The sequence below is a fragment of the Zea mays genome, chromosome 6 (genome assembly GCF_902167145.1).
Source record: "Zea mays cultivar B73 chromosome 6, Zm-B73-REFERENCE-NAM-5.0, whole genome shotgun sequence".
Taxonomy (NCBI): domain Eukaryota; kingdom Viridiplantae; phylum Streptophyta; class Magnoliopsida; order Poales; family Poaceae; genus Zea; species Zea mays.
This window is the reverse complement of record NC_050101.1, coordinates 168,192,642-168,262,204: the sequence shown is the minus strand read 5'-3', so window position 1 is coordinate 168,262,204 and position 69,563 is coordinate 168,192,642. Positions and strand designations below refer to the sequence as shown.

Sequence of the window (69,563 nt, the reverse complement as noted above, 5' to 3'; positions counted from 1 at the left end):
GGGTGCCCCCTAGGCCTTATATACTCGACCGTGGGGCATTACATGTGGATATGATAACAACGTGAGCCGGAATTGTAGAGAACTAACTGAGTCTATCTTCCTATAGTTCAGCCGACTCATCCTCGCCCAGTTCCGACATACGGGGCTCCTGTGCGGGAAGGTCGGGTTACTGCTTGCAATTATTGCTCAGATGTTGTTGGGCCGTCTAGGCTTGCACCGACCCAGCCTTGTGCTGATCTGTCTCACCGTCCGTTCCTCCCAGGCCCATGAGGGGATGACCTTACGAATTATGAGGCATTTGGGCCTTTCGTGAGATCTTTTATCCTTCTAGTGGACCCGGGGGATACCTGTCCCCCACACCTGGGGCGTTATTTTTACGGAGCTCTGCCACTGCCTATATGATCACTAAAAACACTATATTGTATCGTTTTATATTGTAGATTGCACTGTTTATATAGTGTAATTTTATATATGTATGGGCATAGGTAAGCTTCTGAAGATAGTCTAATGGATAGGTACAACCCTGTTAACTAGGCGTTATAGTGGTCTCTAAAAGCTAAATGAAAAAAAAATCAATAAACAATTCTATATCTATTGTATTTTAACTATATTTATGATCTAGAGTTTAGAGTTGCATCATAATACAATTTAAGAATTAATTTTGAATTTGGAACAAAGTTTGAGAAATTTTTATAGATTTGAATTTTCGGGTGCTATAGATATCTTTGTGGTGAACTACAAAGGGCTAGGATAAATGGACCAATTATAGTGTTTAGACAGGTGTGTTGATTTTTTTTGCATAGAATTGACATGTTATGTATATTCTTATAGTTGTCCCTCGGTGTCCCCTCTCGTCCGTCTAATTTGACGGACATCTAGGGACAGTATTGTTATGATTTTATTGTAATTCGTGACCTTAAACCAAACAACTTTATCTAAGAGGTCATTCCATTACGTCACATTGCGTCATTACAACTAAACACACCCTTACTAGTTCAATTGCATTCCCTATGTTTGTTGACAAGTAAAATCTCTACTGAATGGCTTTACTAGTCATCGTGCGAGACGGTGAATGTCGACTCCACTCGTCTCGTCTGTATGGATGTCAATGAGTATGTCACTGTCTCCTTATGAAAAACGCACCTTAAAAGGTTTTTACTAGTGGCATGCCAATAGAGGTCCCCATCTACCAAAAGCGTACCTCTTAGCCTCCACACAACCAAGTATCATTTAGAAGTTAAACGTTGTTGAAATAATACCAAAAACTGCACTTCAATGCATTAACGATCAAACAAATTAATCAAAATCAATATTATATGTTTCAATCTGTAAACATGTTACAAATCTTACATAGAATACATAAATTATGAAATCCAATACTAATAGCTAAAAAACAATAGTAACTAGTATCCTAATCCTAGCAACCTTGATTGCCACCTGCTCTATTTGATAGTAACCGGTAGAGGATTATTATGTCCAGACATACTTGTGCGGCTCTAGAAATGTTTCCATGCTGTCTATTTATTTATCACGTAATTAGGTTTGGATACATATTGCTATACCTAGCACTTTCTTGAGTCGTTCACAGTTCACACACAGCGGCAGCACTTGAGAATAAAGGAGAACAAATATGTCTATGTTCTTAACAACATGTAGAATAACTGGAGACTATAAACATATAAGCCCGTCTAGCTCAGTCGGTAGAGCGCAAGGCTCTTAACCTTGTGGTCGTGGGTTCGAGCCCCACGGTGGGCGATTCTTTTTTTATTTTTCCCTTTAAAGCTTTCTCGAGGTTTTCTGACGTCTCTTTGTTTATTCATTTTTTTCTCTACTCATCCTCTCTCATACCTCTTTATTTTATTTTTCTCTACACATCTATCATGCCCCACGGTGGGCGATTCTTTTTTATTTTTTTCACTTTAAAGCTTTCTTTTTTTGTTTTTTTCCCTTTAAAGCTTTCTCGATCTTTTCTGACGTCTCTTTGTTTATCCATTTTTTTCTCTACTCATCCTCTCTCATACCTCTTTATTTTATTTTTCTCTACACATCTATCATGCCTCTGTGTTTTATTATTTCCCCTCTCACATGTCTCTTTATTTTAATTTCTCTTCTTTATTCTATTCATCCTCTCTCGTGCATCTTAGTTTTTTTTCTTTCTCTACTCATCCTCTCTCATGCCTCTTTGTTCTATTTTTTTATCTACACATCTCTCATGCCTCTTTGTTTTATTATTTTTCCTCTCGTATGTCTCTTTATTTAAAATTTTTATTTCTCCTTTTCACTACTCATCCTCTCATGCCTCTTTATTTTATTCTTGTTTTTCTCTTTTGTCTCTATTCATCTCGCATGCCTTGTTGTTTTATTATTTTTTCTACTTCTCTCTTTGACTTCCCTTTCTATCACATTCCTTTAGGGCTGATTTAGTGATAAGAGATTACGAGTAGATTGAGTAGGATTAAGGAGAGATATTAGTTTGTTTTCATCTTAATTTCTTTGAATCCTCCGTGATTCCCTTGTCACCAAATTAACCCTTGATTTACGATTGTTTCCTGTGTTGTTATTGTGTTCCATCCTCGATGTGCCTGCTTTTCCATTGAAGCTGGGCGGCGCAGCCCACCGTCTCTCGCCTCCTCACAGATAGTAAGTACAATTAGCTCATCAGAACAAACTATTAACTGTAAGTTTAAAACACCCCAATCAATAATTAGCCAGCTAATCTAGCTAATAACTTACTAGTTGGTTAACAATTAGTTTTAAAGGTTTGGAACATATTTTAATGACATGATAAATTATAACGGCATGATTCTTTCAATATCATAAATGCTATAATGACAATAACAAAGATATGCTTGCATGGTTGAGAATTTCAGGTCCCGCACCCTGCAGTCATTTGCATGGATCGAAGTTAAACCATGGTGAAGAACTGAACTGAAGTCCCTGGATCCTTATCTGCCATAACGCGCAGCTTCTAGAGCCCTTGCCCATCACCTTCATGGTGACTGTGAGCCTCCGGAAAACTGAATACAGATCAAAGCAAGCTCTAGAATTACCCTGCCATATTGGATGCTGTTGGTATCTTGTTGAAGCTTAGCTAATGTACTTGCAATATTAAGGAGGTGTTGGGTTCTAGAGACCAAAGTTTAACACGTGTTATATCGATTGTTTGCTGATTATTATAAATATTAAATAAAGTATAATTATAAAACTGATTACACAGTGAAGACTAAACAGCGAGACCAATGTAGTAAATCTAATTAATCTATGATTAACAAATATTTATTGTGGCCTGACATGAGCAAATCATAGATTAATTAGGTTTATTAAAATTGTTTTATCATTTAGTTCTCATCGTGTAATTTTTTTATATAATTAGACTATCTTTAATATTTCTAACTAGCATCTAAACTGTTGATGTGATCGGGACTAAAATTTATTATGGGGAAACAAACATGGCCTAACTGCTGGTGAAGCCTGAATGTGTTTACAACCCTACAACCCACATAAGCATGTGTTTGGTTTCAAAACGATGTTGGTCGTGTCGGAGTCGATCTATTTTTCTGGGTTGGATCGGACCCGTTCATTGTTTGATTTCAGTGACAGGTTAAACCTAATTTCTTGTTTGATTACATGGTTAAAGTGAGTTAGACATGCACCATCTCTTGTTTGTTTCGTGATGAAGAATGAACTAAATATGGTCATCTTCCTGGTCATATTACCACACTCAGGATGATATCTTCAATTAAATAAGATGACATCATTCAAAATAAATGAAACTGGCATTATTTTAATATTTGTGAAATCCATAAGCATAAGATATAGATAAATTAAAGTCTTTATTGACTAAGTCATAAATTTTTAGTGATGAGGTTTCACTGTTACATTTTAGTCATGATTAAAGGAACATCCCAACAACATCAAGATGCATTTCAGTGAATTTGTAACATTTTTCATCACTAGCAGGCTTGTCTAGGCGATGACGAACACTGACCTTTACCTGTTCGACGACAGCACTAGCAAGGCTCGCGGGTTGTGCTTACTAGAGAACACATCGGCGTTCGAGGGTAGGCCAGCGGGGAACTGACGACAGGAGGCAGGCGGGGGATTAACGTTGGAGGGTAGGCCGACGGGGGTCCCTCGTACCAGCAGGCCGGCAGCGGCGGCGCACTCCTGTGCTGGTCTCGAGTGGATAAAGCATGGGTGATGAGAGGGTGGAGAGGAACTGAGGAAGTGAGTCGAAATGGTAGCAACCACGGATATCCGAAACCCGTCCGAAATTCGATGGGCACGGGCATGGATATAAATTTCTACCCGCGGGTACGGTCGCGGGTGGATATTGGTAGCAACCACGGATATGGTTGCGGACGGATATTTGCAATATCCGATCCGAATTCGATCCGTTGCCATCCCTAAGAGGAAGTGAGTCGAAATGGTTCGCTTGTATTTTAGGAATCACTAGAACCCACATTTTCAATAAGTATCTCGACCCAGAACTGAAAGTCGCCTAGAGGGGGGGGTGAATAGGGCGAAACTGAAATTTACAAAGTTAATAACAACTACAAGCCGGGTTAGCGTTAGAAATATAAGCGAGTCCGAGAGAGAGAGGGTAAAAAACAAATCGCAAGCAAATAAAGAGTGAGACACAAGGATTTGTTTTACCGAGGTTCGGTTCTTGCAAACCTACTCCCCGTTGAGGTGGTCACAAAGACCGGGTCTCTTTCAACCCTTTCCCTCTCTCAAAACGGTCACTTAGACCGAGTGAGCTTCTCTTCTCAATCACACGGGACACTAAGTCCCCGCAAGGACCACCACACAATTGATGTCTCTTGCCTTGGTTACAATTGAGTTTGTCTCAAGAAGAAATGAGAAAGAAAAGAAGCAATCCAAGCGCAAGAGCTCAAATGAACACAAGTCACTCTCTCACTAGTCACTATTGATTGGAATTGAACTAGAGACTTGGGAGAGGATTTGATCTCTTTGGTGTGTTTTGTATTGAATGCTATAGCTCTTGTAATGTGTAGAAGTCTGAAAACTTGGATGCCATTGAATGTGGGGTGGTTGGGGTATTTATAGCCCCAACCACCAAAATGTGGCCGTTGGGAGTCTACTGTTGCATGGCGCACCGGACAGTCCGGTGCGCCACCGGACACTGTCCGGTGCGCCAGCCACGTCAGCCAGCCGTTGGGGTTCGACCGTTGGAGCTCTGACTTGTGGAGCCTCTAGGCTGTCCGGTGCGCCAACTGCGCATGCTCTGACCTCTGCGCGCGCAGGCGCGCATTAAATGCGTTGCAGTCGACCGTTGCGCTTGAAGTAGTCGTTGCTCCGCTGGCACACCGGACTGTCCGGTGTGCCACCGGACACTGTCCGGTGAATTATAGCGGAGCAGCCCCTATTTTCCCGAAGGTAGCGAGTTCAGCTTCGAGTTCCCTGGTGCACCGGACACTGTCCGGTGGCACACCGGACAGTCCGGTGCGCCAGACCAGGGCACACTTCGTTGCCTTTGGCTCTCTTTGTTTGAACCTTTTCTTGGTCTTTTTATTGGTCTATTGTGAACCTTTGGCACCTATAAAACTTATAATCTAGAGCAAACTAGTTAGTCCAATTATTTGTGTTGGGCAATTCAACCACCAAAATCTATTTAGGAAAAGGTGTAAGCCTATTTCCCTTTCAAGAACCAACCTAATCCGCGAGCCTTTTGAACCAAACACGAGTTGTTGTTGGTTAAACCTGTTTCAACCCGCATCAACCCGCTAACCAAACACACCCTAAATGACTCGTGTCTTAAGTAGTATCTAAGGGTTAAGCGTAAAAAACACAAAAAAACATTTCGGTGAAGGAAATCTCTAGCACATTTCTCTAAGTACAATTCCATTCATAATAAATATAAATGACATGTGTGTTGAGAGATTATAGTAGATAAGATATAAATCTTAGATACATTAGATTATTGTATGAACAAGCAGGGGCGGAGCTCCATAAAATTGATGTATTACTTCGTCTTTTTATTTATCGTGTTTTAGTTTAGAAATGAAATAGAAGACGATAAATATTTAAGAACAAGGTAGTAACATTTAAAACGAGCGACGAGGGAGGTCGTCAGCGCCAGACTCAATCGCGGCAAGCAGGAGGTCTTTTGAACTATATTTTTGGGCTGAAATGTATTTTAGGCTAATTTTTTTTTGCTGAAAAAACTCTATATATAGGAGGACTTTTGGGCTACGCCCCGGGCCATGGCCCAGGTGGTCCGGGGCCCAAATCCACCCCTGTGAACAAGTATTTTATGTATATTTAGTGCTCAAAAAACCATAATACATTATATATACGCCTACATACAAAGGTACGGAGCTTGTTTCATGTTCCTGAATTTCTGCTCTCTTTATTTATCTCGACCCTTGAGCTGAATTTCTGCGTTCTGGTGATGCAACCGTGACGTACTGCTGGTCTGATTACGTGGCGCCCGCCACGCTGGATCACACTCGGGACCACCTCGCAGGCGGATCGAACCGGACGCGAGCGGGGTAGGGTGGTCCTATAAATACTCTCCCCACTTCCCCGGCATCTTCGCATCGAACACACTAATCAAACAAAGACGACCCCAGCAGCCAGCGGGCAGACGTCTCCTTCCCCTGCTTCAGCCCCCAGATCTCAGATCCGAGTAGCTCCAGCCCTTCTCCAATGGCGGTCAAGGTCTACGTGGTGTAAGTATCTGCGTCGCTCATCCGCTCCCCGAATTGCCCCCATTGGCGCCCTAGCTCCTTTGTATGTGAAAGGGAATTAGGCTTACACCTAGTTCCTAAATAATTTTGGTGGTCGAATTGCCCAACACAAATATTTGGACTAACTAGTTTGCTCTAGTGTATAAGTTATACAGAGGCCAAAGGTTCACACTTAGCCAATAAAAAGACAAAGTATTGGGTTTAACCAAAGAGCAAAGGGACAACCGAAGGCACCTCTGGTCTGGCGCACCGGACTGTCCGGTGTTCCGGTGCACCAGAGTACTCCGACTTCAAACTCGTCACCTTCGGGAAATTCCAGAGGCGACTCCGCTATAATTCACCGGACTGTCCGGTGTACACCGGACATGTCCGGTGCTCCAAGGAAGAGCGGCCTCCGGAACTCGCCAGCCTCGGGATTTCATTGAAGCAGCTCCGCTATAATTCACCGGACTGTCCGATGTACACCGGACTATCCGGTGTAACAGCGGGGTAACGGCTATTTCGGCGCCAACGGCTACCTGCGACGCATTAAATGCGCGCGCTGCGCGCGCAGATGTCAGGCACGCCCATGCTGGCGCACCGGACAATCTACAGTGCATGTCCGGTGCGCCACCGGACATCCAGGCGGGCCCAGAAGACAGAGCTCCAACGGTCGACCCCAACGGCTTTTGGTGACGTGGATGTCGCACCGGACATGTCCGGTGTGCACCGGACTGTCCGGTGCGCCATCGAACAGACAGCCTCACCAAACGGCTAGTTTGGTGGTTGGGGCTATAAATACCCCCAACCACCCACCATTCATTGCATCCAAGTTTTCCACTTCCCAACTACTTACAAGAGCTCTAGCATTCAATTCTAGACACACCAAAGAGATCAAATCCTCTCCAAATTCCACACAACGCCCTAGTGATTAGAGAGAGAGATTTGCTTGTGTTCTTTCGAGCTCTTGCGCTTGGATTGCTTTCTTCTTTCTTGATTCTTTCATTGCGATCAAACTCACTTGTAATTGAGGCAAGAGACACCAATCTTGTGGTGGTCCTTGTGGGAACTTTGTGTTCCAAGTGATTGAGAAGAGAAAGCTCACTCGGTCCGAGGGACCGTTTGAGAGAGGGTAAGGGTTGAAAGAGACCCAGCCTTTGTGGCCTCCTCAACGGGGAGTAGGTTTGAGAGAACCGAACCTCGGTAAAACAAATCCGTGTGTCTCACTTCATTATTCGCTTGCGATTTGTTTTGCACCCTCTCTCGCGGACTCTATTATATTTCTAACGCTAACCCGGCTTGTAGTTGTGATTATTTTGAGAATTTCAGTTTCGCCCTATTCACCCCCCTCTAGGCGACTTTCAATTGGTATCAGAGCCCGGTGCTTCATTAGAGCCTAACCGCTCGAAGTGATGTCGGGAGATCACACCAAGAGGGAGATGGAGACCGGCGACAAGCCCATTACGAGCCAAGGGAGCACTTCATCGGAAGAGTCCCGCACCAAAAGGAAGGAGAAGAAGAAGGACTCCTCCAAACGGAAGGAGAAAAGATCTTCTTCCTCACACCACAAAGTGAAGAAGGAAAAATCTTCTTCCCACAAGTCGCATCGGAAAGGCGACAAGCACAAGAGGATGAGGAAGGTGGTCTACTACGAGACCGACACTTCATCAACATCGACCTCCGACTCCGATACGCCGTCCGTAACTTTTAAGCGCCAAGAGCGCAAGAAGTTTAGTAAGATCCCCTTACACTATCCTCGTACATCTAGACATACTCCATTACTTTCCATTCCATTAGGCAAACCGCCAACTTTTGATGGCGAAGATTATGCTAGGTGGAGTGATTTAATGAAATTTCATCTAACCTCACTCCACAAAAGTATATGGAATGTTGTTGAGTTTGGAGCACAGGTACCATCTATAGGGGATGAAGACTATGATACGGACGAAGTGGCCCAAATCGAGCACTTCAACTCCCAAGCTACAACCATACTCCTCGCCTCTCTAAGCAAGGAGGAATACAACAAGGTGCAAGGGTTGAAGAATGCAAAGGAAATTTGGGACCTTCTCAAGACCGCGCACGAGGGTGATGAACTCACCAAGATCACCAAGCGGGAAACGATCGAGGGGGAGCTCAGTCGCTTCCGTCTTCGCCAAGGGGAGGAGCCACAAGATATGTACAACCGGCTCAAAACCTTGGTGAACCAAGTGCGCAACCTCGGGAGCAAGAAATGGGATGACCACGAGGTGGTTAAGGTTATTTTAAGATCACTTATTTTCCTTAACCCTACTCAAGTACAATTAATTCGTGGTAATCCAAGATATACACTAATGACTCCCGAGGAAGTAGTCGGGAATTTTGTGAGCTTTGAATGTATGATTAAAGGCTCAAAGAAGATCAACGAGCTTGATGAACCCTCCACGTCCGAAGCACAACCGGTGGCATTTAAGGTGACGGAGGAGAAGAAGGAGGAGTCTACGACGAGTAGACAACCAATTGACGCCTCCAAGCTCGACAATGAGGAGATGGCTTTAATCATCAAAAGCTTTCGCTAAATCCTCAAGCAACGGAGGGGGAAGGACTACAAACCCCGCTCCAAGAAAGTGTGCTACAAATGTGGTAAGCCCGGTCATTTTATTGCAAAATGTCCTATGTCTAGTGACAGTGACAGGGGCGACGATAAGAAGGGAAAGAGGAGAGAAAAGAAGTACTACAAGAAGAAGGGCGGCGATGCCCATGTTTGCCGGGAGTGGGACTCCAACGAGAGCTCCACCGAGTCCTCCTCCGACGAGGACGCCGCCAACATCGCCGTCACCAAGGGACTCCTCTTCCCCAACGTCGGCCACAAGTGCCTCATGGCAAAGGACGGCAAAAGGAAGAAGGTTAAATCTAAATCCTCCACTAAATATGAGTCTTCTATTGATGATAATGCTAGTGATGAGGAGAATAATTTGTGTACCCTTTTTGCCAACCTTAACATGGAACAAAAGAAAAAATTGAATGAGCTAATTAGTGCCATCCATGAGAAGGATGATCTCTTGGACTCCCAAGAGGACTTCCTAATCAAGGAAAACAAAAAGCATGTTAAGGTTAAAAATGCTTATGCTCTAGAAGTTGAAAAATGTGAAAAATTGTCTAGTGAGCTAAGCACTTGCCATGAGACCATTAACAACCTTAGAAATGAAAATGCTAAATTAATTGCTAAGGTTGATTCTCATGTTTGTATTGATTCAACTTCCAATCCTAGAAATGATAATGTTGATTTACATGCTAGGATTGATGAGTTGAATGTCTCTATTGCTAACCTTAGAAATGAGAATGAGAAATTAGTTGCTAAGGCTAAAGAATTAGATGTTTGCAATGTTACAATTTCCGACCTTAGAACTAAGAATGATATGTTGCATGCTAAGGTTGTAGAATTAAAATCTTGCAAACCCTCTACATCTACCATTGAGCACACTTCTATTTGTACTAGATGTAGAGATGTTGATATCAATGCTATTCATGATCACATGGCTTTAATTAAACAACAAAATGATCATATAGCAATATTAGATGCTAAAATTGCCGAGCATAACTTAGAAAATGAAAAGTTCAAATTTGCTAGAAGTATGCTCTATAATGGGAGACACCCTGGCATCAAGGATGGCATTGGCTTCCAAAGGGGAGACAATGTCAAACTTAATGCCCCTCCTAAAAACTTGTCTAACTTTGTTAAGGGCAAGGCTCCCATGCCTCAGGATAACGAGGGTTACATTTTGTACCCTGCCGGTTATCCCGAGAGCAAAATTAGGAGAACTCATTCTAGGAAGTCTCACTCTGGCCCTAACCATGCTTTTATATATAAGGGTGAGACATCTAGCTCTAGGCAACCAACCCGTGCTAAGTTGCCTAGATAGAAAACTCCTAGTGCATCAAATGATCATGGCATTTCATTTAAGACTTTTGATGCATCTTATGTTTTGACTAACAAATCCGGCAAGGTAGTTGCCAAGTTTGTTGGGGGCAAACACAAGGGTTCCAAGACTTGTGTTTGGGTACCCAAAGTTCTTGTTTCTAATGCCAAAGGACCCAAAACCGTTTGGGTACCTAAAGTCAAGAACTAAAATTGTTTTGTAGGTTTATGCATCCGGGGGCTCAAGTTGGATACTCGACAGCGGGTGCACAAACCACATGACAGGGGAGAAGAAGATGTTCTCCTCATATGAGAAAAACCAAGATCCCCAACAAGCTATCACATTCGGGGATGGAAATCAAGGTTTGGTCAAAGGATTGGGTAAAATTGCTATATCACCTGACCATACTATTTCCAATGTTTTTCTTGTAGATTCTTTAGATTACAATTTGCTTTCCGTATCCCAATTATGTCAAATGGGCTACAACTGTCTATTTACTGATGTATGTGTCACTGTCTTTAGAAGAAGTGATGATTCAATAGCATTTAAGGGTGTGTTAGAGGGTCAGCTATACTTGGTAGATTTTGATAGAGCTGAACTCGACACATGCTTAATTGCTAAGACTAACTTGGGTTGGCTCTGGCATCGCCGACTAGCCCACGTTGGGATGAACAATCTTCATAAGCTTCTAAAGGGAGAGCACATTTTGGGACTAACAAATGTTCATTTTGAGAAAGACAGGATTTGTAGCACATGCCAAGCAGGGAAGCAAGTTGGCACTCATCATCCACACAAGAACATCATGACTAGTGACAGGCCACTGGAGCTCCTACACATGGACCTATTCGGCCCGATCGCTTACATAAGCATCGGCGAGAGTAAGTACTGTCTTGTTATTGTGGATGATTATTCTCGCTTCACTTGGGTGTTCTTTTTGCAGGAAAAATCCCATACCCAAGAGACCTTAAAGGGATTCTTGAGACGGGCTCAAAATGAGTTCGGCTTAAGGATCAAGAAAATTAGAAGCGACAACAGAACGGAGTTCAAGAACTCTCAAATTGAAGGCTTCCTTGAGGAGGAGGGCATCAAGCATGAGTTCTCCTCTCCCTACACACCACAACAAAATGGTGTAGTAGAGAGGAAGAATCGAACTCTATTGGACATGGCAAGAACCATGCTTGATGAGTACAAGACACCGGATCGGTTTTGGGCCGAGGCGGTCAACACCGCTTGCTACGCCATCAACCGATTATATCTACACCGAATCCTCAAGAAGACATCCTATGAACTCCTAACTGGTAAAAAGCCCAATATTTCATATTTTAGAGTTTTTGGTAGCAAATGTTTTATTCTTGTCAAAAGAGGTAGAAAATCTAAATTTGCTCCTAAAACTGTAGAAGGCTTTTTACTAGGATATGACTCAAACACAAGGGCATATAGAGTCTTTAACAAATCCTCAGGACTTGTTGAAGTTTCTTGTGACGTTGTGTTTGATGAGACTAACGGCTCTCAAGTAGAGCAAGTTGATCTTGATGAGATAGGTGAAGAACAGGCTCCATGCATAGCGCTAAGGAACATGTCCATTGGGGATGTGTGTCCTAAGGAATCCAAAGAGCCTCCAAATGCACAAGATCAACCATCCTCCTCCACGCAAGCATCTCCACCAACCCAAAATGAGGACGAGGCTCAAGTTGATAAAGAGGTAGAACAAAATTATGAGCCTCCTCAAGATGACGGCAATGATCAAGGGGGAGATGTAAATGATGAAGACAAGGAGGATGAAGAACCAAGGCCGCCACACCCAAGAGTCCACCAAGCAATCCAACGAGATCACCCCGTTGACACCATTGTCGGCGTTCCGAGACCGGGGGGTCCCTGGGCCGACGAGTGAATGTCGCCGCGTGCCCCAGCCCAGATGGGTCGAGCGCGAGGGCGAGCGCGAAGGGGGAGAGCGAGGCGGCCGGAGACCAGTGTGAGAGAGGTGGGAATCCCGCGGCCCTCGTGTTCGTCCCGCGCCCAGGTCGGGTGCGCTTGCAGTAGGGGGTTACAAGCGTCCACGCGGGAGAGGGAGCGAGCGGCTCCAAGCGAGCGCCTGTTCTCGTCCTCGTCCCCGCGCGGCCAACCCTTTCTAAGAGGGCCCTGGTCCTCCCTTTTATAGGCGTAAGGAGAGGATCCAGGTGTACAATGGGGGGTGTAGCAAGGTGCTACGTGTCTAGCGGAGGTGAGCTAGCGCCCTAGGTACATGCCGTTGTGGCAGCCGGAGAGATCTTGGCACCCAGCTGGTGTGATGTCGTGGCCGTCGAAGGAGCGATGGAGCTTGGCGGAGGGACAACTGTCGGAGCGGTTGAGTCCTTGCTGACGTCCTCTTGCTTCCGTAAGGGGGCTGAGAGCCACCGCCGTCACAGAGCATGCGCGGCGCCATGCGCCATCATTGCCTATCTGGCGGAGCGAGCCAGATGGGACGCCGGTCTTGTTCCCTGCGGCCCGAGTCAGCTCGGGGTAGGGTGATGATGGCGCCTCCTGTTGTCGTGGCTGGTCTACGCCCTAGGTTGGGCGATGTGGAAGCTCCTCCGAAGCCGAGGTCGAGTCCGAGCCCCCGGGTTGGGTGAGGCGGAGATCGTCGTCTTCTGGGGCCGAGCCCAAGTCCGAGCCCTGGGTCGGGCGAGGCGGAGATCGTCGTCTTCTGGGGCCGAGCCCAAGTTCGAGCCCTAGGTCGGGCGAGGCGGAGATCGTCGTCTTCTGGGGCCGAGCCCAAGTCCGAGCCCTGGGTCGGACGGAGTTCGCCGTCTTCCAGGACTTAGCCCGAGTCCGAGCCCTGGGTCAGGCAGAGTTCGCCGTCTTCCGGGACTTAGCCCGAGTCTGAGCCCTGGGTCGGGCGGAGTTCGCCGTCTTCCGGGACTTAGCCCGAGTCCGAGCCCTGGGTCGGGCGGAGATCGTCGTCTTCTGGAGCCTGGCCCGAGTCCGAGCCCTGGGTCGGGCGGAGTTCGCCGTCTTCCGGGACTTGGCCCGAGTCCGAGCCCTTGGTCAGGCGAAGCGGAGCTTCCTATGGTGCCTCCGGCAGGGCCTGACTGCTTGTCAGTCTTACTCTGTCCAGTGGCACTGCAGTCGGCGCGGCGTAGGCGGCGCTGTCCTTCTGTCAGGCCGGTCAGTGGAGTGGCGAAGTGACGGCGGTCACTTCGGCTTTGCCGGCGGGGGGCGCGCGCCAGGATAAGGGTGTCAGGCCACCTTTGCATTAAATGCTCCTGCGACTTGGTCGGTCGGTGCGGCGATTTGGTCAGGGTTGCTTCTTAGCGAAGGCAGGGCCTCGGGCGAGCCGGGAATATGTTCGCCGCTGAAGGGGGCCTCAGGCGAGACGGAAATCCTCTGGGGTCGGCTGCCCTTGTCCGAGGCTAGGCTCGGGTGAGGCGTGATCGTGTCCCTCGAATGGACTGATCCCTGACTTAATCGCACCCATCAGGCCTTTGCAGCTTCATGCTGATGGGGGTTACCAGCTGAGAATTAGGAGCCTTGAGGGTACCCCTAATTATGGTCCCCGACAGTAGCCCCCGAGCCTCGAAGGGAGTGTTTGCACTCGCTTGGAGGCTTTCGTCGCACTTTTTTGCAAGGGGACCAGCCTTTCTCGGTTGCGTTTTGTTCCGGTGGGTGCGCGCGAGCGCACCCGCCGGGTGTAGCCCCCGAGGCCTCGGAGGAGTGGTTTCACTCCTTCGAGGTCTTACTACCTCACGTAGTGCTTCGGCTGGTCTGGTCGTTCCCTCATGCGAACTGGCCGTAGCCCAGGTGTACGGTCGGGTCCCAAGTTCTCGGGCTGGTATGTTGACGCTGTCAACGGTTCGGCCGGAGTCGGGTTTGCGAGAGCAGCCCCCGAGCCTCTGCACAGAGCGAGAGGGCGGTCAGGGGTAGACTCGGCTTTTTTACATACGCCCCTGCGTCGCCTTTCCGCAAGGAGGAGGGGGGAAAGCGCCATGTTGCCCACGATGGGCGCCGAACATGGTGTCTCCGACGAGCTGCAAGTGGGTAATCCGAGTGGACGTCCGTGCCCCATTCGTTAGGGGTCGGCTAGGGGCCCAGAGGCACGCCCAAAAGTACCTGCGGGTGATCTGCCAGACCCGGTCCCCTGGCGACGGGGTCCGAGGGCTCGATGCCTCCCTCTGGTGGGATTCTGTTACAAGATCGTTCCCGCCGGTCTCAGAAATGTCCTAGGGTACCTCGGGAGCGCAGCCCGAGCCTTGGTTATGTATCGAACATACCCATGGTCATCCCTCGCTCGGCGTCTGAGGCGGCTGTGAACCCTTCGGGGGCCAGCCTTCGAACCCCTGATCAGTATTCGGCGCGGAGCCCGAGTAGCCTGAGGCGGTCGTTGAACCCTTTCGAGGGGCCGGCCTTTGAACCTCTGACCAGTAGTGGGTGTAGGGCCCACGGAATTTGAGGTGGCTGTTGAACCCTTCCGGGGGGCCAGCCTTCGAACCTCTGATCAGTAGGGGGGCTCGGAGCCTGGTTCCTTCTCAGGGAAGGATCCTTTTCGGGGTATCCCTCTTTCCCGGTCCCTGTTGCAAGAGAGAGAAAGAGGAAAAATGGAAAAGGATACAAAATCGAACGACGCGGCGTACCTTTTTGGACGCGTTCATTTTGGCGAAGGGGAAGCGTCGCCCGCTTCTCCTGCCAGGGGCGCCGCGTGTCCCGTCGTGGAGTTAATGCGATGGGGCGAGTGGTTGGAGGGGCGACCGTTGCGCGTGCGCGAGCCGTTCGAGGAACGGATCACGGGCACGTTGTCTTCACGCCGTGGGAGAGGGCTCTCTCGCTGCCCCCGGATGGGACGTAAGCCTGGCTGACGACGCGACCGCTGCGCCTGCTCGCCTGTCACCGCCATTACTGCCGGCCCGCTTTTGGCCGTGTTGATCGTCGCGCCAGGCTGGTGCTGCTGGGTCGCGCGCCGGGTCGCCTTGAGTCGCGGTATTGGTTCCGCAGTCGAGGAGGTGCGGTGGTGGCGCGGGTGGCGATGCAGTTACTCACACGTAGCAACCGGCGCACCGGTTGCATGACGCGTGGGCCTGGGCCTTCATGCCGGGCATGTTGGGAGTCGGAGGAGCGCGCCCACTTGGCGCGGTTGCATGCCGCCTGCATGGCTGCCCACCGCTGGGCGGTTGTAACCGCTGGGCGGTTGTATGCACCGCGCGCGGCGGTTTGGCTTCTTCTGCCCTGAGTTGGCTTGCATGACGTGTGGGACCCAGCCCCCACACCGTAGGGGAGGACCTTGGAGTGTGTTGGAGAAGACTCAGCCTGTGACGGCTGGGGACGCGAGTAGGGAGGACCGCCCTTAAAAGGAGGGTGACCCCCTTGGAGGGCGACCACGTCTTCGCGCTCCCTTATGCATCGTGTCTTTCCACCTTCCAGGCCCCCGGATGGGGGGGATCCACCGTCTTTCCGCCTTGTCGTTGGGGGAACGCAACTCCGCGGGAGTTGGTACCTTTCAGCCATCGTTCGGCTTCAAGGATTTTCATCAGCCAGCCCGGCCGCTTCCCCTCGCCGGGGGTCACCCAAGACGGTGACCACCAGCCCCTGGATGGGGAGGAGCAAGCTGGGCTGTGGTCTTTGCCCCGCCCCCAACTGGTCTTCATCATCCCCGCTGGGACGGGGCCCGGGCCAAGCCGGTGCTCTGCCCCCTGCGTGGGTCGGCCGACCGCCTCCTCTTCCAGCTTCTGGTGGTGGAGACCATCCTCCAGTTCTGCGGAGGAGACGTCCTCCAGTCATGCTGGGGGAGGCGGGCTGTTGCTGTCCAGCTAGGATGCAACATTCCGTCCTCTTCCTCGCTTGCGTGGCGAGGACAGGAGTGAGGATCTGCCGATGCGCCTTGGGGTGACCCGCGTTTGCTGGTGATTCGCCCAGAGCTTGTCGCTCCACGGGCTTCCTTGTCGTGGAGGTTGTCCATACCCGCGGGGACGGAACCGGAGTTCCGTTTGTAACGGCACCTTGAGTGCTAGTGTTTTTGTTCATTGTGGCTGTCGGGGCCTGAACATGTATGTGATTTTGGCACGGAGCCGTGTATTTTCCTCCTTTTCGAGCACTGAGTCTCGCCTGTTGGTTGTCTGAACCGCTTCACCAAGCGTGAGTCGCCCCGTGTACAGGTGACGAGTGAGGTATCCGTATCCCGGAGGCGTAGTAGTCCCTCGGCTCAGTCGGCCTTGTTGTCCGAGGCTTCTCTAACTTGGTTAAAGGAACCCCTCGGCCGCTCTTTGATGAGCCGAGGCTAGGGGTAGCGGTGTCAACATGGACAGAGGCAGAGTTGGCTCGAAAGGGAAACCTGGTTGGCCGGAGCCTGGCCGGGTCGTCCGTTAGCGGGACCAGCGCCGGAATTGACCAGCCAAGGCCTCGGGTCGGGCTGACGTCCTCGGAGGGCAGCTGGCCGAGGCCTCGGGGTGACCGACCGAGCCGCCTGCTCGGGCCGGATCGACGTCCTCGGAAGGTAACTGGCCGAGGCCCCGGGGTGACCGGCCGAGCCGCCTGCTCGGGCCGGATTCCCGGAGAAGACCCTAGCGGCGATGGCCCGGGCGTGGTGATGACGTCGTCCTCCAGAGTGGAGATCCTCGGACCGCGTCGCCGTCCGAGGCTAGGTTGGCCCTTGCCGAAGGTGTCGTCGATGCCAAGGGTGCTGCTGCTCCCTTCAGCCGTCAAGATCCGAGCCTGCAGGATCGGATTGTCTTGTAGCGTGTGTTTCCTGCGGCCGCCGAGGCCTAAACACACCCTCGCCGTGTTGTAAAGCTGCGTCTTTTTCCTTTTATTTCGAGCATCTGGACTGTTTTGTCGGTAACAGAAATGTTTGTGCGAGCAAGAGTTGCTTCTCGCGGAAGGTGATGAGTGAGGTATCCGTATCCCGGAGAAGTAGGAGTCCCTCGGCTCGGTCGGCCTTGCCGCTTACGCGCACTCTTACCCGTCCATGGGGCTCTGTCACCGACGCAGTCAAAAAGGCTCGAAGGATCGCTTCGGTAGAAGAGCTTTCGAGCGTGAAGACTTGTCCGGTCCGCAGAATCACTTATCCGAACGTGAGTTACTTATCGCAGAAGGTGATGAGTGAGGTATCCGTATCCCAGAGGCGTAGGAGTCCCTCGGCTCGGTCAGCCTTGGCTGCTTACGTGTACTCCGTCGTTTTCAGGATCCACTTTTCGAAGTAGCCAAAAAGCGCGAAAGACATTCTGGCAGAAAAGATCTCTTTTTTTCGAGGAAAATTTCGACGCAGAGGGGGTTCCCCCCCTTTTAACCCCCGAGGGAGGGTCGGGCTTTGCCGAGGCGAGGCTGACCCTTCCTTGATGACTAAACTTTGCGCGGGTGCGAGGTATATGATCAACTTGAAAACATCTTAAGGGTAGAAGCGACGTAGTTGTTGGATGTTCCAGGCGTTGTCGTAGACCTCGCCTTGGCTGTTGGCCAGCTTGTATGTTCCGGGCTTCAGAACCTTGGCGATGACGAATGGCCCCTCCCAGGGAGGCGTGAGCTTGTGCCGCCCTCGGGCGTCTTGTCGCAGTCGAAGCACCAGGTCGCCCACCTGGAGGTCTCGGGACCAGACCCCTCGGGCGTGGTAGCGTCACAGGGACTGCTGGTACCGCGCCGAGTGTAGCAAGGCCTAGTCCCGAGCCTCCTCTAGCTGGTCTAGCGAGTTTTCTCGGCTGACTTGGTTGCTTTGGTCGGTGTAGGCCCTCGTCCTCGGGGAGCCGTATTCTAAGTCCGTGGGCAAGATGGCTTCGGCCCCATAGACTAGAAAGAACAGCGTGAAGCCCGTGGCTCGGCTCGGCGTTGTCCTCAGACTCCAGACCACCGAGGGGAGTTCCTTCATCCATCGCTTGCCGAACTTATTGAGGTCATTGTAGATCCGAGGCTTGAGCCCTTGTAGAATCATGCCGTTGGCACGCTCCACCTGCCCATTCGTCATGGGATGAGCCACGGCGGCCCAGTCCACCCGGATGTGGTGATCCTCGCAGAAGTCTAGGAACTTTCTTCCGGTGAACTGGGTGCCGTTGTCGGTGATGATGGAGTTCGGGACCCCGAATCGATGGATGATGTTGGTGAAGAACGCCACCGCCTGCTCGGACCTGATGCTGTTCAGGGGTCGGACCTCGATCCACTTGGAGAATTTGTCGATGGCGACCAGCAGGTGCGTGTAGCCCCCGGGTGCCTTCTGCAAGGGGCCGATGAGGTCCAGACCCCACACCGCAAAAGGCCAGGTGATGGGTATCGTCTGTAGAGCCTGAGCGGGCAGATGGGTCTGCCTCGCGTAGAATTGGCACCCTTCGCAGGTGCGGACGATTCGGGTAGCATCGGCCACCGCCGTCGACCAGTAGAAGCCTTGCCGGAAAGCGTTCCCGACAAGGGCTCGAGGCGCTGCGTGATGGCCGCAAGCCCCCCGAGTGTATCTCTCGTAGGAGTTCCTGACCTTCGGCGATGGAGATGCATCGCTGGAGGATGCCTGAGGGGCTGCGGTGGTAGAGCTCCTTCTCATCTCCCAGCAAGATGAACGACTTGGCGCGCCGCGCCACCCGCCGAGCCTCGGCTCGGTCGAGGGGTAGCTCTCCTCGGTGGAGATATTGCAGGTACGGGGTCTGCCAGTTTCGATTAGGCGCGACCCCGCTTCGCTCCTCCTCGACGCGTAGTGCCTCACCCTCGGGGGCCGAGGGTACCTCGGACTGAACCGAGGGCGCCTCGGGTCAAGCTGAGGGTGCCTCGGACTGAGCCGAGGGCGCCTCGGGTCGAGCCGTGGGTGCCTCGGACTGGACCGAGGGTACCTCGGGCTCGGACGTGTCATCGATCTTGACGGAGGGTTGATACAGGTCTCGGGAGAAGACGTCCGGGGGAACCGTCGTTCGCCCCGAGGCTATTTTAGCCAGCTCGTCTGCAGTCTCGTTGTAGCGCCGAGCGATGTGGTTGAGCTCAAGCCCGTAGAACTTGTCTTCCAGGCACCGAACTTCATCGCAGTAGGCCTCCATCTTCGGGTCGCGGCAATGGGAGTTCTTCATGACTTGGTCGATGACGAGCTGCGAGTCACCACGAGCGTCGAGGCGTCGGACCCCTAGCTCGATGGCGATCCGCAACCCATTGACCAGAGCCTCATATTCGGCCACATTGTTGGACGCCAGGAAGTGGAGGCGTAGCACGTAGCGTAGATGCTTTCCGAGGGGTGAGATGAAGAGTAGGCCTGCGCCGGCCCCTGTCTTCATCAGCGACCCATCGAAGAACATGGTCCAGAGCTCCGGTTGGATCGGAGCCGTCGGTAGCTGGGTGTCGACCCATTCAGCCACGAAGTCCACCAAGACCTGGGACTTAATGGCTTTCCGAGGAGCGAACGAGATTGTCTCGCCCATGATCTCCACCGCCCACTTTGCAATCCTACCCGAGGCCTCCCGACACTGGATGATCTCTCCCAGGGGGAAGGATGACACCACAGTTACCGGATGAGACCCGAAGTAGTGTCGCAGCTTCCGTCGCGTTAGGATCACCGCGTACAACAACTTCTGAACTTGTGGGTAGCGGATCTTGGTTTCGGACAGTACCTCGCTGACGAAGTAGACTGGCCTCTGAACGGGCAATGCATGCCCCTCTTCTTGCCTGTCGACCACAATCGCGACGCTAACCACCTGGGTGGTCGCGGCGACGTAGACCAGGAGGGCTTCTCCGGCAGCTGGGGGCACCAAGATAGGCGCCTTTGTGAGGAGCGCCTTCAGGTTCCCGAGGGCTTCCTCGGCCTCAGGGGTCCAAGTGAAGCACTCGGCCTTCCTTAAGAGGCGGTACAGAGGTAGACCTCTTTCGCCGAGGCGTGAGATGAAGCGGCTCAGAGCCGCGAGGCATCCCATGACCCTCTGTACGCCTTTCAAGTCCTTGATGGGCCCCATGCTGGTAATGGCTGCGATCTTTTCCGGGTTGGCTTCGATGCCCCGCTCGGAGACGATGAACCCCAAGAGCATGCCTCGGGGCACCCCGAAGACACACTTTTCGAGATTGAGCTTGACACCTTTCGTCTTGAGACATCAGAATGTCGTTTCAAGGTCGGAGGCTTTCCTCGTCTTGACTACGATGTCATCGACGTAGGCCTCGACTATGCGGCCAATGTGTTCGCCGAACACATGGTTCATGCACCGTTGGTACGTTGCGCCCGCATTCCTCAAACCGAACGACATGGTGACATAGCAGTACATGCCGAAGGGTGTGATGAAAGAAGTCGCGAGCTGGTCGGACTCTTTCATCTTGATTTGATGATACCCTGAGTAGGCATCGAGGAAAGACAGGGTTTCGCACCCAGCAGTGGAATCCATGATTTGGTCGATGCGAGGCAGAGGGTAGGGAACCTTCGGACATGCTTTGTTGAGACCAGTGTAGTCTACACACATCCGCCATTTCCCCCCTTTATTTCTCACAAGCACAAGGTTGGCAAGCCATTCGGGATGGAATACCTCTTTGATGAACCCTGCCGCCATTAGCTTGTGAATCTCCTCGCCTATGGCTCGGCGCTTCTCCTCGTCGAATCGGCGCAGCGGCTGCTTGACGGGTCGGGCTCTGGCTTGGATGTCCAGCGAGTGCTCGGCGACATCCCTCGGTACGCCGGGCATGTCCGAGGGGCTCCACGCGAAGACGTCGGCGTTCGCGCGGAGAAAGTCGACGAGCACTGCTTCCTATTTGGGATCGAACCCGGAGCCGATCTGGATCTGCTTGGAGGTGTCGCCGCTGGGGTCGAGGGGAACGGACTTAACCGTCTCCGCTGGCTCAAAGTTGCCGGCGTGACGCTTCACGTCTGGCACCTCCTTAGAGAGGCTCTCCAGGTCGGCGATGAGGGCCTCGGACTCGGCGAGGGCCTCGGCGTACTCCACGCACTCCACGTCGCATTCGAACGCATGTTTGTACGTAGGGCCGACGGTGATGACCCCGTTGGGGCCCGGCATCTTGAGCTTCAGGTAGGTGTAGTTGGGGACGGCCATGAACTTCGCGTAGCATGGCCTCCCCAGTACCGCGTGGTAGGTTCCTCGGAACCCGACCACCTCGAACGTCAGGGTCTCCCTTCGGAAGTTGGAGGGTGTTCCTAAGCAGACGGGAAGGTCGAGCTGTCTGAGGGGTTGGACGCGCTTCCCGGGGATGATCCCATGGAAGGGCGCAGCGCCTGCCCGGACAGAGGACAGATCAACACGCAGGAGCCCGAGGGTCTCGACGTAGATGATGTTGAGGCTGCTGCCTCCGTCCATGAGGACCTTGGTGAGCCTAACGTCGCCGATGACGGGGTCGACGACGAGCGGGTATTTCCCCGGGCTCGGCACATGGTCGGGGTGATCGTCTCGGTCGAAGGTGATGGGCTTGTCGGACCAGTCTAGATAGACTGGCGCCGCCACCTTGACCGAGCAGACCTCCCGGCGCTCTTGCTTGCGGTGCCGAGCCGAGGCGTTCGCCGCTTGCCCACCATAGATCATGAAGCAGTCGCGGACCTCGGGGAACTCTCCTCCCTGGTGATCTTCCTTCTTGTCGTCGTCGTGGGCCTTGCCACCCTCCGCGGGTGGCCCGGCCCTGTGGAAGTGGCGCCGAAGCATGACGCACACCTCAAGGGTGTGCTTGACCGGTCCCTGGTGATAGGGGCACGACTCCTTGAGCATCTTGTCGAAGAGGTTGGCACCTCCGGGGGGCTTCCGAGGGTTCTTGTACTCGGCGGCGGCGACGAGGTCCGCGTCGGTGGCGTCGCGTTTCGTTTGCAACTTCTTCTTGCCCTTCTTCTTGGCACCGCGCTGAGTTGACGCCTCGGGAGTACCTTCCGATGGGCGGCCCTGGGGCTGCTTGTCCTTTCGGAAGATAGCCTCGACCGCCTCCTGGCCGGAGGCGAACTTGGTGGCGATGTCCATCAGCTCGCTCGCCCTGGTTGGGGTCTTGCGGCCCAGCTTGCTCACCAGGTCTCGGCAGGTGGTGCCAGCGAGGAACGCGCCGATGACATCCGAGTCGGTGTGTTGGGCAGCTCGGTGCGCTGCTTCGAGAATCGCCGGATGTAGTCTCGGAGAGACTCTCTCGGCTGCTGTCGGCAGCTTCGGAGGTCCCAGGAATTCCCGGGGCGCACATACGTGCCCTGGAAATTGCCGGCGAAAGCTTGGACTAGGTCGTCCCAGTTGGAGATCTGCCCCGGAGGCAGGTGCTCCAACCAGGCGCGAGCGAAGTCGGAGAGGAACAGGGGGAGGTTGCGGATGATGAGGTTGTCATCGTCTGTTCCACCCAGTTGGCAGGCCAGACGGTAGTCCGCGAGCCACAGTTTCGGTCTCGTCTCCCCCGAGTACTTTGTAATAGTAGCCGGGGGCCGGAACCGGGTCGGGAACGGCGCCCGTCGGATGGCTCGGCTGAAGGCTTGCGGGCCGGGTGGTTCGGGCGAGGGACTCCGATCCTCCCCGCTGTCGTAGCGTCCCCCACGCCTGGGGTGGTAGCCTCGGCGCACCCTCTCGTCGAGGTGGGCCCGTCGGTTGCGGTGGTGGTGCTCGTTGCCGAGGCGACCCGGGGCCGCAGGCGTGGTGTTGCGCGTGCGCCCGGTGTAGACCGAGGCTTCCCGCATGGATCGGGAAGTCACAGCATGAGGTTCCGAGGGGTACCCCTACCTTCGGGAGGCAGAGCTCTCGGCCCGTCGGACCGCGGTGCCTTCCAGGAGATTCTTGAGTTCTCCCTGGATTCGCCGCCCCTCGGTGGTTGATGGCTCTGGCATCGCGCGAAGAAGCATTGCTGCTGCCGCCAGGTTCTGGCCGACCCCACTGGATGCGGGTGGTGGCCTGAGCCTGACGTCGTCGGTGATGCGGTGCTGGAAACCCTGGGGTAGATGACGTATTTCTCCGGCCGGAGGTTGGCCCGCCCATGCCTGCCCGACGTCCCGACGGATCGGCTCCAGCGCTCCTGCTCCCTCGTCGAGCCCGGCCTGCACCCCACGGATTTGCTCGAGCTGTGGGTCATGACCCCCCGCCTGAACGGGGACCACAGCTAGCTCCCGTGGGATGTCAACGCGAGGCACCGGCCTAGGGAGGTCACCGTCCTCCGGCATGCCGAAATGGCTGCCTTCGGGGGGACCCTCTAGATCGACGTGGAAGCATTCGCGACTTGGGCCGCGATCCTCGTCGCCGAGGCTTCGGCTACCGTCGGAACAGTCGGAAAGGCAGTAGTCGCATGCGGTCATGAAGTCCCGCATGGCACTGGGGTTACCAAGTCCAGAGAAATCCCAACAGATGCTGGGTTCGTCGTCTTCCTCGGACCCAGAGGGCCCGTAGGTCGAGACGTCCGTCAGCCGGTCCCAAGGTGACCGCACACGAAACCCTAGAGGGTCTAGATTTGCCTCTACGAGAGCGCCTGCCAAAGCGAAGTCGCTAGACGGGTTGAGGCTGAACCCGAAAGACGCGGGATGGGAATCGATCGGTACCTTTTGGTCGACGGGCGGTGATAAGGTCGTGTCGGGGACTGACTGCGCCGTCGTCTCAGGTACGAGGGTGACGTCCAGCAAGCTTTTCGTGAGCGTGCTAGCGTCGCCCGCTTGCTCGGGATTGGCGTGTCGCGGGGAGACGACGCTCGCCTTCGTCTCAAACGCGAGGTCGACGCCTGGTGCGCCCCCCGTTGGGGTGCCGGGACCGTCGACTCGCTCAACAGCCGACGAGGCGCTGCCTCCTGCTTGGCCTTGGTTGCCCCGCCTCCTCCTCCGTCGACGGGGGAGAGGACGGGGTGAGCTCGAAGGTTGTTCTTCCACCATGCGGGGAAGACGTCGCCGATTCCGCCGCCGGCAGGCGGGTTGTCGGCCGCCACCGTTGTTGTCGCACGGCGGTGGAAGGAGCATCATGTCGTAGCTGCCGTCAAGGGATATGAACTCAAGACTCCCGAAACGGAGCACCGTCCCGGGTTGGAGAGGTTGCTGGAGACTACCCATCTGGAGCTTGACGGGAAGCTGTTCGTCAACACGCAGCAGGCCCCTACCTGGCGCGCCAATTGTCGGTGTTCCGAGACCGGGGGGTCCCTGGGCCGACAAGTGAATGTCGCCGCGTGCCCCAGCCCAGATGGGTCGAGCGCGAGGGCGAGCGTGAAGGGGGAGAGCGAGGCGGCCGGAGACCGGCGTGAGAGAGGTGGGAATCCCGCGGCCCTCGTGTTCGTCCCGCGCCCAGGTCGGGTGCGCTTGCAGTAGGGGGTTACAAGCGTCCACGCGGGAGAGGGAGCGAGCGGCTCCAAGCGAGCGCCTGTTCTCGTCCTCGTCCCCGCGCGGCCAACCCTTTCTAAGAGGGCCCTGGTCCTCCCTTTTATAGGCGTAAGGAGAGGATCCAGGTGTACAATGGGGGGTGTAGCAAGGTGCTACATGTCTAGCGGAGGTGAGCTAGCGCCCTAGGTACATGCCGTTGTGGCAGCCGGAGAGATCTTGGCACCCAGCTGGTGTGATGTCGTGGCCGTCGAAGGACCGATGGAGCTTGGCGGAGGGACAACTGTCGGAGCGGTTGAGTCCTTGCTGACGTCCTCTTGCTTCCGTAAGGGGGCTGAGAGCCGCCGCCGTCACAGAGCATGCGCGGCGCCATCATTGCCTATCTGGCGGAGCGAGCCAGATGGGACGCCGGTCTTGTTCCCTGCGGCCCGAGTCAGCTCGGGGTAGGGTGATGATGGCGCCTCCTGTTGTCATGGCTGGTCTACGCCCTAGGTTGGGCGATGTGGAAGCTCCTCCGAAGCCGAGGTCGAGTCCGAGCCCCCGGGTTGGGCGAGGCGGAGATCGTCGTCTTCTAGGGCCGAGCCCAAGTCCGAGCCCTGGGTCGGGCGAGGCGGAGATCGTCGTCTTCTGGGGCCGAGCCCAAGTCCGAGCCCTGGGTCGGGCGAGGCGGAGATCGTCGTCTTCTAGGGCCGAGCCCAAGTCCGAGCCCTGGGTCGGGCGGAGTTCGCCGTCTTCCGGGACTTAGCTCGAGTCCGAGCCCTGGGTCGGGCGGAGTTCGCCGTCTTCTGGGACTTAGCCCAAGTCCGAGCCCTGGGTCGGGCGGAGATCATCGTCTTCTGGGGCCTAGCCCGAGTCCGAGCCCTGGGTCGGGCGGAGTTTGCCGTCTTCCGGGACTTGGCCCGAGTCCGAGCCCTTGGTCAGGCGAAGCGGAGCTTCCTATGGTGCCTCCGGCAGGGCCTGACTGCTTGTCAGTCTTACTCTGTCCAGTGGCACTGCAGTCGGCGCGGCGTAGGCGGCGCTGTCCTTCTGTCAGGCCGGTCAGTGGAGCGGCGAAGTGACGGCGGTCACTTCGGCTTTGCCGGCGGGGGGCGCGCGCCAGGATAAGGGTGTCAGGCCACCTTTGCATTAAATGCTCCTGCGACTTGGTCGGTCGGTGCGGCGATTTGGTCAGGGTTGCTTCTTAGCGAAGGCAGGGCCTCGGGTGAGCCGGGAATATGTTCGCTGCTGAAGGGGGGCCTCGGGCGAGACGGAAATCCTCCGGGGTCGGCTGCCCTTGTCCGAGGCTAGGCTCGGGTGAGGCGTGATCGTGTCCCTCGAATGGACTGATCCCTGACTTAATCGCACCCATCAGGCCTTTGCAGCTTCATGCTGATGGGAGTTACCAGCTGAGAATTAGGAGCCTTGAGGGTACCCCTAATTATGGTCCCCGACAACCATCCTCGACGACATTCATAAGGGGGTAACCACTCGATCTCGTGTTGCACATTTTTGTGAGCATTACTCTTTTGTTTCCTCTATTGAGCCACATAGGGTAGAGGAAGCACTCCAAGATGCGGATTGGGTGATGGCGATGCAAGAGGAGCTCAACAACTTCACGAGGAACGAGGTATGGCATTTAGTTCCACGTCCTAATCAAAATGTTGTAGGAACCAAGTGGGTCTTCCGCAACAAGCAAGACGAGCATGGTGTTGTGACTAGGAACAAAGCTCGACTTGTGGCCAAGGGATACTCCCAAGTCGAAGGTTTGGATTTCGGTGAAACCTATGCACCCGTAGCTAGGCTTGAGTCAATTCGCATATTATTAGCCTATGCTACTTACCATGGCTTCAAGCTTTACCAAATGGACGTGAAGAGTGCCTTCCTCAACGGACCGATCAAGGAGGAGGTCTATGTTTGCAACCTCCCGACTTTGAAGATAGTGAGTACCCTAACCATGTTTATAGGCTCTCTAAGGTGCTTTATGGGCTCAAGCAAGCCCCAAGAGCGTGGTATGAATGCCTTAGAGATTTCCTTATTGCAAATGGCTTCAAAGTCGGCAAGGCCGATCCTACTTTATTCACTAAAACTCTTGATAATGATTTGTTTGTATGCCAAATTTATGTTGATGATATCATATTTGGGTCTACTAACGAATCTACATGTGAAGAATTTAGTAGGATCATGACAAAGAAATTCGAGATGTCGATGATGGGGGAGTTGAAGTATTTTCTAGGATTCCAAGTCAAGCAACTCCAAGAGGGCACCTTCATTAGCCAAACAAAGTATACTCAAGACATTCTAAGCAAGTTTGGAATGAAGGATGCCAAGCTCATCAAGACACCCATGGGAACAAATGGGCATCTCAACCTCGACACGGGAGGTAAGTCCGTGGATCAAAAGGTATACCGATCGATGATTGGTTCATTGCTTTATTTATGTGCATCTTGACCGGACATTATGCTTTCCGTTTGCATGTGTGCAAGATTCCAAGCCGACCCTAAGGAATCACACCTTACGGTCGTAAAACGAATCTTGAGATATTTGGCTTATACTCCTAAGTTTGGGCTTTGGTACCCTCGGGGATCCACATTTGATTTGATTGGTTATTCGGATGCCGATTGGGCGGGGTGTAAGATTAATAGAAAGAGCACATCAGGGACTTGCCAGTTCTTGGGAAGATCCTTGGTGTCTTGGGCTTCTAAGAAGCAAAATTCGGTCGCTCTTTCTACCGCTGAAGCCGAGTATATTGCCGCAGGCCACTGTTGCGCGCAATTGCTTTGTATGAGGCAAACCCTGCGGGACTACGGTTACAAACTAACCAAAGTTCCTCTTCTATGTGATAATGAGAGTGCAATCCGCATGGCGGATAATCCCGTTGAGCATAGACGCACTAAACACATAGCCATTCGGTATCATTTTCTTCGGGATCACCAACAAAAGGGGGATATCGAGATTTCATACATTAACACTAAAGATCAATTAGCCGATATCTTTACCAAGCCTCTTGATGAACAAACTTTTACCAAACTTAGGCATGAGCTCAATATTCTTGATTCTAGAAATTTCTTTTGCTAAACTTGCACACATAGCTCATAAATATACCTTTGATCATGTCTCTTTTATATATGGTATGACTAATGTGTTTTTCAAGTATATTTCAAACCAAGTCATAGGTATATTGAAAGGGAATTGGAGTCCTCGGCGAAGACAAAGGCTTCCACTCCACTCTACAACTCACCCTTCGCCGTCGCTCCACATCACTCTCCGTCTTTGGTATAATCTTCACTCATTTATTTATGACCAAAGGGGGAGAAAGTACTTCTAAGGGCTTATATCTCACTCAAAGTATCCGTTTTTGGCGATTCATGCCAAAGGGGGAGAAAGTATGAGCCCAAAGCAAAAGGACTGCACCACCACCCTAATTTTTAAAATTAATGATTTTCAATTGGAAAATTTCAAATTGGTATCTCTTTGTGTTCTAAAGGGGGAGCAAGTAGTATTTTCAAAACTTGATATCTTAAAACCCTCTTGAACACTAAGAGGAGAATTTATTTGAGGGGGAGTTTTTGTTTAGTCAAAGGAAAAACATTTGGATCAAAGGGAGAAAATTTCAAAACTTGAAAATGCTTTGCAAAAATCTTATTCATTTACCTTTGACTATCTTGCAAAAGGATTTTGAAAAGAATTTACAAAAGAATTTGCAAAACAAAACATGTGGTGCAAATGTGGTCCAATATGTTAAAAACAAAGAAACAATCCATGCACATCATGTAAGTACTTATATTGGCTCAATTCCAAACAACCTTTGCACTTACATTATTAAACTAGTTCAAATTATGCACTTTTATATTTGCTTTGGTTTGTGTTGGCATCAATCACCAAAAAGGGGGAGATTGAAAGGGAATTAGGCTTACACCTAGTTCCTAAATAATTTTGGTGGTTGAATTGCCCAACACAAATATTTGGACTAACTAGTTTGCTCTAGTGTATAAGTTATACAGAGGCCAAAGGTTCACACTTAGCCAATAAAAAGACAAAGTATTGGGTTCAACCAAAGAGCAAAGGGACAACCGAAGGCACCTCTGGTCTGGCGCACCGGACTGTCCGGTGTGCCACCGGACATGTCCGGTGCACCAGAGGACTCCGACTTCAAACTCGTCACCTTCGGGAAATTCTAGAGGTGACTCCGCTATAATTCACCGGACTGTTCCGTGTACACCGGACATATCCGGTGCTCCAAGGAAGAGCGGCCTCCGGAACTCGCCAGCCTCGGGATTTCATTGAAGCATCTTCGCTATAATTCACCGGACTGTCTGGTGTACACCGGACTGTCCGGTGTACACCGGACTGTCCGGTGTAACAGCGGGGTAACGGCTATTTCGGCGCCAACGGCTACCTGCGACGCATTAAATGCGCGCGCTGCGCGCGCAGAGGTCAGGCACGCCCATGCTGGCGCACCGGACAATCTACAGTGCATGTCCGGTGCGCCACCGGACATCTAGGCGGGCCCAGAAGACAGAGCTCCAACGGTCGACCCCAACGGCTTTTGGTGACATGGCTGTCGCACCGGACATGTCCGGTGTGCACCGGACTGTCCGGTGCGCCATCGAACAGACAGCCTCACCAAACGACTAGTTTGGTGGTTGGGGCTATAAATACCCCCAACAACCCACCATTCATTGCATCCAAGTTTTCCACTTCCCAACTACTTACAAGAGCTCTAGCATTCAATTCTAGACACACCAAAGAGATCAAATCCTCTCCAAATTCCACACAACGCCCTAGTGATTAGAGAGAGAGATTTGCTTGTGTTCTTTCGAGCTCTTGCGCTTGGATTGCTTTCTTCTTTCTTGATTCTTTCATTGCGATCAAACTCACTTGTAATTGAGGCAAGAGACACCAATCTTGTGGTGGTCCTTGTGGGAACTTTTTGTTCCAAGTGATTGAGAAGAGAAAGCTCACTCGGTCCGAGGGACCGTTTGAGAGAGGGTAAGGGTTGAAAGAGACCCGACCTTTGTGGCCTCCTCAACGGGGAGTAGGTTTGAGAGAACCGAACCTCGGTAAAACAAATCCGCGTGTCTCACTTCATTATTCGCTTGCGATTTGTTTTGCACCCTCTCTCGCGGACTCTATTATATTTCTAACGCTAACCCGACTTGTAGTTGTGATTATTTTGAGAATTTCAGTTTCGCCCTATTCACTCCCTCTAGGCGACTTTCAGTTTGCTTCTTCTCCCCGTCACGGATTCTGTACAGAGCTGCCGAATCCTTCGTAAGTTCGGATGAAACCGCATGAGCGCTGAACTTAGATGTTTGTGATTCGAATCGACTAGAGTACTACCGTGTTCAGAAAATACAGGCCATTCGCCCTTTTTTTTCATTGTCTTAGTTGCTCTGGTACGTCCAGTGATACGTCTAGAAGTTCCAATCTCGATCATCACGACTGTGTCCAGTATCAATGAATAATCTAGGCTCCTTTTTTGCCTGTCATTGTCTCGATTACGTCCACGAGGGAGTGGTTAGGCCTTGGCCTCTGGTATGCTTTGAACTTTGATTGGGAGGCCGTGGAAGATAGCTCGTAGATCAATTAGATTAATTGGACGTTTAGTTCACTTCATTTTGTAGGAATTGAAAATTATTTAATAAAGTAATCCATTTAGCTTGAAATTTAATATTCTACCGCTTTCCAAAGTTTTCAAATTCATAGAGTGGAGGATGAGAAATAATTTTATGTATCAGTAGAATTTGTTTCTGCTCTACAACTTAGACACTTTTCGGCTCACAACTCACTCTTCCATAATAAAAATGTAACACATAAATGTCTCCGACATCTTGCTAATAATAATATACAAATATATTTTGTATAAAACTAAATTAGCTTAATTGATATGTATCTAAATTACTATTATTAGAATAGAATTTATCCAAACGACGCGGACTCACGCCGGTTAATTAGCCTACTTCAAGGACGGCTGCTTTGACAAGGAGCATCTCATTTAGTCATGTATGGCATCTTTACCAACTCCCTGATCCCACCATTTGCTGGGAGCAAAAGGACATAGTATTTTTTAGCAATGCGATTTTTGTTTCTCTCCTGGCTCTGCTGGTAGTATAGCTGGACACCATTTTTTTAAAAAATAACTCAACATTCAAAATATGGAATGGACATGCGTGTATTATGCAAAGTCAACCACATGTTCAAATAACCGACTCAAGGTTAATCCGTCACGTTCAAGTTGAAGTTTGTTTATCGAGCTCAACGAATTATAGTTATAATGCAACACACTTTCTTAACAACTTCAAAATTATTTGCGGATCTTTATCATTTTCTTTGAGAAAGACATGAGGGGTTTGCACCCCTACTGAAAATGAATTAACAAGAAATCTTTTTTAAAAAAATACAACCACGCAAATGAAGAGGGAGAGAAGGACAGACTAAGGTATTGTTTGGTTTCGAAGTATAGTTGGACGAAGCCATCCTGCTTCTAATTTGATGTTGTTTAAATTGGTGCCGTGTAGAATTGATTGGCTCTAAAAAAAGAAAAATTATATTTAAACGACGATCATCCGGCTCCTCAAAATATACCGGACATAGCCGTTTTTTGGCACGAAGGTGCTCCATTCCAACTGAACACTACCTAAAAGAGCCTAGAAGTCTAGGAAGATATCTTTATCATATTTCTCTATCGGTCGTTCCTATTACGCATAAACCCAACCATGTGTAAAACGACAGCATGTTCAGTTTTCCATCAGTCATTATATGTACCCTTTTGCTTGTGACTTTCTGCGTCTATACATGCAAACTTCTAGAATGAATCACCTCAACGATAGATGCTCTTCTCTTGTGGGCAATTATGAAGTCCACGGATGCCCTTTTCAGTTGATATGGATTTTCCACTACAGCAGTACAGTAACAGTTCCACTCTGTCTGCTGATGGGCATGCATGTTAGCTACCTCTTGTTGCTTCCCACTTTCACATCAACACATGGACCATTTGTCCATTTACTTGGCGCACAGTTTTGCATCCCTTGCGCATTTGTTTCGCAAAAAAATAATACCCAAATAACACGGCATACGGTCCGTTTGGCTCCACCATCGAACGTGCAGAAACTTCAAATTTGAGTAAAAAAAACACAGGATGCCGCTTTTGAGCAGCAAAAAATGAGCAGTATCCTTGGGCATAGAGTTGACTGTTTTATTGTTCAATACTTGGTGTAAGCGTCGTGTTGTAAGTGTCAAGCCACTGTGTGCTTTCAATCCAAATCGCATCTCTTTAGCTGTGGTCGTCACATCTGTATGACATGTTAGGCCACGTTTGGTTTGAGAGACTAAAGATTAGTCTCTCCATTTTAGTCTTATTTAGTTACTAAATTATTAAACGGTAGCGCTAAAACAGAGACTAAATTGCTTTAGTCCCTAGTCCCTTAAGATGTGGCTAAAAGGAACTAAACCATATTAATTCCACATTTGCCCCTCATTTAGTTCAATTGTACTAATAACAGGAGAATGTTAAAGGTCATTTTTAGTCTTCTTATAAGTCATTTAGTATATTTTTACTAATTTTAGTTCATAGAACCAAACATGTTAGAGACTAAACTTTAGTCTCTAGACTAAAGAAACCAAACATGGACTTAAAAGGATCAACAACCACTCTAATATCCTTTTGTATTAAGTAATTATAATCCGCCCATGCCTTAGTTTAGCTGCCTGAATGAGACTGTCCAACTACCCAAAAAGCAAGAGCATCTAGAAGCCTAATTTGATATTTTGATTAAAAGATGGGAAGCACTTGTTTCTTTCCGGTTCATCATTACACCGAAATACCTAATCGATTCTTATAGTCTGCTGTGGCAATATTTTAGCCTTCACTGGTGCCTGCTCTAGTATATTCACAACTTGTTTCCTGAGGATTGCAAACTGTGTGTTTACTGAAAGTGATATACTGGCCTGTACTAGATTGTTTCAGTTCATGTTGCCAAGCTAGCTGAGGAGATCAAGAAAGGCGCCGCGTCAGTTGAAGGCGTGGAGGTCAAAGTATGGCAGGTCAGTGTCAGCAGCAACGATGCAATCTTCGGGTTTGATCGACGCATGACTCTGAAGTTATCATCCAACACCATCAAATTTCCTCAATTTCACGCCCATGCCTCCGATTCGTAAAGGTCCCAGAAATTCTATCCGAGGAGGTGCTCGGCAAGATGGGCGCACCACCCAAGACGGACGCGCCGATCATCACGCCGCAGGAGCTCGCCGAGGCCAGCCGACGGCATCCTCTTCGGCTTCCCCACGCGGTTCGGCATGATGGCCGCGCAGATGAAGGCCTTCTTCGACGCGACCGGCGGGCTGTGGCGGGAGCAGAGCCTGGCTGGCAAGCCCGCCGGCCTCTTCTTCAGCACCAGCAGCCAGGGCGGCGGGCAGGAGACCACGCCGTGAGTCGTCATCGTTGACCCGACCTCGGCACATCACCTCACCTCGCATTGCTTGCACCAACTCATCCATGGCAGTGGCAGTGGGTAATAGTGTAGCATATGCTCACGTTTTCCCTTAATTTGTCGGGCTGACGGCGGTGACGCAGCTGACGCACCACGGGATGGTGTTCGTGCCGGTGGGGTACACGTTCGGCGCCAAGATATTCGACATGGAGAGCGTGCACGGCGGCAGCCCGTACGGCGCGGGCACACTTTCGCCGGGGACGGGTCGCGGTGGCCGACGGAGCTGGAGCTGGAGCACGCCTTCCACCAGGGCAAGTACTTCGCCGGCATCGCCAAGAGGCTCAAGGGCGGCTCTGCCTGATCGGATGGCCTTGCCATGCTCCCATGTACACGTATACCTACACCTATACATACATAATTACAAATACATGACGACGAGAGTGACATATAGTACGTTCTATGTTGTCGTGGTGGTTTCGGTTGTATTGCTTGGTTGAAATTTGGTGATCGGATTGTGCATTTGCCCAAACTAAGTTCCATTTCAATTAAACCAACCTAAAGTTTAGATGAAAGTAATAGTTAACTAAAGTTTAGCAAACGGTGAGGTTCTTGATTATTCTAGATAACGGATTAGCTGATATAAATAAAATAATATCGGTATGTCACACCAGTGAAAATCATGGATATACAGGTCAATCATCTATTATTATTAGTGGCGGATCCAAGATTGGACTGAATAAGGGGTTGATTTTATAGTGACCATTAGTGGAAGGAACACAAAATGGTAGAGGGACTCATTTTTCTTCTTCCTAATCCCTTTTCCTCTACCTTCCATCTCTTTCTCCAATAGAGTGAGGAGCTATTTTTCTCTTCTTCTTCCTCTAACTTCCATTAATTAAGGGGTCTATATGTATTGTCTCTTAACTGCATTTATAATCTACGACTCAGGATTGCATGATGTAGCCTCTTAGTTGTCTCTTATACTTCAAAATCGATCCAAGTAGTCAAGGTTGTACATGCCCTGAAAATGGAATCTGAGCTCTAACTAAAGTTTATTTAATTCATTAGATGGCTTGTTTGATAGTTAAAGTTTAGCAGATAATGATTATTTTGGTAGAACCAAACATGGTCTAATTCCTCTCGCTTGGTGCTAAAGGAGAAAAAGGTCTTCCTCGTTTCGGCCCATATACCTTGCATGATGCATGACCTTTGGAAGTAATCTGTAGTCCACCGCTGGCTCGGTCCTACTGTTAATGTACGGTGTTTTGGCATGATTACACGGGTCGTGCCACGTAAAGGACCGGAAGAGTGGTTAGCAGTACAAAACACCATTTATATTATATATTTTATTATTTATAAAGTAAAATTTAAAATAAAAGTTGATATAAGTAAGGGCTCGTTTGACAGAGCCCTACTCTATGATTCTCGCTCTGATAGCTAATTCTTCAACAGAGTGATTCCAAATAATTCTTCAATAGAGTGAATCTATTTGATAAAAACCGTTTGAAAAATTATGCGTGAAGTGATTTTTGAGGGGTTGGAATGTGGGGGAGCAGCTTGGGAGCAGCATGAAACAATTTTTTGGCTTCCACTCTCTAGTCTCTAGTACAAAATTGAGACTAGATTCATTTCACTCCTACCATAGAGCAACTCAGTTTGTAGTTGTTTGGCTTCCTAGAGGTGATTCTTATTGGGAGCTGAGCTGTGGAGCTCTGCCAAACGCCACCTAAGATTGTTGAAGATAGCCTAAAGTGCAAAGACCATACCACCAGTAATAACTTGTTTAAAGGAAAAAAAAGCTTTGACACTGCTAGATAGGTTTAGGGCTAGAGATGTCAATAGGTACCCGAAACCCGAATACCCGACGGGTTTTACCCGATATGAAGATGGTATGTGATGATTTTTCTACCCGCGGGTATGTTAATGGGTAAGAACCTCTACTGTTAGGTAGATGGGTACGACTACATGTTGATACTATCTATACCCGTCTATCCATGGGTAAAATATACCCGCATCATTACCACTATAACTATCTAATAGAGCCCATCTTAGCTAAAATAAAACCTTTCTATGGCTATTATTTGTTTAGCTATCAAGTTATGTAATCATATGATTTGTTATATGTGAAGTTGAACTTGTTTTTTTGTATGTTTATTTAATATTTTGAGTGATTGGTATATTTGAATTTAAGACTTTCCTAGCGGGTATGGATTACCCGACGGGTAAAATTACCCGCGCGGGTATGAGTATGAGTAAGATTTTATACCCGTGAGCATATATGGTATAACCCGACGGGTAGAATTTTTTTATGGGTATGAATATGGAATGATACTACCCGACAGATATGTACCCTTGCCATCCCTATTTAGGGCAATGTTTGGTATATAGAAATTTAAAAAATATTGAAATTTTACAAGAAAAACATAGCGAGAAGAAAATAAAAATAAAAATACGTCCTTAGAACATCTTAAGAAGTTTTCTAAAATAAGTATTCATTTTATTTTTTTAGTAAGAAAGAAAAGTCTCCTCGAACAGATTTGTAAAGAAGCTTCTTGAAGACAAAAAGTTGTCAAATATTATCCCTAACTCGTAAGTTTTTATAGCCGAGACGAACACCGTATCTACTCCCCCGTTCAACTTATTTCTTGAGAGATCAAAGGAAAAACATGGAAGCCAACACTTCCGCTAATCCTAGCCGTCACATGAGAAAAGGATCTCGTCCAACATCCTCTATGGCACCCGGTGTGGATCTGACGGTTCTACGTCGGCGACTAATGACTCAAGGGAGGAGGAAAAACAAATCAAGAGGGAGGAACTTGAGTCCCAGAGGTGGTGTCTACGACCCCATCTGCTATACTACGACGTGTGTCCACCTTGGTCCTAAATTAAAAGGTATGATCTTCCTATCTACCTTCTCTCTTCCTACTCTCCATAGCACACAAGTCGTGTACCTATTGCTCTATGAGAGAAAGACCAAAGACAGGTCCTAGCTAGCTAGAGGACCGGCTACTTTCTAAAGACAAAGAAAAAAAGTCCACAGATTCTTCAAAATACATCTAGGGGTGAAAACAGGACAGGATTACCCGGCGGGTACCGGATACGGATACTAGAAATACCCGATTTTTCGGGTACCGGATACGGGTATTTTTGTATACGGGTCGGATACGGATAGTACCCGGTTAGACATTAGCCGGATACGGGTAGGATACGGGATGACTACTACCCGGCAAATACCCGAGAAGTCCGGGTCGGATACGGGTAACTACAGTGCCGGGCTATCGCAGTTACAGGCCCAACACCAGTCAGCCTATTAACATGTCTGGGCGTGACGTGGGTGCCTGGCTGCCGCAAGGCCTAGAGGCCGAAGTGACCGAGTGTATCTACTAATTGTGATGCACTGATCTCGTCAACTTGTGGGGACGTGGGCTCATGGCCACTGGCCCATACGTGAGTGCATCACTGCATTTGTCCATGAGACCATGATCGTGAAGCCCTAGGAGAGCCGCAGCAGCCAGTCCACCACACATGGCTATGCTTAAAAGAGGGACTTGTGATTAATGTCTAAAAGAGGGATATGTTGCTGATTTTTTTTAAATTGTGTTGTTGTTCTATAATAAAATTGTGTGAACTATTTAATATTTATTATATACTTGTGGATTATACGTAAAAGGGGATATATTGCTGTTTTTTTTAAATCGTGTTTTGGTTCTATAATGAATTTGTGATTAGTAACTTTGAATTGTATGGTGTCAGTTTTGTTGGTATTTTTTTCTATATTTGAGCTATCATATACATAATTATGTATTCCTTATTTTATTCGTTTGTTTCACGGTTGGACAACTAATATCATCAGGGTGGATTATCCGACTAATATCCGTTATCTATCCGGGTAATATCCGATATCCGTTTCTTATCCGCCCTGGTTATTACCCGATCACGTCCTGTATCCGTCCCGGATTTTCACTATCCGTATCCGATCATGTATCCGATAAAATTGTATTAGGGTAGGATACGAGATGACCTAATATCCGTCCGTATCCGTCCCGTTTTCACCCCTATATACATCCATCTTAAGTTCTTATTGCCCGTCCGAATACTTTCCAGGTCGTGTACATGTGTACACACCACATACATGCAAGCAAGTGCATGTATATATGTGGTTGTGGTCTTATTTTTTTCCGCATATTATTTGTTCCCCTCTTCCCATTGTGTTTCTCCAGTTCATTCCAGCAAACTAAACACCCTTAGAGACTAGTGTGATCGACTGGTCAGGTTTATTCATTTGCTTTTGCATCAGACATGAGAATACGGCCTTATTAGCTACAAATACATGCCTACGAGACCTAGCTAGCTACCAAGATCTCCATGTCCACGCTACTATATTCATGTCTCTGTCTCTGTCCCTACCGTAGTGTGCCCCCAAAGTTAGGGAGCCAGAACTCCGGCGCCGTCTCGCCACCAGCGGCCACTGCATAAGTCGTAGTGCTCGCCACCGGGACAAGGCACAGCCCTCGGCTTCGCAGGTCCTCCTTCGCCGCGGCGCCGCCGTCGTCCTTCGCCTGTTAATTCATCAGGATGAAATTAGGAAATGTACCTAACTTTTACTTTGTAGTTTGTAGGTGCAAACAAATAAAATTAACTACTCCCTCCGTTTCGTTTTAGTTGTCGCTGATAATGTAAAATTAAACTATACAACGACAGCTAAAAAGAAACAGAGTGAGTACTCACCTGTCGTCGTTGCTGTATCTGCTGCACTACGGGCCGCCCACACCCGAGGTAGGGAGAGCTCAGGGACTGTGCGCAGATCAAGGTCAGGTTCATTAATTAGCTCGAATCACACACACAAATATATTGATTTTTTTGCAGCCATTTGATCGTGATGAAGTATAGGATTCGTATATATATATATATACTTACAGCTACTTGGTCATGCAGGAACCTGATGTATTCGATGGCCTCGTGAAGAACCGATGCAGTATCCGTCTAAGATCCGCAGACGATATATATATGCGTCGATAGATGTTGCCGCCGGCCGTGTGCATCGGAAATGCATGATGCCAAATTAAGTCAAGGTTCATATCGATCAACAACTTGGAATAATAATGGAACACGAGGCTTTCGCTCAAATGCAAGAGTTTAATTTAGAGGAAGGAAGGAGAGAAACCGATGATGCAGAGAGATTGGAGTGGGGAAGAATTAGAAAAAGGTGTACTACCTTTCCAAAAGGCGAGACTAGCTGCTGGAGCGCAGTGATTCTGTCCCCGAGCTTCTCTTTCCTCACCTGCGCTCGGACAAGGATCAAATCGAAGGCAATCGTAGTAGTACAGCTGATCACCGATCATTATCATAGCTAACAAGATCGAATAACTACTTGTTTGGATTGCATGTTGAGCTGGAAACCAAAAGATGTGTCCGAATAATCCAAGGTGCAAGATGATGATGATAATACTATCTTTAGGTTGCATGCGTCACAGCTAGAGCTAGCTGCCCGGTCTGTGCGGTGCGAGCAGTCCATGTGCACACACCTTGAAGGTCGGCAAAGGAGACGGCGTCGCGACGACCCGGGGCTTCTTCGCCGGCGCAGGCGAGCCGGGAGCACTTGCTGTCGTCGCCGAGGAAGCGTCGTGTTGTCGTGTACGTTCCTTATGATGGGAGTGGAACTGCACGCACCAGACGCCGATCGATCGATCGAGGCGTGAGAAAGAAACCCTAGAGACTAGAGTAGTAGTAGAGTAGGCAACATGCAAGTGCAACGCGCGGCTCGATCCGCTTCGAGCCGCCCAGTCGTCGCATCGTATCATATCATACCGCGAAAGCCTTTTGCTCCAAGGCCTGCAAGAGAAGCGGCTTCGTCGTCGTCACGGCGGGCCGCCGCGCCGCTGCCGCCGGCACGCCGGCGGAATCCCGCGTCGACGACGAGGAGCCAACAAAGAGGCTGGCGGATGAGAATTCGAATTCGTCCTGATGAGGGAACGGCGGCTGCTGGGCCATCAGCGCTCCTGCCGCCGGCGCGCCGCCGCCGTAGCTGGAGGAGTACGGCTGGTTGCCGGCGGCGGCGTACAGGGCCGAGCTCTGCGACGCTGCTGCCACGTGCGCCGCCGCGCTGTCAGCAGCGTCACCGTGGAGGTGCTGGGCGAGCAGGAAGTGGCGGCCAGCAGCGTCGCCGCCGTGGAGCTGGAGCAGCGCGCTGAGGCTTGTGCTCGCCTCTGCCGCCGCCGCCGCCGCGAGCGGCGCTCTCCCGCACCTGTGCATGCATAGTGGAAACCGCCATTCATCACGCATATGTAACGTGGAGAGATTGTGTGCCAAGCAAGTTGAGACTGGAGACATGAGAATTCTCCGCTCTTACAAGTAGGCTTGCGTCCAGTCGTCGATATGATGGGGTGGATCGGCGAGGATTAAGGGGGATGATGGCGGGACGGCAGCGTGGCGGACGACGTGCAATAATGAGGTTGGCCGCCGGAAATCGATCGAGGCAGTGCTCGTCGCCGCCGGCTCGTCGGCAGCGTCGAGCTGGTCCGTTGTTGCCGGGGCTGTGGAGCAGGGCGAGCCACCGGCGTCGTCGTCGTCGTCGGCAGCACGCGTGCAGCTCCACCACTCGTCTGCCATGGGGTCGGTTTGCTAGCTAGCTAGCTAGCTAGAGGCGTCGTCCAGGTCAAGCGTCGTACCGAAGAATACGGTGCATATATACTCCCCTATCCGATAGTGTTTAGTGAAGGGATCTGTCTGATATTTATTTTGCCGCCCGGCCGGCCGGCCGGCTCGAGTGAAAGTTAGACGACTGTGGCTCTGGCCTATGGGATCAGATTGTGGAGAGGTCTCTGCCTTGCGAATTCTGACCTTTGGACACGTACGTCTAGTTTTGGTCAAAAGGCCCTTAGTTTCTGTTGATTGGACTCGGTAGTCCTGTGCGTACTGCGTGTGCACAGTCACTTGCTTGGCTCTGGTGTGTCGTCTAGCTACCGCAAGCACCGTGTTCATCAACACTAGAGCCTGCTCTGCTATATACAAGTACCATCACATATTTCATATACGTATATTTCGTTATGTACTACTCATTTTATTTTTTTATCTGTCATGTTTTAGTGCAAAAATAAAATAGCGATCTAAAAATATTTGAAAATGGAGTTATAACTAGCTACTGTAAGGGATGTTTGGTTTATAGGGACTAATGTTTAGTCTCTTCATTTTTATCCATTTTAGTTTATAAATTGTCAAATATAAAAATTAAAATAGAATTTTAATTTCTATATTTGACAAATTTTGAACTAAAATGAAATAAAATATAGAGACTAAAAATTAGTCCTTAGAAATCAAACCCTCCCTAAGTCTGTAACTGCAAGTTATACGTGACATCAGTCTGTCGTCGCGTGGGGCCCACACGCTCGCACGCGTGCCTCCGGCCGTCGGTTCGGCGGGCGGGGCCGACCAAAATTTCCTGGGTGCTTTGCTTGCATATTTTTGGAGTCAAAAGGCCCGAAAGTAGAGATGGCAACGGGTGAAGACCTGCTGGGTTTTGCTACTCCAGACCCGGCCCCGTTAGAATAAAAACTCCTCAGTCCAATATCCATACCCGTACACGGGTACAAATGCACACTCATACCCGTACCCGTGTGGGTATTCTATACCCGATGGGTACCCATTCTTCTTCACTAAGCAAGCAAGTATAATGTTTATCAACACGACTAGCTCTTAAGAAAACATCCAGTGTGTCGCCATGTTCAGGAATCAGGCCTCTGGGCTCTGGCGAAGGTGTCATGGTGGACTGATAGAGGTGGCTTTGTGTAGTTGTGTTGGACGCTTGGTGCTTCGCCTTCGACGCTTGGATTCCCACACCGGACGCTTGGACCCAGGCTCCCAGCCACCTAGGCGGCTAGGCAAATTAATGGGCTAGGACGCTAGGTAGGCTAAAATTACGGGTATTTTATACCCACGAGTATACGAGTATGGGTTTAACGATTACATACCCGAACCCGCTGTACCCGTCGGATCTTCTTTTTCTACCGTTATATGACCCGTGGGTACAAATTTGCAACCAAACCCGTTTCCTAATGGAGTAATTACCCGCCGGGTAACGGGTAACGGGCCCCGTTGCCATCTCTACCCGAAAGCGACGGTCGCGGACGCCTGCGCCGCTCGCTCATCTGCGACCTCGGCTCTGCACCAGTAGTCAACTCGTAGTGTTCCTGTAGCAGTAGCAACCTTCTCTGGCCTTTTAGCGATCTGTCGAGTAAACAGAGCGGCGATATTTTAAGATTCCCGCTCGACAGGACGGGTGGCGCTGAGCTGATCCAAACGAGGCTTACTAATTAGTCAACAGCGGACAAGAGAGAGAGAGAGAGAGAGTCAACGAGAACCGCGTGCAAGGATAGGACTATAGGAGTACGCCAGAGAGACTGCCACTGCAGAAGCAGCAGGGAAACTGCTCGGCTCGACAGGCGCATCCGACGCGCGCGCGGCGCCGGAAAAAAGAATAGGCCGACGAGACGACGACCGTGACTAGATAACAAAATTTACAGTACTTCATGGCGGCTACAAGCGCCGCGCCGAATCGGACAAGATTAGTTACGACTAGGATTAGGATGCAACTGCTATGAGGGAAGCCTGGGCAGCTCGGTGTGTTTATTAGCCAACGTAAAGCTTTGCCTTACTGGTAAATTAACAAACAAAGGGTTGTATGGTGGTTGTGTTTTATGGGTTTTTGTTTATAGAAGAAGAAGAAGAAAAAGACTAGAAGAGGACACCACTTTCCCAAGTCCCACTCTCTGTTCCTGCTCCCGTGCAGTGCAGGTACGGTCTTTTCCAACAAACCTGTATCATCCTTGCAGGCCTCGCATCCCTGCAAACTGCATTTTTTTTTCTACTGACAAAATGTCAAACCGCCCTTGTTCCCTGATGTTATGTAATCCTACCTTATCCGTCTTTACACCTAATCTTAATTAATTACTATTAAGGCTGCAAGAGTAGTCGGCCATTCCCGTGTTCTGCCACCATTCCTGTTCTGCCACTGTTCTCATTCCCATGTCTGTCCTCCCGCAAAGCTCATTCCCATTCCCATTCCCCCGTACAGCCACGTCTAGCTAAAATTAAAAAAAAACACATGTTCTCAAGGGGATTTGAACCCATGACCTCTCAAGCAAAGGCCAAGAGTAGCTACCACTACACCACATATGTGTTTATGTCTACATCTATGACAGGAAACACATCTACTGCATCTCTCACCAAGCTCACTTGCTACCCTTGCACAATGCGTAGTAGTAGATAAGTATCACCGAGATTCTTGAATTAGATTTTTGGATGGAGGTAATATTATTTAAAGAAGAGTTTTGCATGCAATTTCTTTTGTTTGAATAATGTATTATACATGCGTGACATTTTTCTTCGTAATATTTTTTCCATAGATCAGACTTGTGAGTCATTTTCATAAACCAACGCCAAGCATAAATCCATGTTTCTTACTTGAAACCCCAAACAAACACCATGAGCAGGAGGCACTCACGTTGGCGTCGCTCATCGATGACGAGAAGAAGCTTGGCGACTGTCAGTTCGACCTCTAGAAGCAGTCTTACGTGGTCGCATGTGCCGCTGTGTACGACAAGCTCCCGCGAAGCCACCACTTAGACGCGGTCTAGAGCAGCTGCACTGCGCTGTCCATCGTTAAGCAGGGGGGCCTCATGGTTGTCGCCAACATCGACGACTCTCTGGTTGTTCTGGACAATGCATTTGACGACGACGCCATCACGTCGTCTAGCTCATCGTCCACCTGAAGCCCAACCTACCACGTAAGTCGCTACTAACCGGACATGAATTCTTGTGCGCTGGGATGATGGACGTTGCTGACGTTGTGTGAGTGTCCTCGAACATGATGTATGTAGTGGACTAGCGCATCTGGTGGTGCAACGGCCAGGGGTACTACCTCGTTGATGAGCCTGGGGTGCACTTCGTTTGGCAGCCCAACCAAGAGTCATCGGTACTCGTCATGTCGCGCACGTTTGACGACTACTATATCGAGGATTGTGGCGTCATCTTAGCGTCGGAGGTGACACAGAGGAGGATCGACAACAATGACCAGTTCGTCATCCTCGCCACCGTCAGGGTAGCTTTTGTGCTGACCTGCCTTTAATTCTCTTCGCAAACACACACACTTACCTTTTTGTTTAAGCAAGAGCGTATGGTGGTGCGTGTCTGATGACTAACGATGTACGAGGAAATTTTTTCCAGTATGTGTGGAACGCGCTTTTTAATGATGAGACCATACAAATCATGGCATATATCAAAGTCTGCATGATACTGATGGTTGCAATGTAGTGGTGAAACAACTAGATTAAAATAACAAAATTTATGTATGGCTAAGATCACAAATTGATTATGAAACATTTTCTCATAACAATATAACACACATTTTGTATATAAGTTATCGTAGTATACTGATATTATATATTACCGTTGCAACGCACGGGCACTCAGCTAGTAATTAATTAAGAGGAGAGTGAAATGGTATAGGGTCAACTGAGTACACAATCTACTACTGCAACAATGGCCTTGAGGCCAACGCGTCGACCAAGCGGCAAAGCAATTATTAGGATACAGTAGCTTAAACACATTGCTGATAGTCCTTCACTCAAGTCAAGAAGCTAGTGTCAAATCGGCACCGTAATCGTCCTTGAAGATCCGCGATCGCGACTACCACTCTCAGGAAAGAGATTTGACCTGATTATCGTCCTCGTCCAGTTCTTTTCAAGTCAAGGTCCGATCGAATCCCTGGAAACCGCGTGTGGTCGATCAGTGGATTTGTTTTGGCCAGTTAGTCAACACGCTCACGACGTCAGATCGAGGCGTTGACTAGCGTTATTAGGCGTTGCTTACCTGAAGCATATATACAGTACAGCCCGACGACCAGTACCGAGATAGGGTTTTACTGATCATTTGACAAAGTGGCCGAGCCAGAAAGTTTAAAGAGTCTGAGTGCACGGTATGGTATATACACGATCTCCACACCTTTAAATTTTAATTTAACTATATTTAAATTGAGCGCCTTTAAAATGGGAGTTTTTTTTTCGTGCGTCATCCTTCTACCGCGCGCCCCGCAAATATATTTTAGGTTTTGGGGCAAAAAAATCCGTTGTCACAGAAAATATCGTACGTTTAGAAGAAGAATATTACAAATTTAGGGGAATATAATTCCAGGTTCGAATGGATGAACTTCCATAATATCCGTATCTAGTAGTGAAAGAAGATAACATCGAATGGATATTGTGAAAAAACATTTGAAGTGTATCGTCGACCATCCTAATATATACCATATGTCAGGGACATGTCAAAATTTCAAAAGAACGATAACATGATAACTTGGTTATATTGTTAGACCCTTCTCTCCTAGTCTCCTCACAAGATCTAGAGGGAGAAGGTATGGTGAGTTTTTTTCTTCTTCTATTCTTTGAGAATATACAAATGCAGAATTCTAATTTTAAACTAGTTAAGGTGTCCATGCGTTGCTACGGTTTCTGTAAATCACATAGGTAAACTTTAATTGAAAACAAAAATATCCAATGCCTTATGCATAAATTTTTTATGCAGAATTGCAGATAACTAAACACACAGCTCACGTAAAAACTAAGCATATGAAAATAACTACATGACCATTCATTTACAACGAGTTACGGTTGATTGCTAAAGCGCCTTCAACGAGCTACGGTTGGTCGTTGTAAGTACAGTCACTAAAGGCTTTAACGACCGACATCTTTTTAGCGACTGACCGTCCGTTACTGATATTGTATACTTAGCGACAAACTGTATTATACATTTAGCAACCAACGGAAAGTTGCCCCTACTGATAGTCGTTATTAACAATAATATACAATTAATTAGCATTCAACAATGGCATACCTATTGAATCGATATAAACACAAAAGCTCCATCATTGATTCTTATACACAATCTTATAGACATACACCGTTAGTTAGTAGGAGTATTCCACACTGACATATCCATATATCACATAACCATCATAGCTAGATCATTAACAAAAAACACCACAACTAGATCATTCACATTTTACAAAATCATCCAAAAATAACTAATGCACGCCAAAAACTTTCATTGCCCATCAGGTGCAGATCCATTATTTTATACCCATCAACTCAGCCACACTGTTCAGAGTGGGAAGAAATGCACGCCAGTGCCAAATCACTCTTCAATGTGAGGGTTAAGGACACATCCCTCCTTGCGCTTCTCAAGCTTCCACTTTGACATAGTTGCTCTTCTTTGTTTCCTCATCTACTGCCACAACCTCTTGTCTCTAGATGGATACATATCAAACAATAAACGAACCACCGAAGGAAACATACTAGCTATAGAGTAAAAAAGAAAGTAACTAAATATTGATATCTGCTTTCCAGAAAGACTTCAAGTAAACAAAACATATTGATAACTATCAACTTTTAAATTCTTCATACAGAAATCTAAAGCAAGAGGTACAGAAACAAGATATTCAAACCTAAAACGTGAATAAGAAAAAGAAGAGTTCTTTAAGAAAATGCACATGACTAGGCAGTATAAACAAACAAGAATTCAAAAGACAAGCAAAAAGAGCAGATAATTTTCAACTACAGAATATGATGTATGAACTATAAATCTAATAATCTCTTATTAAAACATTTAGTAGTAGTGAGAAGCTATATACATCTAGTAGTGGACAATAGTGATTGTAAATCTAGAATAGAACTGAGTCCTAGACTTATGCACCTGTGAAACAATCAACTAGTTAAACTGGTTAGTCCATTAGATTGTCATGGTCATCAGTCATCAAAATCAATTTAGAGAAATGACCATTTTCCCTTTCAGTCATACTATAAACTTCTATATTAAAGTGGGGTAAATTTGCAAAGAGTTCGTAACAAGAGGGGCATTGTTGCAAAGTTATGTGCTAACTTAACACTGCTATATGCTTATAATGGAACAAGGGCAATGGAGGTTTCGTTTCAAAAAAGGGACAACGATTCAAAAAACAGGGACAAAAATAAAGTTACAGCCATGAATAGGGACAACCGTGCTAATGCCCCTTAAATATTTGATGTAACACAAGTAAAATTTAGGTAGAAGACCAACTCCTCATCCATGTCATCGAACCTGCCCCGATTATGGAAGAGTAAAGGGTTGGCAACAACTAGGGATGGCAACAGGTAATTTCCCATCGTGTTTTAGCTCTACATCCCCATTCCTGTGACAAAAAAATCCCGGCGGGAATCCTCACGAACTCTTGCGGGGATATTTCTTTCCCATCCTCGTTCCTCGCAGGGATGAATCCCCATCGGAGATTCCCGTCTCCGCTTAAATTATAATCATGACATATTTTCTTTGTTATTAATACAAAACATTATTACTTATATACATTGTGAGATATAAGAAATCAAAATAAACACATCTCTTGACAAGGTAACTAATTATTTTTATCATATGTAAATTTAACGTGTTCCCGTTTATCTAGGGGGAATTTTTTCCCAATTTACCTAACGGGTGAAAATTTTCCCGATTTACATCCCCATAGGGGAGAACCATGCCTATCCTCTATTGGAGGAATTCCCCGCGGGGAATCGGGGCCATTGTCATCTCTAGCACAGCAGCAACCCATGCCTAGTAACCAAAAATTAGCTAGGCTCATATCTGAGTTCTTGTTTTTTATAGCGTGTAATTTGCACTGGAAATAACTTTCGGTGGAGAGGGCCCAAGCCGAAGTAGGAGCCACGGGTACGATGAACACCCTGGCTACAAAAGCCGGGAATAATCAAGGCCTCAAGCTACCCATCCGCCGAAAGATGAGTCGAGTAGCTCTTGTTCAGATTGTATCATCAATATATAACAACCCTTTTTTTTTGGTTAGGTCGCTCAAGATCCAGCTGCCTGCGGTACTGCACAGCAAAGCATGCAATAATATCGAACAATTTCGTATTTTTATGAACCATCGTCAATACTGATTACTCCATAATTCATGTTCACGGCTACCTTTCATTGGATACCATCACTGAGATGCCAATACATGAAGCGAATGAACACGGATCAATATGGGTCTGTAGTAGTGCCATTACTCTGCATGATCAGTAGCCTAACATGAGAGCCATCCAGTGTGACATCCTTCACATCCAGGACGCGGGATCTCTTGAATAGTGTGGCGACGACGGCGGTCTCGATCTCCCGGTCGAACGCAAGCGCGATGCCGCCACCGCGGCGGACGGCGCGCTCAGCCTCTCGCGCGAGGCGGGACGGGAAGAGCGCGCCGGAGGTCGCCGAGGGGTCATCCGAGAACACGAGGTCGAAGGCGCCGTCGGAGAACGGCAGGTGGTGGGGATCCGCGCGGCGGACGAGCGGCGGGAAGTCGACGAGATCGATCCCTGTGGCGTCTCTGGTCCCCGCTGCGCGGAACGCGTCGACGGCGTGTCCGGCGCCGGCGGCGAGGCAGAGGACGCGCGAAGGGGTCGCGAGGATGCCGAGGCCGCGGAGCGGCGGGAAGGCGGACGTGGCCAGGGAGGCGGCACGGCGTCTCCAGCGCGGGGAGGCGCGGAGCTTAGCGAGGCGGTGGTCGGGCGGGACCACTCGGCGCGAGGCGGCGTCGCAGGAGGTGCGGGGGAATGAGGCGAGCGAGATGGTGAGGGCAGGCTGGTGGGACGCGGGAGAACAGTAGATGGATGCGTGGCGCAAGAGGTATAAGAGTGAGAGCGTGGCGACGGCGGCCATCGCTATGGAGACGCGCGTGATCAGCCGTACCGCGTGCCGGTCAACCGCCGCCGGCGAGCGCGTGGTGGAGGCGGCCATAGATTGGATCGTCCGGCTGCACTCCATACGGCTGATAGTGATAGGGAATCGGATAATCCGGAGCAGCCAGAATGTTGGGCCCAATCACAGTATGGGCCTTCTGTAGAGAACACTTTGCAACCCATTTCAAGTTCAAAAGGACCACATATTTTCATTGATAATGTCTTAAATCAGACGTTTTCAATGGTTTTGGGTCAGGTTCCGTCGACCGGGATTATAACGAATTCATACAAAATCTGATCGATGCACATGTGTGACGATGAGTTCGACCAATAAGTTTTTGAATAATATTGTGATAAATCTAAGGATATTTAACCCATCCGTCATCTGTGTGGTGGGGGTCTAGGGGATTTCATACTGATCAATCTGGTGCATAGCTTCGAAAGCTAGTTGCAAAGAGATTGGCTATGAGGTTAGTTGCACACTACTCTATATATTGATTATTTATTATGTATCTAGATATAGTGTATAGCTAAATGAATTGCAACAGCTCTTATAAAAGAACAAGACGTCGTGAAAATTTGGTACTATGGGAGTTTTATTTTAATTTGTGGAAGGAGTTGCTTGATACAGTTTGATAAGTTCCTGATGCTTCTACATGTTACATGAGTTCTTCGCTACTCTTGAGTTCTGGTCCGTTCTTTCACCGTGACCATGGATGCACGAAAACGACTGAAGTTCTTATGGCTGTTTGTTTCTAATGTTACTTCTTTGGTGATCCTTTTGGAGCTAATCAGCAGTCTAGCCTACTTATGTTTCATGCCGGCCATGGTGATGGTGGCATGCATGCATGCATCCTAAGCAGCAGTTTTGGTCGCTGATGCAGATGGCTAAACCTAGTTGGGCATCCAGGCGCTGGTGTACACGGCGCCATGGCCCTTCCAGGTGAGCACGAGCATGTCCTCCTCCCGCTTCATGCCCCACCCGGTCGCGTGCTCGCTCAGAAGGCGCCTCACCTCGCCCGCGGCCTCCTCGTCGAACGCGACGCTCACGAACCCGTTCCTCCGCATCCTCTCGGCGAGCCTCGCGCCGGACTCGGAGCGCTCCGCCCCGTCGGCGTCGTCGGCGCCGACGACGCCCTCGATCTTCCTGCCCACGGCCGCCTCGTGCTCCGCACGCCGCGGGCTGTCCCTGGGCGCCGACGTGTCCAGGGCGTCGAACAGGATCCAGTGGAAGTCGAAGCAGCCCGCGATACGGGTGGCCAGGCTCGGCGAGTCCAGGTCCGCGTCCTCGTCGGTCACGGTGACCAGGCACGGGTTCAGCGCGCGGACGGCGCCGAGGAACGCGTCCCTCGAGCCCGGCGCGACGTGGCGGATCCAGCTCTGGCAGTTGACGACGAGCGCCTCGCCGTCCCGTAGCCCCAGCGCCTGCCGGTCGGACAGCACGGACGCGAGGTCCTGGCACAGCGCCGCCGCCTGCTTCTCTGGAGGCGGCGACGTCACGCCCTCGACGACGCTGAAATGCAGCTGCACGCCTTTGGACTTGGCGAAGTTGGCGAGGCGGAGGCCGATCTCCGCGTCCGACACGCCGAGCTGCGGCGGCACGGCGGGGCGGGCGGAAGGCACGGTGATGCGGAGCTCCGGCGGGCCCCCGGGCCGCTTCGAGAGCATGTCGATGAGCGTGGGCCACTGCATGCAGCGTGTGACGCTGAGGTCCACGACGTGTACCGCGGCGCTGCCCACCACCGCACGGAGGATGGCGCCGTTGGAGGCCGTGAAGCCGAAGCGGTGCCACGGCATGAGGTCGACGTACTCGGCCAGCTCCGTGACCGACATGGCCCGCTCCCGCGGCGCGGGTGTCCTAGCGGCCGCGGCGGCGGCGGCAGACTGGGTAGTGCTGCCGGGCGGGGCGCACAGGCGGCACGCGCGCGCGACCAGCGCGCGGAGCAACCACGACGTGAGGCGCTGGCTGGGGTCCCCCTGCGAGGAGGCGATGTTGTTGAGCACCCACATGGCCTGCTGCGCCAGCGTGACGTCGTTGGACTCGAGCGCCGCGGCGCAGTGGAGGAGAAGCTGCTGGATGCGCGGGCCATCGATGAGCGCGCCAGAGAGGCAGGCAGAGCTGTGCGCCCTGAGGTTGCCGCCGCCGCGGCCGCCGGTCCTCAGCTCCTGCTCCATGCTCCGCCGCTCGCCGCCTCGTACGTATGGACGTGACGTGCCGACCTGGTACAGGATTTTGCGACGGCAAGCCAGACAGTTAGGGCTGGCTAGGACGGAGACACTTGTCGGCCTCGGACTGGGCAGCTTTGGATCATCATATTTCAGGAGATGAGGAACGAAGCGATCCTAACGATCGGGCAGAGCTGGTGTTTGGTAGCATGGTATTGCAAAGGCGACTTGCGAGCGAGAGAATTGGCAGGGTTGAGGTGCTTGCTGGTAGTTTTAGTTTGCTTGTCGGGATCACTTTGGGCTACTTATAGGCACTCCGCGAAAGATCCTCAGCTCATCTCCATGGGAGAGGAAATTGGATAGCAATTTGGACTCTTTCGATCGGGGTAAAGACAATCTGGTCTATTCTTCTAACTCCCGTGTGTCTGATTGCGTCTGAACTGCAGAATAATGGTACATGGAGCTGGCCACAAAAATTCCTCTCAACTGGATTGCCAGACTCGTGACTACTACAGTACTACTCAAACAAGAGGCTAGAAAAACACTCGATACCAAAGAAGCAGAAACACAGCACCCGAGTCATGAAAACACCGAATTCGATATTTCAGAGGAAGTTCAGACGACAGCATAGTTTTAACCCCAAAAAAAAAACTCTTCCTTTTTGTCGTGGAACGGTCCAGTCCAGCCTAACGACGCCACAAGGCAACGAGCATACGACGTGTACTAGTATGTCGTTAGGCTGCACTGCAGCACCTCCGATCCGCTATTAAACTAGAAAATAGCCTTTTTTTACGCCGGTGAGAAGAAGGCGACGGCGGAGCAGCCATAGCCGCCCGGGCTCTTTTGGCCGTTTCGGAGCAACGGACGAAGAACTCCGAGTAGAGTAATAAACTTTACCACACCTCGCCATTCTCTGGACCCCGTTTTCTATGCCGATGGGGCGGGCGAACCGAGAACCGAGCAAGCAAGCAGGCCGATTCTATAGGAGGTAAAATCCACACGAGCGGGGCATCTCCGGGCGCCGACGAAGGACCTGTTGCTCTCGTCACGCCGAGGGCCCAGATTGCCTGATTGGAAACCATAGTTTGGGTTGGGGTGTGCGGTGTGCCTGCCTGTCGCGACGCCTTGTCGTATCCCTGTCTTCTTGCCGTCGATCCTGACGAGCGACTGGGCTGGCGAGAGAGCGGAAACGACCTGGAAATCAGAAGCGAGCTCCGGCCGAATCGACCCGGCGCCACGTGTGCGCTGCTCGTGGGTCAGTTGTCACTTGTCAGTCAAGATCAGTCAAAGATACCTCGCAGCGATGAGCTGCTGGCGATGCGCATGGAAGGTGACAAAGAATTCTCGAGAACGCCTGTGTCGACTGCTGGATCACCAGCACCAACTGTAATAATCGGTTGCGTACGGTAAGAGCATCGCGGGAAACAGTGTATGCACTGAATCAAGTGTCGGTTCTTCCTGGTGAAATGGAAGCAAATGTCTGTCCGTCGGAGCTCTCTGATGCTGATCATGTGCCTGCTGATTGGGGAATAGAAGCGACCAGGATGATTAGAGTAGAGAGCCTTCAGCAGGCCGAAAGAAACGGGAGAATCTGAATCCGCGACCTGTATCATGAGCTCATCTATCTATCTATCGATCGATCCCGGACTCATGGTCTGGACGCCGGATTTGATTGAAGGATGACCAGAGGCGACAGTGACACTCACTGCCAATTAACACCTGGCACTGAAGAACATACTATTACATACATCGTTTTTTTTTTCAGGGACACGCGTGCATTCATGCACATGCAACATGCTGCGACGATCAGTTTAATTAGCTCGCTCCTCCTCCTGCGTTTCCTCCGTATCTTGCAAATTCTTATCAAGATTATGCCGTCGTTTTCCGTTTCTGCCGTCGAACATTCTTATCAAGATTATGCCGTCGTTTTCCGTTTCTGCCGTCCGTTCGAAGAATAATAATGCCGTCCTCAAATGGGGCGGCGAGGTTCCGATTCTCGGCGTCAGGCTCAGGCCGTGGCGTGGTGGGCATCGTCGTCGTCGGCGGTCTTGGGGACCTTTATCTCCAGGGCCCCCTCGCAGTCGTCGAAGTGCGCCTCCACTTTCCTCCACTCCGCGTCCTCCGGCAGCTCCACCCGCCGGACGAAGCCGTGCTCCCACCACCGGCCGCAGCGCCAGTCCCGGCCGTCCGCCGCCGGCGCCCGCCACAGCCCGCAGATGTCGATCACCTTCATCGCGTCCCCGCTCACCTCCACGTCGCATCTCCTTCCACCTGGATACAGACCGAGACGGGGGAATGAAACAAATCCGTCCTTTTTTTTTTTGACCTAGCTAAACTACTATCGGTCTTGGTGATCGTCTCCAAACACTCTTTCCTCTCCGCTGGCAGTTCTGGCTACGCGCGCTTTCACCACGGTCCACGATGATCGGTGTGGATTACGGTGTGCCAGTGTGCCACACGCAAACGCAAGGAATATTTCTCCTGAAAAAGCCATTTTTTTAAAACCGAAAAAGGAAACATTGCTGTAAATGATAACTGCGTGTCCAACAGCAAGAGTTAGCATTAGCTCTAAGCAAATAAATATGATGAAGAAAGACTAGTCTAGACATTATGGTAAAAAAACTATTCTAGACATGGAACTGTGAGACAGAAATGCCTCATGAAGTATGTGAGAGAGACTATCTCTTATGTCCACGCTAGTCTCTTATATTTTTCACAATTTAATGATTAAAAAAAGCAACGAGCTAGCTTTAAGCTAGGCTATGGAGACGCTAGCTCTAAAGCACAGAGAAGCTAGCTACTAGTGGGGGAAAAGAGGATGCACACATGCCTTATTGTTGCTTTTCATCCTCTCTAGCTCTAGGGAGCTACTACTGGTTAGATGCAAAAGATCTCTCTGGAGAATTGAAAGCATTAACCATCTGAATACTGAAGCGCGAATGGACAGGACATTGCAATGCAATTTTACTGGCACGACGGCTCAGTAACGCCTTAGCCGGTGGCAGAAGCAAGACCACAAGTAGCAGCTATACGGAACCGACGACGCATATTATCACAAAGTCCTAAATCTATCCTACAACTGCTAAATGGAAATCATCTCATACATTTAGAATCTGAACTTTTCATAGAAGTATTGAATAGATATTCGATTGAATATGGATGTCTGTTTTTGTGCAGTGCTCTAAGACCAATTTCAGGCTTTCGCAAGGATCCATTGATCCATGGACAGTGTGCAGAACCATGTGAGAAGCTCGGAACTAGTAGCAGCGACCGTACCTGGCACGTCGGCTCTGAGGTAGTACTCGCAGTCGGTCTCGGCCCAGTCGACGGTGGTCCTGGCGTTGCCGCGGCGGAGCGCGGCGAGCAGCACGTCGGACTCGAACTCCCACAGCGGGAACGGGTCGGCCGGGTCGAAGAAGTTGCCGAACAGGAACGGGCAGAACAGGGACCCCTCCGCGAACACGGCCCTCGCCGCGGTGTCGGCGCCGGCGCCCTGCAGGAACCCGCTGAACGTGTTCTCCAGCAGCGACATGCGCCACTTGGGCGCCGCAGCGGCGTCGCCGCCGCCCGGCAGCAGCCGGACGTCGATCGCCCGCCGCCCCGGCATGGCTGCTCAGGCTGTCGCGGGGAAAGCGCGCCTACGGGGAGCTGGTGGTTTATAGGAGCCGTGCCGGCGGTGGAGCTGGCCTTTGGGGAAAGCAGAGGATGGGAGGCGCGATTCCGTTTGCCATTCACTGGCTGTGCCATCGATGTGATTCCCGCTTTTTTTCTTATTTCCGCCAATTATACACTGGACAGGCTGGGACACTGGGCTGCTAAAGTGTGGACAGACAGTTGGCCCAAACATATGTGCTTCTCACGGGCCGGCCCATTTGTAATTCCTTGTTCTGTTACATTTTTTTTACAAATGGACTTGACAAAACCAAGTTCTCATTAAAACTTGGAACTTCGTTTATATACAGGGCTGAAAAAAACGTGAATAAAATTCTTTTAGTGCTAGTTTGAGAACTTAATTTTACTAAGGATTTATATTTTTTAAAATAAAAAATAAAATAATTTTCTTTACAAAAATGAAAATCCCTTATAAAAATAGAGTTCACAAACTAATCTTTAGACTCATTAAATCTTGGAACTTCGTTTATATACAGGGCTGAAAAAAACGTGAGTAAAATTCTTTTAGTGCTAGTTTGAGAACTTAATTTTACTAAGGGATTTATATTTTTAAAATAAAAAATAAAATAATTTTCTTTACAAAAATGAAAATCCCTTATAAAAATAGAGTTCACAAACTAATCTTTAGACGCAGTGTACGCTAATGCTAAATTCTTTTCATACGCAATGCTAAAATGGGCCGAACAGTGGCAAAGATTGGCCCAAATCGTCGGGGTTTCACGGGTTCACCCATAAAACTCACACGTCTACCACCACCCGAGCGGGCCCGAACTCCGTCACAACACGCAAAACCCTAACCCAATCTCGTTTCCCACGTCTCTCGCTCCCAGTCCCAGATGGGTCTCTTCTCGTGGTGGAGGGGAGGGCGACGCGGCGGCGCCCCGCCGGACCAGCAAGCCTCGGCGGTTGCGGGGGTCGTGGGGACCGACGTGGCAGCTTCTGGCACCCACGGGGCGGTGGAGGTGCGGCGGCAGCGGCAGGCTGCGGACGCGACGGTGTTCGAATTCGGGTCCGCGGCGGAGTCTGGCGCCGCTGTGACGCTCGCCGGCTACTGCCCCGTATCTGATGAGCTCGAGCCGTGCCGCTGGGAGCTTGTCCCGGCCGCTGTTGATGGCGCGCCGCAGTTCCGCATCGTGTTCTGAGCGTGAGACATCTCGGATGGTACCGAATTTCATAGGTATAAAGATGTGGTGTTTGGGGGTGTACTGGTAACCAAGCATTCAGCTAAAATAAAACTTGTGATGTGGTTGATGAGCTTCTGATTAGATATGGATGGTCATATATGCTCACTTTGTCTGGATGGATTCTTTTATGATTACAGATGAACTAATTCGTCACTACAGACAAACAGTAATGTAAGAGCGCTAAAATTTATGGATGAGTTATAGCATGATCGAAAAAAAATGCTTGGTAGATGCAGTGGACATGAGAGAGAGTTTCTTAAAATCGTTGTTTTTGTTTTAGCTAGTGTCACTTGAATAATAGTTAGCTGCTAGAATTAGCTAAAAACATCGAAACAGTCTAGCTAAACTATTAGCTATTTTTAGTAAATCAAATTAGCTAATAATTAGTCAGTTAGTTGTTAGCTAGCTAATTCTATTAGTAATTTTTTAGCCAACTAACTATTAGATTTAGTGTATTCAAACACTCGGTAGAGCTGTACACTGAAAATACTAGGGAGTTCAAGATACAGGGGACTTATGGAAGTCAACTACATTTGTGGATGTTGCTTAGTGTAAGTTGTTTGTTGTTAGTTGTGGTGTGATAATCTTAGAGCTGGTCATGGCGAATTTCTTTGTTGAACCAGAAATTTTGAGTGTCTGGATGTTCACTGGCTGTCTTGAAAAGATCCGAAGTCAGACGGTACCAAACATCAAAACTATACTTTTTGGTTCTGTGATCAAAGCACCTGATGCACCACGATGTGGCAGATTTTGCAAGTTTGAACTTATTTACAGTTATGCAGTCTATATTTTCTTTTGTGCAATTATTGTATCTTCTATATATTTAAGTAGAGAACATTAAACACCCTAAATACTGACAATCTTTGTATCAAGTGGATCGATCGTTTTTTTTTTTTTTGTTATGGCTTTCTGGACTTCACTTGTCCTTGTTCTTGGTTCGTGATTGCAAAACTAATTACAAAACTTAGCCTATGTCACATTGAATGTCGGTATTAAATATATTCTAGTTACAAAACTAATTACATAGATGAGAACTAAATGCGAAGCTAAAATTTTGAAGCTTAACTAATCTATGATTAGCAAATGTTTAATGTACACATAAGTAAATTATGGAATATTTAGGCTTAACAGATTCATCTTGTCGTTTAGTCCTTATTTATATAATTAATTTTATATTTAAACTAAATTCAATACTTCTAACTAGCACCTAATTATCTGACGTGACAGTCTAAAATTTAGTTGGAGGAAACAAGCATGCCCTTAAATCCTTAATTAATAAGTTAGCTAATGTTTTATCTACCACCCATCTAAAATTTAAATGTTAGGAGAGTTTGAACCTAAAAACTATTAGGGCTTGTTCGGTTCTATCCTAATCTATATAGATTGAGAGGGGTTGAGGGGGTTTCAATCTCTAGTAAGTCAAAATCTCCTTCAATCCATATCAATCCTCTCCAATCCATATAGATTGAAAATAACCGAACAAGCCCTTAAGAGGTATTATGACTGTTCCACGAACTCCATCATGGAGTAGCACCACAAAGAATGGAGTTTGTGGATCACTCCTTTAGTGCTCTCACGACTTCACTTTTTTTCTTGGACCAGAGCTACATGGAGCTAAACCTATTTGACTAAAAAACATAAATCAAAGCTAAAAAATGGAGCGGATTTGTCCCAAACACCGCCTAATAATTTATATAGTTGCTAAATCACATAGACACTACAAATAGGCACCGTCTTGGTTTCCGTATAGACATAATCTTCTGTATAAAGCCAGTTTTAGTGAGAATTTTATCGAAGTTTCATGTGAGTAGAATGAGTTCTATGTGGCTAAAACTAATCTAAACTGTTTTCCAACACGTAGTAGACTTGGAAACTTAGACATAAACCCCAACGAGAGTCGAGACTAGCCTAAACCATTTTTTTCATCTCTTTTCTCTAGCCACAACAAATCACACCGTCATCTAGCTTAGTTGGCACCCGTAAATAAACACAAAACTATACTATTGTTTTCGTTGGACGTACTCTTAAGACCCGTTTGTTTTCCTTCATTTTAAAAAAATTAAAATCTAACTAATAGAGTATACTATTTTTTTAGAATATGGTATTCCATAGCTTTTCAAAGTTTATTTATAAGGTTATCTCAAATTTATAAAGTAAGAGATGAAAACTAATTCTATAGATTTGTATGTAACTTTTCTATAATAGCATACTATTTTATTTGATTCTCTATAATATAAATGTAGTGTATAACTATCTATCTCATATGGTTTAGAATAATATATAAATATATTGTGTATATAATTATATTAACTTAATTAGTTTGTGTTTAAATTACTATTATTAGAATGAAATTTAATTTCAGCTATGAAATCTATCTTCGTTATCCGCGTCTGCCCGCGCCATGTGGATAACACCTTATCTTCTCTTGCACAGTTGCACTGACCCTTCCCGCGCCAATGGCCTCGAACAACCTCCTCAACCTTCCTCCTTTCAAGATCGCGCTCAACCCCCCGCCCCCGCCACTCCCGACGCGCCCATCGGTCTTCTTGGCACCGCGTCAGATCCCACCCTGCCGCTCTCTACTCCGCAGCAAGCCACCGCCGCGGCAAGGCGTCCGATCATCCACGTCTCCGCAGCTAGACACTGCCAACACCCCGTCGCCGCCGTCTTCGAGGCAGGAGGCCGTCGCCCAGGCACGGTCCTGCCTCGCCACGGCGCTGCAGAAGCCGCTCAACAGCTCGATCCCGCTCAAGAGGCAGCGGCAGCCGCGGTTCCGCGCGGAGATCCCCGTAGTCGACGAATCGCCGGGCTCCCTCGCGCGCCTCGCGTTCGACGTGCTCTCGGGCGGAGCAGGGGCGTCGAGGAAGGGCGCGCCGGCGAGGCTGCTGCTCATCTGGCCCTCGGCCGAGGCGCTGTCCGTGGCCTTGAGGGAGTTCGAGGACCAGGGGGACTCGGCGACGGCGCACGCCCGACTGGGCTCGATGGCGCCGGACGCGCTGGGCGCCTGCGATGCCGCGGTGTTCCTGGCCACCGGGCCGGCGCAGGTGGAGCAGGTGAAGGCCGCCGCCGCGGCGCTGGAGCCCAGGCCGGTGGTGCTGTTCAACCCGTCGTGGAGCTTCGACGAGGAGGGAGACGGGGAGAAATTCGGCGCCGGCGCGAGGGGCTTCGTGGGGTCCTTCGACGTGGTCTACTCCTTCACGGGGCTGGAGGTGCGGGGCCTGCTGAGCAAGAAGAGGGGCGTGCTGCTGCGGTGCGCCGAGGCCGGGCGGTTCGGTGGCGAGGGCTGGGTGCTCATGGTGGAGAATGACGGCGGCGCGTCGGACGGGCAGGAGTTCAAGGTCGTGTCGCGGCTTAAGAAGCGGCCGACGATCGGCGAGGTGGAGTCTATGCTGTACAACATCATGGCCGCGAACTCGCCGGTGACCAAATCGGCCAGGTTCCTCCGTGAGATTGTTTCCAATGTGACTGGAGCAAAGTCCAAGGCACAGTGACAGTGAGTCACCCTGCCTGCGTGAGCGTGAGATTCGTCGGTCTGGATTTTGTTGGAGTGCTCTGAATTTCTTTGTGCCACGCAACGAAAAATGAGCTGCCCCTGAACACGGTGAGCTAATTTTGGTCACACTTTTTGACATAGAGGTGGTTCGGCGGGGGGGGGGGGGGGGCGGATTCAGAAGAAGACACTTCCAACGATTCAGCAGGGAGACGATGAGACCAGTAGTTTGATCAAAGTGGCATACCGCCTATCTGATGCGTTGCAATCATTGACGTATGTTGTTAGGTTAACGTACAAAAACTTGATCAGTTCATGTTGGCACCTTTTTGGAGGCGCCAATCACTCAATACGAACCAGCGGCGGTGCTCTCTGGTCAGGCGCGGACGGTCCGCGGCACAGGGCCGGACGGTCCGCGACCTGGCGCGAGGCTAGGGTTCCCTGACTGACGGCCGGACAGTCCGCGCCCTAGGGCCGGACGGTCCGCGACCTGGCGACAGGGTCGTCTTCCTCCTCCTTGCTGGAATCTAGATCTCGTCCCCTGGGGGAAAAGATCTTAAGGTGCTCTGGGTCGATAGGTCACCCGGGGCGTCCCTAGACGACGTGGAGCCGCCTAGGAATTAAGAGATCACTTCGAGGAAGAGGTCTTGGATGGACAACTAGATCTTGCCCCCCGGGAGGGGTGAGATCCTAGGGTTGTCTTGGGATCGGCAGGCCACCCAAGACGGATCTAGACGACGTAGAGTCGAATAGGGATGGAGGTGGATATGTGGAAGACTACAACTAGAACTATGCTACATCTACTCCTAGGGCAGGAAAAGTAAATAAGGTAATTGGTTCGATTGGAATGTGTTCGGGGGTTCTCAATCGGCCGTACCCCTTTATATTTATAGGGGAGGAGGTCTGGACCTTTTCCTAAGAGACAGCCAACAAACTCCCACGTGATTAGATGGATAACCACACACGAGATAAGGATAAACATCCGAGTTAATCTAATCTCGGGACACGCGGACCGTCCAGGCCCATGACCGGACCGTCCGCTCATTTTGGTGTCCAACAGTTCCCTTTACATAGTTTGGTAACACTGTTAGCTATCAGCTGGAATTAGCTGCTGGCGCCTTTGTACTAATGTATATATGTAATGAGCTAATACACAAACCAATACATGCAATAAAGGAAAACATATGACATTTGACATATAAGGGTCTCTTTGGGAACAAAGCTTTTGAAAACAACAGTATTTGAAATATTACAACATACTTTATTCAAGACAATACCACAATTTGAAATACTAAAGTTTTAAAAATTAAGGTCCAAATCTAAGTTTAGAATATCTTAAAACAACTACAATTTTTACAGTACTTCAGTTTTGAAAAAAAAAGAATATGTTTGGATCCATTTATTTTATTACAAACTGGTTTTAGCTGCGGTAGACTAGCTTCTTGATTTTTAAGAAAACTGAAAAACTAGTTTTTAGAAACTAAATAAAAAACTGATATATTTGGAGACCTTTCAGCTTTTAGAAACCAGTTTCTAAAAACTAGGTGGATTAGAATCTAAGACGCAACACTTGTGTAGCTGAGATTCCATTAATCCCAGGTCAATGAACACAAGGTCATCTACCCCATATATTTGATTACTGGCCACGAGATCCGCAGGCTGGATTGCAGTACTCCCTCCGGTTTCCTATTAGTTGTCGTTTAGGACAACGACACGGTCTTCAAAATATAACTTTGACCATTTTTTTTTTGTTAAAATACAAATGAACTATTAATACATTTATATTTTTATAAAAGTACTTTTTATGACAAATTGGTGCATATAAATATTAGGTTCCAAAACTAAATAACAAAATAGTTATTTGTAGTCAAAATTTTATAAGTTTGACTCGAACCTTATCCAAAACGACAACTAATAGGAAACCGGAGGGAGTATTTGTTACACCTACCTAACACTTGATTTAATTAAATCGAGACTAGTTGTCCAAAGCATAATCAAAGCAAGACCGCCCTTGCAGAGCAATCTCAAAAAGGCTCAGATCAACACAACCTGTACCAACAGCAATGGCTTCAGCTAAGCAGAGCAAGAAGACGCGCATACTTGTGATTCCATTCTTCGCCAGCAGCCACATCGGCCCCCACACCGACTTCGCCGTCCGCCTCGCAGCGGCCCGGCCAGGAGTCGTCGAGCCCACGGTCGCCGTGACCCCGGCTAACGTCACGGTGGTTCGGTCGGCCCTCGAGCGCCACGGCCCCGCGGCGAGCGGCACGGTCAAGATCGTCACGTACCCGTTCCCGTGCGTGGACGGCCTCGCTCCGGGCGTGGAGAACCTCTCCACTGCCGGAGCCGACGCGTGGCGCATCAACGCCGCCGCCATCGACGAGGCCCTCTCGCGGCCGGCACAGGAGGCGCTCCTCAGGGAGCAGTCCCCCGACGCCGTCGTGACGGACTTCCACTTCTTCTGGAACAGCATCATCGCCGCCGAGCTGGGCCTGCCGTGCGTCGTTTTCAGTGTCATCGGCCCCTTCTCGGGGCTCATCATGCATCTCCTCAGCGGCGCCGCCGTCGTCGGTGACGGCGGCTCTGAGTCTGAGTCCCGTGAAGTTGCCGTTCCCGGGTTGCCGGAGCCGGAGATACGGATCCCCGTCAGCGAGCTGCCGGAGTTCTTGAGACGCCCAGCGAAGGGCCAAGGCACGTTGAACCCTTGCAACGCGGCGATGGCCAGGTGCCTGGGCGTCGCCTACAACACGTTCGCGGGCCTGGAGCAGGAGTACCGCGAGGCGAGCATGCGCGTCGCGTCCTTGAAGCGCAGCTACTTCGTCGGCCCCGTCTCACTGCCGCTGCCGCCGGCCGCGGCAGGCGTCACTGAGCCTCCATGCATCCGGTGGCTCCACTCCAAGCCGAGCTGCTCGGTGGTGTATGTGTGCTTCGGCACCTACGCCGCCATCTCGGGCGAGCAGCTCCGGGAGCTGGCGCTCGGGCTGGAAGCCTCGGGGAAGCCGTTCCTGTGGGTGGTCAGGGCTGGCGACGGGTGGGCGCCGCCGGACGGCTGGGCTGAGCGGGTTGGGGAGCGTGGGATGCTGGTCAGAGGATGGGCGCCGCAGACGGCGGTACTCGCCCACCCTGCGGTGGGCGCGTTCCTGACGCACTGCGGGTCGAGCTCGCTGCTGGAGGCGGCGGCGGCCGGCGTGCCGATGCTGACATGGCCGCTGGTGTTCGACCAGTTCATCGAGGAGAGGCTGGTGACGGACGTGCTCGGGATCGGGGAGCGGGTCTGGAGCGGGGCGCGGAGCACGCGGTACGAGGAGAGGGAGGTCGTGCCGGCGGAGGCCGTGGCTCGGGCAGTGGAGAGGTTCTTGGAGCCCGGTGGGCCGGGGGAGGCGGCGAGGGGCAGGGCGCGGGATCTCGCCGTCAAGGCCCACGCGGCCGTGGCGGAAGGCGGCTCGTCGTCCCGTGATTTGCAGCGCCTCATCGACGACCTGGTCGAAGGCAGGGCGGCTGCCGGCGTGCCGACCTCGCCGTCCGTTGCATCCGTGGGAACGTGAAGCGACGCTGACAGCGAGTAGAGATGGAATTGCTGGAGTTATTTCTGTCCGCTGTTATTACTGTAATGTGATACTGAACCACGTCGATCCTCGATTCCGATCACGCAAATTCCGCATCACAGCATGCGAGCAAGTGCATCTTCCAAGTTCTAGCCAACATAATGAAAGTGAAATCGTCGTTGAAGATGGAACCTATGGACCTCTAGCAGGAGCTGTTCAGCTGTTGCCATCTCTCCTGTCTTTTGTCCATTGCAAATCAAACCGCTGTGTACTTTTTGTCAACTACCGCTACCTACCGTGTAGTCTTTGCTTTCGAGCTCCTCTCTCCTTTTTTTTTTTCCTTAAGAAAATTCCTTCAATGTCATCTAAACTTATACCAATCCCTTCAATGTCATCAGATTTTATAGCTTCCCTTTAATGCCATCAAATTTAAATTTTAATCCCTTAAATGTCATTGCCGTTAGTTTCAAGTTAACGCCGTTAGTTATATTTAAAGCAAATCCCTCCAATGACATCAAAATCTATACCGATCCCTTCAATGCCACTAGAAATTGGTTCGATCTATTTGGGTTTTAAAATTTTCAGAATAGAAAATTTTTTGAACCCAAAAAATTTGGAACGCAAATATACCACATTGATTTTAAAATTTATCTCCATCTGTTATCATTAGTGTTTGTTGTTAGTTTGAAAAAAATATTAGGAATCAAATAGACCGAACAGATATAGCAGAGTAATTTTTGGTGTTTACAAAAAAAATATGTACTAAAGTTTTTAAAAAGTGTGGAATTGGTCCATATTTTTTAATTTTAGAATTTTTAAAATCCAAATAGATCAAACCAATTTCTATTGGCATTGAAGGGATTGATATAGATTTTGATGGCATTGGAGAGATTTGCTTTAAATAGAACTAACGACGTTAACTTGAAACTAACGGCAATGGCATTTAAGGGATTAGAATTTAAATTTGATGGCATTGAAGGGAAGCTATAAAATCTGATGGCATTGAAGGGATTAGTATAAGTTTGGATGGCATTGAAGAGATTTTCTCTTTTTTCTTTGCTGGCAAACTTATTTTAACACCACGAAGCTGTTAAAGATAGGACTGGAAAAAATACTCGAGTCACGAGAGCTGCCTTGAGCTCAGAGCGGCTCGCGAGTCTCGAGCGAGCCGAGCCTAATTTTCAAGCTCGCTAGTCCATCGAGGCCAAGCAAGCTCGTTCTAGCTCTATGCCAAATTAATCAAACTATACAATAAAGATGGATAATGGATAACTTTACTTCCAATATTGAATGATGATTATATTTTTCATATTTATATACTATTAAATCACTATATAATACAATATTATTTATCAAGGTCTAGCTCACGAGTCGAGTAGCCTCGTGAGCTAACTTCGAGCGGATCATTTTTTCAGCTTATTGAATGAAACAGCCAAGATAAACCGAGCTCGATCTGTCAACGAGCCACACCGAGCCGAGCCGAGTTCGACTTAGGCTCGTTTCGAGCCCTGATTGAGCGGCATGGCTTGGCTCGTTTCGAGCCCTCGTTAGGGAGCGACATTCTCAAGCCATTATTATCACTGAAGTGGGCTGAGCATGGTCGCTCTGATGTAAATGGAGTGTAGGCAGCTCTGATACCTATTGGCATGAATCAAGAGCTACTGAGGCATCACACTAGCATCGTGTGCCAGACAGCAGAGCTCGGTACAGTGGTGGAGTGTCAGATCTGCTTAAGTCATATAAGTTGTTATCGCAGGGTAGGTAGATGCACTAAATTTTTTAGTCTCGAGCCTTCATTTGGCTGGCTTCCTTGTGGTTGCAAAATTTCATTTTCATATTCTTCTTGTGTTTTTTGCCAGTTGATGTTGATGCGAATTTCTTTGTGGTCGTTGCTGTTGCGCGTTGCAGTATTCCTTCATCGCGGTGTGCGTAGAGGTGGTAATAGACTCTAAATTTTATACTCTAAGGTTAGTTTGATAACCTCATTTTTTAAGAGATTTCAATTTTTCTAACGTCCTGTTTGGATAATTGGAATTGAATTCCATTCTAGTAATAGTAATTTAGACATATATTAATTAAATTAATTCGGTTTTATGTAAAATATATTTGTATATTATTATTAGCAAGATGTCAGAAATATTTATGTGCTATATTTTTACTATAGAGTAGTGAGACGGAGAGTGTCATGTAAGTTACAGAGTAGAAATGAATTCTACTAATGCATAAAATCATTTACCATCCTCTACCCTATGAATTTGAGATGTGCTTATATCTGAATTTTGGAAAGTGGTGAAATGTCAAATTCCAAACTAAATAAGTTACTTTATTGGGTGGATTCTGAAAGTCGCCTATAGGGGGGTGAATAGGGCGAAACTGAAATTCTCAAAAATAATCACAACTACAAGCCGGGTTAGCGTTAGAAATATAATAGAGTCCGCGAGAGAGGGTGCAAAACAAATCGCAAGCGAATAAAGAGTGAGACACATGGATTTGTTTTACCGAGGTTCGGTTCTCGCAAACCTACTCCCCGTTGAGGAGACCACAAAGGCCGGGTCTCTTTCAACCCTTACCCTCTCTCAAACGATCCCTCGGACTGAGTGAGCTTTCTCTTCTCAATCACTTGGAACACAAAGTTCCCACAAGGACCACCACAAGTTTGGTGTCTCTTGCCTCAATTACAAGTGAGTATGATTGCAATGGAGAAATCAAGAAAGAAGAAAGCAATCCAAGCGCAAGAGCTCGAAAGAACACAAGCAAATCTCTCTCTCTAATCACTAGGGCGTTGTGTGGAATTTGGAGAGGATTTGATCTCTTTGGTGTGTCTAGAATTGAATGCTAGAGCTCTTATAAGTAGTTGAGAAGTGGAAAACTTGGATGCAATGAATGGTGGGTGGTTGGGGTTATTTATAGCCCCAACCACCAAACTAGCCGTTTGGTGAGGCTATCTGTTCGATGGCGCACCGGACAGTCCGGTGCACACCGGACATGTCCGGTGCGACAGCCACGTCACCAAAAAACCGTTGGGTTCGACCGTTGGAGCTATGTCTTCTGGGCCCGCCTGAATGTCCGGTGGCGCACCGGACATGCACTGTAGATTGTCCGGTGCGCCAGCATGGGCGTGCCTGACCTCTGCGCGCGCAGCGCGCGCATTTAATGCGTCGCAGGTAGCCGTTAGGGCCGAAGTAGCCGTTGCCCTGCTGTTACACCGGACAGTCCGGTGTACACCGGACAGTCCGGTGAATTATAGCGGAGCAGCTACAATGAATTCCCGAGGCTGGCGAGTTCCGGAGACCGCTCTTCCTTGGAGCACCGGACATGTCCGGTGTACACCGGACAGTCCGGTGAATTATAGCGGAGTCGCCTCTGGAATTTCCCGAAGGTGACGAGTCTGAAGTTTGAGTCCTCTGGTGCACCGGACATGTCCGGTGGCACACCGGACAGTCCGGTGCGCCAGACCAGAGGTGCCTTCGGTTGTCCCTTACTCCTTTGTTTGAACCCAATACTTGGTCTTTTTATTGGCTAAGTGTGAACCTTTGGCACCTGTATAACTTATGCACTAGAGCAAACTAGTTAGTCCATTTATTTGTGTTGGGCAATTCAACCACCAAAATCAATTAGGGACTAGGTGTAAGCCTAATTCCCTTTCAATCTCCCCCTTTTTGGTGATTGATGCCAACACAAACCAAAGCAAATATAAAGTGCATAATTGAACTAGTTTGCATAATGTAAGTGCAAAGGTTGCTTGGAATTTGAGCCAATATAAATACTTACAAGATATGCATGGATTGTTTCTTTATTTTTAACATATTGGACCACGCTTGCACCACATGTTTTGTTTTTGCAAAATATTTTTGTAAATCCTTTTCAAAGTTCTTTTGCAAATAGTCAAAGGTAGATGAATAAGATTTTTGCAAAGCATTTTCAAGTTTAAAATTTTCTCCCCTTGTTTCAAATGCTTTTCCTTTGACTAAACAAAACTCCCCCTCAAATAAGTTCTCCTCTTAGTGTTCAAGAGGGTTTTAAGATATCACGTTTTGAAAATACTACTTGCTCCCCTTTTAGAACACAAAGAGATACCAATTTGAAATTTTCCAATTGAAAACTATTAATTTTAAAATTAGGGTGGTGGTGCGGTCCTTTTGCTTTGGCCTCATACTTTCTCCCCCTTTGGCATGAATCGCCAAAAACGGATACTTTGAGTGAGATATAAGCCCTTGAAGACTGCTCTCTCCCCTTTGGCAAATAAAACATATGAGTGAAGATTATACCAAAGATGGAGAGTGATGCGGAGCAACGACGAAGGATGAGTAGTAGAGTGGAGTGGAAGCCTTTGTCTTCGCCGAAGACTCCTATTCCCTTTCAATATACCTATGACTTGGTTTGAAATATACTTGAAAACACATTAGTCATAGCATATATAAAATAGATATGATCAAAGGTATATTTATGAGCTATGTGTGCAAATTAGCAAAAGAAGTTCCTAGAATCAAGAATATTGAGCTCATGCCTAAGTTTGGTAAAATATTGTTCATCAAGTGGCTTGGTAAAGATATCGGCTAATTGATCTTTAGTGTTAATGTATGAAATCTCGATATCCCCCTTTTGTTGGTGATCCCGAAGAAAATGATACCGAATGGCTATGTGTTTAGTGCGGCTATGCTCAACGGGATTATCCGCCATGCGGATTGCACTCTCATTATCACATAGAAGAGGAACTTTGGTTAGTTTGTAACCGTAGTCCCGCAGGGTTTGCCTCATCCAAAGCAATTGCGCGCAACAATGGCCTGCGGCAATATACTCGGCTTCGGCGGTAGAAAGAGCGACGGAATTTTGCTTCTTTGAAGCCCAAGACACCAAGGATCTTCCCAAGAACTGGCAAGTCCCCGATGTGCTCTTCCTATTAATCTTACACCCCGCCCAATCGGCATCCGAATAACCAATTAAATCAAATGTGGATCCCCGAGGGTACCAAAGCCCAAACTTAGGAGTATAAGCCAAATATCTCAAGATTCGTTTTACGGCCGTAAGGTGGGATTCCTTAGGGTCGGATTGGAATCTTGCACACATGCATACGGAAAGCATAATGTCCGGTCGAGATGCACATAAATAAAGCAATGAACCAATCATCGACCTATATACCTTTTGATCGACGGATTTACCTCCCCTGTCGAGGTCGAGATGCCCATTGGTTCCCATGGGAGTCTTGATGGGCTTGGCATCCTGAAAGGGAATTAGGCTTACACCTAGTTCCTAAATAATTTTGGTGGTTGAATTGCCCAACACAAATCTTTGGACTAACTAGTTTGCTCTAGTGTATAAGTTATACAGGTGTCAAAGGTTCACACTTAGCCAATAAAAAGATCAAATTTTGGATTCAACAAAAGAGCAAAGGGATAACCGAAGGCACCTCTGGTCTGGCGCACCGGACTGTCCGGTGTGCCACCGGACAGTGTCCGGTGCACCACCGGACATGTCCGGTGCACCAGAGGACTCCAACACCAACTCGCCACCTTCGGGAATTTCCAGAGGCACTCGCGCTATAATTCACCGGACTGTCCGGTGTACACCGGACAGTGTCCGGTGCGCCATGGAAAAGCGGCCTCAGGAACTCGCCAGCTTCGGGAAACTCCAACGGATAGTCCGCTATAATTCACCGGACTGTCCGGTGTGCACCGGACTGTCCGGTGCGACTCCGGAGCAACGGCTATCTCCGCGCCAACGGCTCTCTGCCGCGCATTTAATGCACGCTTTGCGCGCACAGAAGTCAGGCGCGCCCATACTGGCACACCGGACAGCAAACAGTACCTGTCCGGTGTGCACCGGACACCCAGGCGGGCCCACAAGTCAGAAGCTCCAACGGTCAGAATCCAACGGCAGTGATGACGTGGCAGGGGGCACCGGACTGTCCGGTGTGCACCGGACTGTCCGGTGCGCCATCGAGCAGACAGCCTCCCAACGACCACTTTTGGTGGTTGGGGCTATAAATACCCCAACCACCCCACCATTCATTGCATCCAAGTTCTCTACTTCCCAACTACTACAAGAGCTCTAGCATTCAATTCTAGACACACCAAAGAGATCAAATCCTCTCCAAATTCCACACAACGCCATAGTGACTAGAGAGAGTGATTTGCTTGTGTTCTTTTGAGCTCTTGCGCTTGGATTGCTTTCTTCTTTCTTGATTCTTTCTTGTGATCAAACACTCACTTGTAATTGAGGCAAGAGACACCAATTGTGTGGTGGTCCTTGCGGGAAGTTTGATTCCCAAGTGATTTGAGAAGAGAAGCTCACTCGGTCCGAGGTACCGTTTGAGAGAGGGAAGGGTTGAAAGAGACCCGGCCTTTGTGGCCTCCTCAACGGGGAGTAGGTTTGAGAGAACCGAACCTCGGTAAAACAAATCCGCGTGTCTCACCTCTTTATTCGCTTGCGATTTGTTTTGCACCCTCTCTCGCGGACTCAATTATATTTCTAACGCTAACCCGGCTTGTAGTTGTGATTATTTTTGAGAATTTCAGTTTCGCCCTATTCACCCCCCCTCTAGGCGACTTTCAATTGGTATCAAAGCCCGGTGCTTCATTAGAGCCTAACCGCTCGAAGTGATGTCGGGAGATCACGCCAAGAAGGAGATGGAGACCGGCGAAAAGCCCACTACAAGCCACGGGAGCACTTCATCGGAGAGTCCCGCACCAAGAGGAAGGAGAAGAAGAAGATCTCCTCCAACAAAGGGAAGGAGAAGAAATCTTCTTCTCACCACAAAGAGAAGAAGGAAAAATCTTCTTCCCATAAGCCGCGTCGGAGTGGGGACAAGCACAAGAGGATGAGGAAAGTGGTCTACTACGAGACCGACACTTCATCAACATCGACCTCCGACTCCGATGCGCCCTCCGTCACTTCTAAGCGCCAAGAGCGCAAGAAGTATAGTAAGATCCCCCTACGCTACCCTCGCATTTCCAAACATACACCTTTACTTTCCATCCGATTAGGCAAACCACCAACTTTTGATGGTGAAGATTACGCTAGGTGGAGCGATTTAATGCGATTTCATCTAACCTCGCTCCACAAAGGTATATGGGATGTTGTTGAGTTTGGTGCACAGGTACCGTCGGTAGGGGAGGAGAACTATGATGAGGATGAGGTGGCCCAAATCGAGCACTTCAACTCTCAAGCAACAACAATACTCCTCGCCTCTCTAAGTAGAGAGGAGTATAACAAAGTACAAGGGTTGAAGAGCGCCAAGGAGATTTGGGATGTGCTCAAAACCGCGCACGAGGGAGACGAGCTCACTAAGATCACCAAGCGAGAAACGATCGAGGGGGAGCTCGGTCGGTTCCGGCTTCGCAAAGGGGAGGAGCCACAACACATGTATAACCGGCTCAAGACCTTGGTAAATCAAGTGCGCAACCTCGGGAGCGTAAAGTGGGATGACCACGAGATGGTTAAGGTTATTCTAAGATCTCTTATTTTCCTTAACCCTACTCAAGTTCAATTGATCCGTGGTAATCCTAGATATACTAAAATGACCCTCGAGGAAGTTATCGGGAATTTTGTGAGTTTTGAGTGCATGATCGAAGGCTCGAGGAAGATCAACGAGCTTGATGA

The 69,563-nt window shown here is 49.3% G+C and overlaps 7 protein-coding genes, 1 non-coding gene and 1 pseudogene across 8 annotated transcripts; 5 read left to right on the top strand and 4 right to left on the bottom strand.

Moving 5' to 3' along the window:
* Window positions 1–1,682: 1,682 nt before the first annotated feature.
* TRNAK-CUU (transfer RNA lysine (anticodon CUU)) lies at window positions 1,683–1,755 on the top strand. The gene has a single exon. It is a non-coding gene; the product is annotated as a tRNA-Lys (tRNA).
* A 12,807-nt stretch (window positions 1,756–14,562) lies between these two features.
* On the top strand, window positions 14,563–33,690 carry LOC103631587 (quinone-oxidoreductase QR2-like; annotated as a pseudogene).
* A 3,720-nt stretch (window positions 33,691–37,410) lies between these two features.
* On the bottom strand, window positions 37,411–39,851 carry LOC100384230 (uncharacterized). Its single transcript, NM_001176800.1, has 7 exons — window positions 39,507–39,851; window positions 38,966–39,401; window positions 38,683–38,817; window positions 38,373–38,438; window positions 38,075–38,140; window positions 37,886–37,951; window positions 37,411–37,716 (listed from the first exon to the last, which is right to left on the bottom strand). Exons 1-7 carry the CDS (start codon window positions 39,764–39,766, stop codon window positions 37,561–37,563), a joined length of 1,185 nt encoding a protein of 394 aa, NP_001170271.1. The 5' UTR covers window positions 39,767–39,851; the 3' UTR covers window positions 37,411–37,560.
* Window positions 39,852–47,146: 7,295 nt separating this feature from the next.
* LOC100192529 (uncharacterized) lies at window positions 47,147–48,009 on the bottom strand. Its single transcript, NM_001137748.1, has one exon. It carries the CDS (start codon window positions 47,990–47,992, stop codon window positions 47,213–47,215), a length of 780 nt encoding a protein of 259 aa, NP_001131220.1. The 5' UTR covers window positions 47,993–48,009; the 3' UTR covers window positions 47,147–47,212.
* A 476-nt stretch (window positions 48,010–48,485) lies between these two features.
* LOC103630560 (scarecrow-like protein 32) lies at window positions 48,486–50,349 on the bottom strand. Its single transcript, XM_008651609.4, has one exon. It carries the CDS (start codon window positions 50,080–50,082, stop codon window positions 48,802–48,804), a length of 1,281 nt encoding a protein of 426 aa, XP_008649831.1. The 5' UTR covers window positions 50,083–50,349; the 3' UTR covers window positions 48,486–48,801.
* A 1,421-nt stretch (window positions 50,350–51,770) lies between these two features.
* On the bottom strand, window positions 51,771–53,817 carry LOC100275360 (21.7 kDa class VI heat shock protein). Its single transcript, NM_001149453.2, has 2 exons — window positions 53,350–53,817; window positions 51,771–52,344 (listed from the first exon to the last, which is right to left on the bottom strand). Exons 1-2 carry the CDS (start codon window positions 53,678–53,680, stop codon window positions 52,082–52,084), a joined length of 594 nt encoding a protein of 197 aa, NP_001142925.1. The 5' UTR covers window positions 53,681–53,817; the 3' UTR covers window positions 51,771–52,081.
* A 676-nt stretch (window positions 53,818–54,493) lies between these two features.
* Window positions 54,494–55,191, top strand: LOC100286348 (allyl alcohol dehydrogenase-like protein). Its single transcript, NM_001159235.1, has one exon. It carries the CDS (start codon window positions 54,582–54,584, stop codon window positions 54,885–54,887), a length of 306 nt encoding a protein of 101 aa, NP_001152707.1. The 5' UTR covers window positions 54,494–54,581; the 3' UTR covers window positions 54,888–55,191.
* Window positions 55,192–57,316: 2,125 nt separating this feature from the next.
* LOC100275797 (uncharacterized) lies at window positions 57,317–58,548 on the top strand. The gene has a single exon (XM_020539221.3). The coding sequence runs from the start codon at window positions 57,386–57,388 to the stop codon at window positions 58,418–58,420; it is 1,035 nt and encodes a 344-aa protein (XP_020394810.1). The 5' UTR covers window positions 57,317–57,385; the 3' UTR covers window positions 58,421–58,548.
* Window positions 58,549–60,461: 1,913 nt separating this feature from the next.
* On the top strand, window positions 60,462–62,374 carry LOC100273043 (uncharacterized). The gene has a single exon (NM_001147492.2). The coding sequence runs from the start codon at window positions 60,483–60,485 to the stop codon at window positions 61,962–61,964; it is 1,482 nt and encodes a 493-aa protein (NP_001140964.2). The 5' UTR covers window positions 60,462–60,482; the 3' UTR covers window positions 61,965–62,374.
* Window positions 62,375–69,563: the final 7,189 nt, after the last annotated feature.

What these genes read in the sequence shown, in the direction of transcription:
- LOC100273043 (NM_001147492.2), top strand. Translation starts at nt 60,483, where the DNA reads ATGGCTTCAGCTAAGCAGAGCAAGAAGACGCGCATACTTGTGATTCCA.
- LOC100192529 (NM_001137748.1), bottom strand. Translation starts at nt 47,992, where the DNA reads ATGGAGTGCAGCCGGACGATCCAATCTATGGCCGCCTCCACCACGCGC.
- LOC100384230 (NM_001176800.1), bottom strand. Translation starts at nt 39,766, where the DNA reads ATGGCAGACGAGTGGTGGAGCTGCACGCGTGCTGCCGACGACGACGAC. An exon ending in CTCCTTTGCCGACCTTCAAG is followed by an intron (nt 38,439 to 38,682) that starts GTGTGTGCACAT and finishes GTCCGAGCGCAG; the next exon opens with GTGAGGAAAGAGAAGCTCGG. An exon ending in TAGTCTCGCCTTTTGGAAAG is followed by an intron (nt 38,141 to 38,372) that starts GTAGTACACCTT and finishes TGCGGATCTTAG; the next exon opens with ACGGATACTGCATCGGTTCT.
- LOC100286348 (NM_001159235.1), top strand. Translation starts at nt 54,582, where the DNA reads ATGGGTCTCTTCTCGTGGTGGAGGGGAGGGCGACGCGGCGGCGCCCCG.
- LOC100275360 (NM_001149453.2), bottom strand. Translation starts at nt 53,680, where the DNA reads ATGCCGGGGCGGCGGGCGATCGACGTCCGGCTGCTGCCGGGCGGCGGC. An exon ending in CCTCAGAGCCGACGTGCCAG is followed by an intron (nt 52,345 to 53,349) that starts GTACGGTCGCTG and finishes GTCTGTATCCAG; the next exon opens with GTGGAAGGAGATGCGACGTG.
- LOC103630560 (XM_008651609.4), bottom strand. Translation starts at nt 50,082, where the DNA reads ATGGAGCAGGAGCTGAGGACCGGCGGCCGCGGCGGCGGCAACCTCAGG.
- LOC100275797 (XM_020539221.3), top strand. Translation starts at nt 57,386, where the DNA reads ATGGCCTCGAACAACCTCCTCAACCTTCCTCCTTTCAAGATCGCGCTC.